Source organism: Cannabis sativa, chromosome 2 (genome assembly GCF_029168945.1).
Source record: "Cannabis sativa cultivar Pink pepper isolate KNU-18-1 chromosome 2, ASM2916894v1, whole genome shotgun sequence".
NCBI classification, from domain to species: domain Eukaryota; kingdom Viridiplantae; phylum Streptophyta; class Magnoliopsida; order Rosales; family Cannabaceae; genus Cannabis; species Cannabis sativa.
This window is the reverse complement of record NC_083602.1, coordinates 58,901,472-58,973,560: the sequence shown is the minus strand read 5'-3', so window position 1 is coordinate 58,973,560 and position 72,089 is coordinate 58,901,472. Positions and strand designations below refer to the sequence as shown.

The 72,089-nt window shown below is 32.1% G+C and overlaps 3 protein-coding genes across 5 annotated transcripts in view; 1 reads left to right on the top strand and 2 right to left on the bottom strand.

Annotated features, from left to right (window-relative positions):
* The window catches only part of LOC115719430 (transcription factor DIVARICATA), a 2,383-nt gene extending 224 nt beyond the window's left edge, over window positions 1–2,159 (top strand). Inside the window, exons 1-2 of the mRNA XM_030648479.2 lie at window positions 1–1,282; window positions 1,399–2,159. The exon at window positions 1–1,282 is cut by the window's left edge and continues 224 nt beyond it. Coding sequence (XP_030504339.1) covers window positions 864–1,282; window positions 1,399–1,903 — 924 coding nt within the window. The 5' untranslated portion in view covers window positions 1–863 and the 3' untranslated portion in view covers window positions 1,904–2,159. The remainder of the gene's footprint in view (window positions 1,283–1,398) is intronic.
* A 23,236-nt stretch (window positions 2,160–25,395) lies between these two features.
* LOC115719293 (uncharacterized) lies at window positions 25,396–30,302 on the bottom strand. Of its 3 annotated transcripts, XM_030648273.2 has the most exons (9): window positions 29,910–30,302; window positions 29,508–29,712; window positions 28,826–28,916; window positions 28,196–28,341; window positions 27,672–27,915; window positions 27,454–27,558; window positions 26,989–27,171; window positions 26,443–26,644; window positions 25,396–26,128 (listed from the first exon to the last, which is right to left on the bottom strand). In XM_030648273.2, the coding sequence occupies exons 1-9, from the start codon at window positions 30,067–30,069 to the stop codon at window positions 25,635–25,637; spliced, it is 1,830 nt and encodes a 609-aa protein (XP_030504133.2). In that variant the 5' UTR covers window positions 30,070–30,302; the 3' UTR covers window positions 25,396–25,634. The 3 variants fall into 3 exon arrangements, with proteins under 3 accessions (XP_030504133.2, XP_060966658.1, XP_030504134.2); XM_061110675.1 differs by lacking the exon at window positions 29,910–30,302 and having other exon boundaries at window positions 28,826–28,908; window positions 29,508–29,636; XM_030648274.2 differs by lacking the exons at window positions 28,826–28,916; window positions 29,910–30,302 and having other exon boundaries at window positions 29,508–29,646.
* A 20,964-nt stretch (window positions 30,303–51,266) lies between these two features.
* Window positions 51,267–56,902, bottom strand: LOC115720428 (uncharacterized). Its single transcript, XM_030649578.2, has 5 exons — window positions 55,194–56,902; window positions 53,480–54,135; window positions 52,162–52,749; window positions 51,820–52,032; window positions 51,267–51,672 (listed from the first exon to the last, which is right to left on the bottom strand). The coding sequence occupies exons 1-5, from the start codon at window positions 56,524–56,526 to the stop codon at window positions 51,385–51,387; spliced, it is 3,078 nt and encodes a 1,025-aa protein (XP_030505438.2). The 5' UTR covers window positions 56,527–56,902; the 3' UTR covers window positions 51,267–51,384.
* Window positions 56,903–72,089: the final 15,187 nt, after the last annotated feature.

The window sequence follows — 72,089 nt, the reverse complement described above, 5'->3', positions numbered from 1 at the left end:
ACTACTAGTTTGCTTTTTCGAGTAGTGTACTCGCTTCATTCTTAGCTCGCAATACACTCTTTTTCTTTCACGTTTCTTCTTTTTATTTTCACTTTGCTGCTCTGCCTCAAAGGTAAAGCAAGAAAGAACAGATCTGTCCCAGCTTTTTTTTGTTTTTTTTCCTTTTTATTTTGGTTTTCAATCCCTTGGATTTCAGAGCTTTTTTTTTTTTCAATTATTATTCTTTTCTTTTTACATATATATAAATTGTGTACTCGGTTTTTATTCAATTACCGGTATTTTCCTTATCTTCCATTAGTTTCTGCCACTTTCCTAATTTGGACATTGGAAGCTTTTAGCCTCAGAGGAGAGGTTTCTGAATAAATAAGGTTGAAATCATTTCTGGGTTTTTGTTATATTCCTCTGTTTTTGACTTTATTCTCCTGCTATAGATGATAATAGATCTATAACTGTGGTACTACTCCTTGGGTTCCATCTTGGAGCTACTAGCTTTAAATTATTGAGTTTTATTTTTACTTTTGAATTTTATTTGGGCACATTTCTTTTGAATTTTGGAAAGTTGGGTCTTTTATAGATTCCTCAGGCTATGCCTATACATTAAAAAAAGAAAGTGTATTCTGATTCCTTTCAAAAAAAAAAATGCTTTCTTGATTTAACACTGATATTATTGCAGTGAAATCTCTACCTCCCCCTCCATTTCCCACCAAAGGTTCCTCTCTCCTTTCCCTCTTTCTTTTCATTGCTCATAATCCTTGATTGCCCAAGTTTCTTTGAAGAATTGAAAGGTGTGAAAATCCAATAACTTGATGTTTTGAAGTGGGAAACCAATCCAAAACAAGGGAAGGATAAAACAAATAGTAATAATGGAAATTCTCTCTTCCCCTGCTTCTTATATTTCCAACTCGAATTGGCTTCTTCAAGATGGCAAAAGCACCAACTGGACTGCGGCTGAGAACAAAGCTTTCGAAAATGCTCTGGCCGTGTTCGATAAGGAGACTCCCGAGAGGTGGCACAATGTGGCGGCCATGATCCCCGGAAAGTCAGTTGAAGATGTTATCAAGAAGTATAAAGAGTTAGAGTTTGATGTTAGCAATATTGAAGCAGGGCTTATCCCAATTCCTGGGTATACAAGCTCAACATTCACTTTGGATTGGGTTAACAATGGTCGTGCCTATGATGGGTTCAAACAATCCTATGGTTTTGGTGGGAAGAGATCTTCATCAACTAGGCCTGCCGATCAGGAAAGGAAGAAAGGGGTTCCATGGACTGAAGAAGAGCATAAGTAAGTTGTTTCTCTTGAATTTAACACCATGTTCTGTGCTTTAGTTGCATAATTTTTAAGCAATTGAGGTGACACATAATCTTTTTTAGTTATTTAATGTTGCTCGTGATCAATAGGTTGTTTCTTATGGGGCTTAAGAAATATGGGAAAGGTGATTGGAGGAACATATCTAGAAATTTTGTTGTTACTCGGACACCAACCCAAGTGGCGAGTCATGCTCAGAAGTACTTCATTAGGCAGTTATCAGGAGGGAAGGATAAACGAAGAGCTAGCATCCATGACATAACAACAGTCAATCTCAATGACACAAGAACTCCCTCACCGGACGAGAAGAGGCGACCGCCCTCCCCCGACCACTCTAACATGGTCTCCCAGCAGCCTAATTCTGCTGCCATGTCCAGGACTCCATTTCAGTGGAATCAACCAAGTAATGGTGGAGTAAACATGGGGTTTCATATGACAAATGGAAATATTTTTATGTCCAATCCTTATGGGGTTAACACTTATGGACTTAAAGTCCAGGGACATAATCTTCACAGAGCTGCTGTTCATGACTCTTACTTTGGACCTCAAAGTATGGCTTTTCAGATGCAATCCACACAACACTACCCACATGGATGATGATAATACCAGTTGAACAAAGATAAAACTATTGTTAGTGGCTTTAGTTTGCCATATTTTCTTCAGTTTTACTAGTATAGGTCTGATTTTGCTTTTTCTTTTCTTGGTTTCATGTGAATATGTCGTCCAAAACTTTAGATCAAGTAGTTTTTGAAAATTTTGAGGGAACCGGATTGAGTGTTTCCTTAGAACTTCAAATTCTGATATATGAAACTGAGTGGAAGCTTCTCAGACAGCTGAGCTTTCAATTTGACTCTTCTTTCTCTCTCTCTCTCTCCCTTTATATATATATATATGTTCTATATAATATCTGCAAGTACTGTTGTGTGGTTTAAGAAGTGGTGATATTATGCAGAAGGAATTTTAAGATGCACCGACTGCCAATGTGGTGGATACCATGGTTCTTGGGGGATGTAGATAGTGTTGTTGAAGCAAGAGAGAATACACTGAATAATTGACTATCTTTTCTTTTTTTAGTTTGATTCCTTAAGAATGAGCTTCTGAATAGGTTAAAGAGTTGAAAATGAAGAAGATAAAAGCATCAGCTAGCAAGCAGACACATGGAATTCCAAGTTTACATGGAAGATAAGCATCTTCAACCATTGTTGAAAAGCCTAGCATATATATTTGAGGCATCCCTTACATATAAATTATATTTATGTATATTATATAAAATGATTATACTCCAATGTCTTGAGTTGTTAGCATGTAAAGCCACTTATTGTGCCTAAAACTTTATTTTTACTTTATGATCAATTTACTTTGTCAATTTAGTCATAGGAACTAAATTTTTTTATTCTCTAAGATTTAAATATATTAGAATGAGAGCAAAATGAAAGTTTTATGAGTATCTTCCAATCCAATTTCTATATACATTTCTTTTACATAAGTAATAAACAAAGATATTGTGCACTTTGATTCTCTTGATTGGATCAGGGTTAATAGCATTTCACAGTCCATTTAAGCAAAAAGGCCAAGTCATTAGATGCTGGTTTAACTAGCCTCTGTCCAAGTCACAAGGCACCAAGTCAGAATTTGATGGGTTTCAACTGCTTGCCTATTTCTTTCAACTACTTAATTCCTTCACTTTTATTTTAAATTGGTGTATCTTTTCAGGCTATAATTTTTTGAGCCAACTTCCATAGAATGAAAATGGTCTACTTGACTGTGCTTGACCTTCAATCCTTATTGAGTGCTGACTATGAATGCACTAGTTGAAGCATCATATGCCTAATTCACTCGCTTCTACTTTTTATTTTTTCATTTCATTTTTATAAATAAAACTAAAATTGTTAAATTCCTTAAGAGCTTTCCCAAACAGTTATCCCAAGAAAGAAAGAAAGAAGATTTCATCAAGCATGACAATCTTACTGTTTATTTAAAAGAATGTAATCCTACAAAGCAAGATGCATATCAGACTACTCTTTTAAGTTATAGTTAATTTGTGGCTAAGCTTTTAATCTGATCACTAGTTAAAGGAACAAGTAAGTGAGTGATTTTTTAAGCTAAATATTTTTATTTTCTTTCCCAATGATATCTAAACACGCCAAAGTGTTGTAACTTGTTAGAGCACGAGGGGCTCTTAATCTTATTATAAGAAGTCCTTAAAGATAATGATTTTTTTGATTCTCAAGTGTACGGAACCTACCAACTTAAATAAAATTTTATTTGAGGTTTTGTTCTTTCTCCAAGCCTAAGCTAAAAACATGTGACCTGAATCGTGGAGACAAAATATCTAACTTTTCATTAGGCAGAAAGATTTTCTTTTAACTTATTCTTAATCAAGTGATTTAGAGATTAATAATTTTGTAGTTCTTGGATGGATTTGAGATTCTCTTTTGATGGACAAATTCATTGACCTCTCACCTTTTCCCTCTCTCTCTCTTCTCTTTTTTTTTTGGTCATTGGCTTCAAGAATCTTCTTCTAAACTAAGTGCTACTTTGATTATGGTATCTCAGCTAATAAGACAAGTTAACAATTATTGCTTACTGTTTAACCCCATAAAGTTGATAAGAATTGTGAACAAACATCCTTGGTAGAATTATCATGTTTGGCTATGCATTCTCTCTACATACTAAACAAGGATCTTCATATGAAACTATGAAGTAATGATCTGATTAATAATAATATTGGTCATCCTTAACGATAACTGAATAATAATAATACTGCTAATCAATCAGTTTTACTTTAATCACTTTATACAACCTCTCCAGGAAGTGAACTTATCTTTCCTCTTTCCTTTCATTATTTATTCTTTTTATCTTTTGCTACGTAATGCATAATGATTTCTTTTCTTGATTCTCTTAGCCCCATAGGTGAGAAAAGCTTTTAACAAAATTTCAATTTCAGTCGACAGAAGAAGCTATACAAAAGGACAATTTGAAAGAAAACAAAATTGGAGCGGTGGGTTGGGTTGGGTTGCTCTTTTCATTTTTTTCCAATCAATTTTTTTTTTGCCCTTATCTTTGTGGGTTTTTGCTATACGCCGTTGTGACAGCAAAGTTCCCAATGCTTTTGTCATACAAAGGCTAATAAATAAAATTTGTCAAAAAGAAAAAATTAAATACATGGAACATAAAATATACACCAAAATATTGATAGCAAAATACACAAACGACTCATTTTATGCACAAAATTTATTTTTAATAATAAAAAAAGTATGTCAGGAAATTCACTTATTATTTTATATTAGATATTATCGTGTAATATTTTAGTATATGTATTTTGTATAGGTGTTAGGATATTATTAGTACTATTTTTATGTTAATTTCAGAGTAGTTTTAATTTAGTTTTATTTTTGTTTGGAGTAATTTTACGATTTTTATCTTTTATTTTTATAAATTTAAATAGAAAAAGATAAAAATATCGAAAGAATAAGATAAGAAAAAAGATAAAAAGATCACATAAAAATAGAGAAAATTACACTTACTATGGAATTTTTAAAGTTGTTATGATAAATATGGCACATTTAAGTTTGACCAATTTATATAATATTTTTTTGATTTTAAGTCTTTTTATGGTATTTGATATGCCATATATATGTAATTAGGTTTTCAAATTCCATATTTAATGTTTTTATTTGTTTAGAAAGTTTTATTTGTCATTGATGGCAGAAAAGTCACCGGAGTTTGCTGTCGATGCCGGAAAAATCGCCGGAGTAGCGGTCGGTGCCAGAAAATTCGTCGGAGTAGCTGCCGGCATCGGAAAATTCGTCGGAATTGGCATTGTCGCCGGAAAAATCACTGAAAAAATCACCAAGAAACCGGTTTCTTAGTGATTTTTCCGTTGACAATGCCAATTCTGACGACTTTTCTGACGCTAGCAGCTACTCCGACGACTTTTTCGGCACCGACAGCAAACTTCAGAAAAGTCATCAAAATTGGCATAGTCGCCTGAAAAATTACCAAGAAACTGGTTACTGGTTTCTTGATGAAAAAACTAGTTTTTGGTGATTTTTCTGACGACAATGACAATTCTGACGACTTTTCTGGCTTGGTAGCAACTCTGATGACTAATACACAGGCAGCTACTCCGGTGACTTTTTCAGTACCGACAGTAAACTCTGGGAAATTCATCGGAATTGGCATTGTCGCTGGAAAAATTACTGGAAAAATCACCAAGAAACTGGTTTCTTTTCTTCATCAAGAAACCAATTTCTTGATGAAGAAACCAGTTTCTTGGTAATTTTTTTTGTATTTTTTTTCTCTATTTGGTTGATTGATGAAACTGGTTTCAATTATTTTCAGTGTATATCATTTTTGTTTTGTTTTCATAATCTTTATTATTGTTGTGTAACAAAATTAATTCCTTGATGAAGAAACCACTTTCTTGGTGAAGAAACCGGTTTCTTGATGAAAAAACCACTTTCTTGGTGATTTTTCTAATGATTTTGCCGGCGACAATGCCAATTCTGACGATTTTTTTTACGCCGGCAATAACTCCGGTGATTTTTTCGACACTAGCAACTACTCCGACGACTTTTCTGACACCAACATCAAACTCCAGAATAGTCGTCGGACTTGGCATTGTCACCGGTAAAATTACCGAAAAAATCACCAAGAAACCAGTTTCCAAGTTTCTTCATCAAGAAACCAGTTTCTTGGTGATTTTTCCAGCGACAATGCTAATTCTGACGACTTTTTCGGCGCCGACAGCAACTCCGACGACTTTTTCGGCACCAGCGGCTACTCCGACGACTTTTTCGGTGCCGGCAGTAAACTCCGGTGACTTTTTCGGCACGAGTGACAACTTTGGCGATCACTATAATTTTATTTGTTTTATTTTTTTAAAAAAAATAAATATGAAGGAAATTTTAATATTTTTTATGGTAATTTAATTAAGTTTTTATTTTTTATGAATATTAAATTCAGATTTCTTTTTAATGTTTTATATGATTTTTTTTCTTAAAAAAACCATATTTTTAGTTTAATTGGTTAGATAATGCTATATATAATGGCATTTACTTTTTATGCCATATTTATCATAACCGTAATAATTTTTCCCATATTTTTGAAAATAACCCTAAAAATAACTGATATAAATGGAGATTATGTCTAGGCATGGAAACCTTATGTCGCGGCACGTGTCAATGGAAGCCTAGAGACGTGAGAAATTTCACACACGGGCCGCGACATTAGAAATGCATGTCGCGGCCCGCCCATCTAATTCAAGGCAAATTAGGAATTTTCAGCGTGGCATTATCTTTTCTATCTTTTTTATCCCTTATTGGCTATAAAAGAAGTGGACTTCAGTTATTTTTGGAAGCAATCCAGAAGGAAATTAGAAGCACTCAAGGGAGTACGAATTTTGGAGATTGTTTGACATTGATTTTTGGTTTTAATATGATTTAATTTCCCCTTAATTTCTATGTATTCTATTTCATTCATACTTAATTTTTTTTAGTTGCCTGCCCGTCAATTAATTGTTTATGATTTTGATACAAAGTCTGAGAAGTGAGTGTCAATTATGCTATAGTGAAATAGAACCAAATTTCGATATAGGACGAGAGTACCTATATGGTTTAGATAGCTTATAGGGTTTCTGTGTTTAATGCCTTTTACATGTTTAATTTATCACGAGAGTAGAAAATTTGCATGTAATTGAAGTTTCTATATCTGAGAAGACTATAAATTACCTTAGTAAGCCTGCTATTGCATAGAATTTGATAATAGGAATAGATCATGTTAAACCATAATCAATAGAGGCAATTGAAATCGAAAGCCCTAACTTTTATTCATCGTTAAGTTTCTTATTAATTTACATGCTTCTTATTTTCACTGTTTTTTATTATTTTCTAATTTTAATTTTCTTTTAAATTTATATATAGCCAAATAGAAGTAAAGATTTAATTTTAAAGTACTTAACTACAATCCTTGTGGGATCGACCTCACTCTTTGTTAGTCTATAACTTGTTAACGATACGTATACTTGCGTGTTGAAAATACCAGAATAGTTTTAGTGCCGTTGTCGGGGATTGTTAGTTAATATTATTAAAAATTAAATTTTGTTCTAATTTAGTTTTTCTTTTCAATTTTAGTACTAATTTTGTTGGTTTCAAATTTTTGTCTTTTCTCAAGTTCAACTTGTTTATGAGACGTCAAGATGCAAGTGCCAGATTGCCTATTTGTAACGCCCGTATTTGAAAACTTGCTAACTAAAATTAATCTTATTATATAATATTCATATAGTCTTATAGGTCGGGGTCCCGGGTAAAAACGCAGTTGAAAATACATTGACTGATATAAAGTCTCGTAATATCTTTTTTTTTTTTACAAAATATAGGGCTACTATTAAAGATAATTCAAAATGCTATAAGATTGAAACCCTCCAGGTTGCACTGCAGCGATATGTACAATCCTTGCCAAGCTCAAACTCACTGCTCATCTAGCTTAGCTTTTCCCTTACCTATACAAGGTAGCAAACTGATGAGTAAACAGACTCAGTAAGACATGCATAACATATATATAAGCAATACTATAACGGCTTTATGCTTAAGCCGTCCTGGGCCCAACAATCGAGGTCACCAAAAAGTTAAGAATGTTCTCAATGGAAGTACGACTACTGTACCATATGCACTAATGTACCAACTGTTGGGTTTTATGCCCTAAATAAAACTCTTTACAATCTGATTAGTTATCAATATAAGAAATTTGAAGTGATTGATGTTTGCATGAATTCTACATGCTAATGGTTTAATATGTTTATTATATTCACCCACACAAAATCAGTTAAATCCAGATCATATGTTTATTCACAATTACAGTATCGTCAACACAGTGGAATGTGATTGTGATCATATGAATGAAAAGTTTTGGTTCCTGTTTCATCAGTGTTATTGGATTTACACTAATGTGATAATCAGCGATGATGTGTACTTACACTTGGAGTAAGTGTTATGTTCTTTCCAGGACATTAGTAAAGTATACTAGTTTCGAATGTATGGAGTATACATTGGACTGGACCGATATTGTAACTAAGTTAAGATATTACTGTTGGAATTTATTTTACCAGGATCTTAGATCTACTCACAAGTATGTTTATTAACATCCTAAATATGAACTTTCTAAAACGATAAATTAAACACATATAAAGTTTAAGAAACCTTACATTGGGTGCAGCGGAATATAATGACTCCTTCCGTTCAGATATCTAGCCCTTGATTCCTTTACGTAGCGAGCATTATCAATATCCGAACTCCGGATCTCTTTCTCTGAATCTTTGATGCTGAAACTCCTTTGCTGATGATCTTTCTTCACGATCTTCCTCACTATGATTGAGGTATCACTTGATGTGTGTGGGCACTACTCATACACTAAGGATTTCGAAATTCTCAAGAGGGAAGAGAAGAAGTGACAGCTAAAGATAGGGAGAGAGAAGGCTCAGGTTTTTCTCTGAAGGAAAAATAGAAAATTTAAGTGTAATTTTCCTGAAGCCTTCACTATCTATTTATAGCATTCCACTAGGGTTAGGTTTGAATTATTTGGCATTAAAATAATGAAAAAATCAGTTTAAATTTCCTACAAAAGTGGCTGGCCCTAAACTTAGTGGATTGGGCCTTGCTTTTTGCAATTTTGCAATTTTAACACCTTTTGTATCTGATTTTCTCAAAAATGCCAATTTCCTAATTCAACCATTTAAATGCCAATTCTAACTATTTAATAACTATAAATAATTATTAAATAATATTGTCATTTATCATATTTATTAATTGAACCATACAAAGTATCATAATTAACAAATATGCCCCTATAAACTCTTTCTTTACAATTTCGCCCTTACTTAGTGAAAAATTCACAAATAGACATAGTCTAATTTGAGAATTATAATTAATTAATCAAAACCAATTACATGAGTCTTACAAGCAATATTATCTCAACTAGTGGGGGGACCATGGGTCTATATAACCGAGCTTCCAATAAGTAGATCAAGAATTTAGCACTAAAATTCACTAACTTATTAATTCTTCGTTGAATCCACGCATAGAACTTAGAATTGCACTCTCAGTATATAGAATGCTCTATATGTTCCACCATATAGACACATCATTAGTTATCCATTGTTATAATCCTAATGTGATCAATGATCCTCTATATGAATGATCTACACTGTAAAGGGATTAAATTACCGTTACACCCTACAATGTATTTATTCCTTAAAACACTTGACCCCGTATAAATGATATTTCAGCTAATGTGAAATGAGTACTCCACCATTTATGTTCGTTTGGTCAAGCTCGAAGGAGATCATCCTTTGCTTACTATTTGCCAGATAGAAGCTATAGATTCCATGTTTATGCTAGCGCTCCCACTCAATTGCACTACCGTGTTCCCAAAATGTACGTATCACCCTGACCTAAAAGTAGGCTTAACTAACAAATCAAAGAACACGAATAGCCTTTCAAGATTGAGCCTAATCATATCAGGATTAAGATCATTTGATCTAGGATCAACTAGGCGATATTGACTTGAATAGATATTACGGTAAGTTTAATAAATCTAAGTCAAAGTTCAATATCGGTCCCTTCCGATGCATACTCCATGCATCCAACTCCGAGCTTTACTTTAACCAATGTTCGGAAAGAACATAGTATTTCTCCAAATACAAGTAAACTCTTGTTGTAGATTATCATATCGCAAAAAACCCCGTGTCCGATAAATCTAGGAAACTTTATTCACATAGTCATGTTTACTTTCCAATGTGTTGACGGCACACTAAACAGTATCAAGTATGTGAAAAGGGTTTTGATGAATTTATACATTATGTACATATAATCATGAAATAAATCATGTGAACCATGCAACATTAAATGTTATTTCTGATCTATATTAATAAGTAAATCCGATTATATTGAAATGAGTTTTATTTAGGGCATAAAACCCAACAAACTCCCACTTGCACTAATATAAAACAAAAAGTGCGTTTCAAATAATCTCAACACCTTGATATACAAATCAAGTGTAGTAGTAGTAAACTCCTCGTAATAGGATCTGAAAGGTTGAATTAACCACAACCTTTTCTCCACCATTACTCTTCCTTTAATCACAAAATCATTGATAATGTGAAATTCCTCTCTATATGTTTACTCTCTTGGGATACTGGATTCTATACCTTTGGCAACTACTTTTGGTTAATCAGGAAATTAACACTAGTAGTTTAAGGCAATTTGGAATGGTGCCAAAGATGTATAGAACTTTCCTTAGACTGAATAAGTAACTTTCCTGCAGCTTTAACATTCAGTCCCTTTCTGGTAGACCTAGAGACTTCAGATAGGTTTTTACACTTCTCCAAAATCACTATTCCACCCCCAGAGTAACCACCATCTTATCAGAAAGATTTACTAGCACATAGGCAAATTTCGAAATCTGATATGGTGTAGTCTAAGAGTTTTAAACACACCCTTATAGACTAACATATAGTTCCTCTTCTTTATCTTAAGATTTACTTGATTGTCTTCCAATGTTCTTCTCTGGATTAATCTCGATACCTACTCATTACTCCCACTCAACGACGGTGTCCGGTCTAAGGCATACAAAAGCATATCTAAGACCTCTCACCGTTGATATAAGAAATTCTTTCATGGCTTGATCTTTTATGGAATAGTTAAGACTTTTCCTTAGATAAATAAAATCTATACCTAAGAAGTTGTGAAGCTTCTATAGATTGCCATTAGAAAGAAAATGCTTCAGCATTTTACTAAAGTAAGTTGCTTGCATTAGAGTAAGTAATTACTAGGTATACCATAAGCCATAGGTTTAGATAAACTCAAACCTATAATGCTAGGAACAGGAAGTTTGTTAAGTCCATAGAATAGACTTATTAACTAAAATTTCCTTTTATGTCCTTGTAATAGAAAACTTTAGGTTACTCCATGTGAATGGATTAAACCATAGTTCTATTGGCTTTCTTCTTAGTTTCTTATCTTGACAATCCATTACTTGTTTAAACTCACAATGGATTTTAATCACTAGTGTCTCCCAAGTCATAAGAAGGTGAGTTCCTAGAAACTCTCCCACTACGACAAGGCACCGTGAATTATGTCTAAGAAAACTAAATGGTATTGATCTCTTCGGTTGTGACAAGACAACAGAGGCAGTGGGATCATCATATGTTATATAAGATGATAGAACACTTTTGGAATCAAGAATTAAATATCTCCTTTATTTGCTACTTGTTTTCAGACTTAGTCATTATCTTAGAAAAGTAGTATTTGTTTGAACAAAAACTTTCTTATCTATTGACAATGGGATGGTCCACCCCTAATCACTTAGAATAGCTAACAAACCATGGTTAATGGTTCTAGCTTTTCTTAAGATTTTGATTAGGTCATCCATGAATCTAGTAATGATTTACATTAAGTATACAACCATTACATCATTCTGAAATTGTATTACCATAGAAGGAATTAGGCAACGACTAGTAACTAATCATCAACATGCAACTCGAAATTTCTGGGGAGGTAAGTTTGGATATAATTCAAAAATCAATGTAATGATCTTTGAACTGCATATCTACTAACTATTTCTCCACCCCTATCAGTTCGCAAGATCTTTAACCACATACCTTAATGGTGTTTAACCATTGCTAGAAATTGATGAAATTTTTCAAACATTTCAAATTTCTTTGCATAAGGTATAATCTAGAGTTATCGTTTTAAGAATACAACGAAAAACTCATATCCACCCCTGAATGTACATCCATCTGCGAATGAGATGAACTACTTTCAGTGGATATAGGCATATTAACTCTTTGCAGAGATTGATCTTGTCAAAACCACTATGAACAAGATACAAATGCCATAGATTAAAAAAATGTGGTAGTGTCTTTGGATGATATAGGTTTAGTTACATCAAAGAGTTCTTAGAATACTTCAAGTGGATCCTGGTCACAGAATACCTAACTCACATTCCATACAGTTTTAATCCATTAATAAAAGATGGATATTAAACACTTGAGAAAGTGTAACTGTATTGTATTCTGGAATTAGAAATTTAAGAAAATTTCTATTTGGAATCTAAAATTAAAGTCAAAGACTTAAATTTATACCAAATATAATGAGTAATTCTATCTTGGACCAGCACTACTAATACAAACTCTAAGTCAGATTTGCCCATACAAGTAGGAGATTTCTAAGATTGAGGATTTATATCAATTGGGAATAGAATTTCGGGATTATAATCATATGCGTCATATAAAATGACATGAAATGATTTATAGACCATTCATCCAATGATATGTTTTGAAAGCTAATTCGAAATGAATAAGCTAAGAGGAATTAGGATAATTTCGTTTAAAATAAGAATCCAACGATGCTTCGATTAGCGAAAGTCAAAGTAATCTTATTTATATAATCTTCTTGTTTCATATCGTAAAAATACTAGTCTAAGGTGTCATCAATTGATGAACAGCTAGATGTCGCATGTACAATATTTATCTTTCGAAATCTAACACTATTATGTATGTCTAATGGTGAAAATCCACTAGGGATTTATCTCATTAGATAAACAAGCCAAGTTAGACCAACAATGAAGATTCGAAATTAAACTACAACTTAATAACAGAAAATAACATGGTTCAATATAAATTCATACACAATTCAGAAATTATAAGCATATAGCAAGTAGGAATGACAAGTGAAAATACTAAAACTTACAATCCTAAATAATTTCTAAGGTTTTCAACAAACTGATACAGTGTCCCGGTAGGCGAGAGTCAAAGCATCATTTATTGAATAGAGTTGTCAGCTCATCTAAAATAGAAACCATTCTAGCAACCTTTTATTCGATCAAAATAAGAATCCAACGTTGTCCCGGTAGGCGAGAGTCAAGGTTATTCTCATTTTATGAGCTTCTACCATTGTTTCATGTTTCATAAGTTTATCTCTAAGTAGTCACCGTAGGGGAGAGTCTAATAGAGACGAAAACTTACAAAACACTTATCAAATGAAATCTTACGGTGTTAAATGCGTTCAACGAATAACCATCCATAGGGGGACGAAGTCTAGCGTCTCGAGGTTATATTGAAAACATTTAACTTTTGTAAGACCAACAATGGAGATCGAATATCTTAATAATAATCAAGCTCATTATTTAAAGTGAGTTGTATTTTCTTTGATTCTCTTTATTTATTCTATTTATTTTAAATATATATTTATTTAATTAAAATTTCCAATTTAGAATGAAAAATTCTAAATATAAATTTTAATTTAATATTTATAAATTTTACTTAGATGGATATGAAATAATATGAATTATTTCCATCTTAGTAATAATTTCCAATAAATATTTAGAAAAATATTCAATTTAAGTTGTTACAAAATTAATTTAAATTAATTTACAACTCAAATTTAATTTTCTATAAATATATATTGCATTTCGAAAAATTAAAGTATATAAGAATACAATTTTCGAAAAATGCATATTAAAATAAAAAAAAATAAATCCTGGAAAAATTATTCTAATTTAATGTTGGCCCAAAATTAATTAATAAAATTAATTTACAACAAAAAATATAATTTTCCTATTTAATTAAATATATAAGAAAAATTTCAAATATTTAAGTATGATGATGAAAATCAACTTAAATATTAATTTTCTATTTAATTAAATACACTAGAAAAATACTTCAAGCAAAAATATAATCTATCTAGATTTTTCTTTGACTAATTAATTCAATTTCTAATAATATACTTTAATTTAATTTATTTTAAATTAATCAATAAATGAAAAAATCATTGATTTAAGTTGATCCAAGAATTAATTAAAATAAATAATTAATTTACAACTTAATCTATTTTTCAAGATAAAATTCGAAATTCTAGCATTTAAGAAATGCAATTTCGAAAATTGATTAATAAAATAAAAAATATATTTTGAAAATTATTTAAATTTAGTTGAAAAAAAAATAAATTTCAACTAAAAATAATTTTCTATTTAATTAAATGTCATGAAAAAGAAATATTTAAGTATGATGATAAAAATCAACTTAGATATTTAATTTTCAAATTAATTAAATGTATTAAATTCAAGAAATAAATAATTAAGTGTAGAGAAGGCTTAATTATTAATCTCTAGTTTAATACTAGGAAAAAATATATTTAAAATAAATTGTACCAAAATTAATTAATAAATAATTAATTTCACAATTTATAATATTTTCCTATTTAATATTAGAAATAATAAGTAGTCTATAAATAACTATCTAGAAAATATCTTATTTGACTAAGTATCTTTTCCACAAAATTTGAAAAAATATCTAATTTAAGTTGTACTAGAAAAATCTAGAACTTAAATATTTTCAAATTTAAATTTAATTAAATATCAAAAATTAAGTTGTAACCACTTAATTTGAAAATATTCCATTTTAAGTTAATATTCGAAAAGATATTAACTTAAAAAATATCTAAAGAATCTTAATAACCAATGCCTAAAATTCCTCAACTTAATTTTGAAATTTGAAATTCAAAAGATATTCAGATTTAAGTTGGTTAGTTGTAGATAACTAAATATCAACTTAAATAAGAATATTTAATGAAAAATTTAAATTAAGTTCCAGAAAGAATCTAGATGGTTATAATTCTATATTTAATTAAATACAAGAAAATACATATAGTTTAGCTTAGAATAAAAAATTCTTTAAACTATAATTTTCTTAAATTAATTTCAAAATAAATGAAATTAATTATGTTGCTAATCAATTTTATTAGGTTAAACTAGTTTAATTAACCTAGTACAGTCATTCAAATCAGGCAAATGGGCCTTCACAATTGGGGTGGTTTGTGTGAGGGGGTGCTGGGTTCAGTATGTCGTACCCACTTCTATGGCTCCCAACTCTCACACAAGGCCCAAAAGAGAGGAATTTAACCTTAATAAGAACAACTGTTATTAATTGAATAAGCCCAAAACTAAATGGGCCTAAATAAAATCTATCAATGACTATGACATTTTATTTAGCAACATTAACCTATATGCATCTATAATAAAATTAAACACATAGGCTCACACAGGCACACTTTGGATGGGTCCTATCATGTTGCTAGGTCATACACAGATGAAAGAAGATTGTAAATATACCTGTTACAAATTATTATCTTGACCAAGTGGAGCCATCAGTATCATTAGATCTGGCAAAAAGTAACCATGGCTATTTGCAATCAAGTAATAATAGGTTTTAAAAACTTACACATAAGCTAAAACACATACTCCTGCAACAAGGTTAGTTGGATAGTTGGATGTAGGATTTATTTAATTTTAAATTAAATATTTAATTTCGAAAATAATTAATTAAATAAAAAAAAATAATTTTTCGAAAAATTTAAAAAAAATTTGAAAAATTCGAAATTTTTAAAAAATTTAAATTTAAAATTAAACCTACAATTTTTGAAAAATTAGGTTTCAACCAACCTAAATATCATTTCAAAAAAATTGCTAACTACTTTTAAATTTTAAATGTTATTTTATAAATAAAAATTAAATAAAAAATTAGAAAAGATAAATAAATATCTTTTTCAAATTTTAAATGTAATTTAAATAAATAAAATAACAAAATTTAAAAAAAAATTAGCAAAATATCTTATATCATTTAAAAATTACATGATTATTAATATCTTATTTTTAAATTTAAAATAAGATAAGATATAATCAAATTTTAAAATAAGATAGATTTTTAAGCAAAAAGATAAATACTAATTCTATTCAAATTCAAATTACACTAATATCTTGAATTAAATTAAAAAAAAATTAAATTAATTCAAAATGATAATTAGAATTGAATTAGGAATAGTAATAGTATATATACAAAACCATACAAAAAATTGGAAGTTAATTCCATGAAAAAGTATGAAAAATTGAAGAAAATTGAAAAAATTCGAAACTGTACGGACAGTTCTGCGATCATGAAACTATCAAAGACAGCCCCGATTTTGTCAAATCTTCAAAAAATCATAACTAATTCAAATAAACTCCAAATTGAGTTCGTAAAAGGCTAACTTGCTTAATTTTTTCCATACTATCCAATAAAAATAATGCCAGAACCGAAATAACAATTATTTTTCACGAAAATTTCACAATCATCAATCAATCATCAAATAACACTCAATACAACATGATACCATCCAAAGAACATACAAACAATCGTTTTAAAGTCCAAATTACATGTAAGTAAATCAATTACCATGGCTCTGAGGCCAGTTATTGGAATTTATTTTACCAGGATCTTAGATCTACTCACAAGTATGTTTATTAACATCCTAAATATGAACTTTCTAAAACGATAAATTAAACACATATAAAGTTTAAGAAACCTTACATTGGGTGCAGCGGAATATAATGACTCCTTCCGTTCAGATATCTAGCCCTTGATTCCTTTCTGTAGCAGAGCATTATCAATATACCGAACCTGGATCTCTTTCTCTCGAATCTTTGATGCCGAAACTCCTTTGTCGATGATCTTTCTTCACGATCTTCCTCACTATGATCGAGGTATCACTTGATGTGTGTGGGCACTACTCATACACTAAGGATTTCGAAATTCTCAAGAGGGAAGAGAAGAAGTGACTAAAGATAGGGAGAGAGAAGGCTCAGGTTTTTCTCTGAAGGAAAAATAGAAAATTTAAGTGTAATTTTCTGAAGCCTTCACTATCTATTTATAGCATTCCACTAGGGTTAGGTTTGAATTATTTGGCATTAAAATAATGAAAAAATCAGTTTAAATTTCCTACAAAAGTGGCTGGCCCTAAACTTAGTGGATTGGGCCTTGCTTTTTGCAATTTTGCAATTTTAACACCTTTTGTATCTGATTTTCTCAAAAATGCCAATTTCCTAATTCAACCATTTAAATGCCAATTCTAACTATTTAATAACTATAAATAATTATTAAATAATATTGTCATTTATCATATTTATTAATTGAACCATACAAAGTATCATAATTAACAAATATGCCCCTATAAACTCTTTCTTTACAATTTCGCCCTTACTTAGTGAAAAATTCACAAATAGACATAGTCTAATTTGAGAATTATAATTAATTAATCAAAACCAATTACATGAGTCTTACAAGCAATATTATCTCAACTAGTGGGGGGACCATGGGTCTATATAACCGAGCTTCCAATAAGTAGATCAAGAATTTAGCACTAAAATTCACTAACTTATTAATTCTTCGTTGAATCCACGCATAGAACTTAGAATTGCACTCTCAGTATATAGAATGCTCTATATGTTCCACCATATAGACACATCATTAGTTATCCATTGTTATAATCCTAATGTGATCAATGATCCTCTATATGAATGATCTACACTGTAAAGGGATTAAATTACCGTTACACCCTACAATGTATTTATTCCTTAAAACACTTGACCCCGTATAAATGATATTTCAGCTAATGTGAAATGAGTACTCCACCATTTATGTTCGTTTGGTCAAGCTCGAAGGAGATCATCCTTTGCTTACTATTTGCCAGATAGAAGCTATAGATTCCATGTTTATGCTAGCGCTCCCACTCAATTGCACTACCGTGTTCCCAAAATGTACGTATCACCCTGACCTAAAAGTAGGCTTAACTAACAAATCAAAGAACACGAATAGCCTTTCAAGATTGAGCCTAATCATATCAGGATTAAGATCATTTGATCTAGGATCAACTAGGCGATATTGACTTGAATAGATATTACGGTAAGTTTAATAAATCTAAGTCAAAGTTCAATATCGGTCCCTTCCGATGCATACTCCATGCATCCAACCTGAGCTTTACTTTAACCAATGTTCTGGAAAGAACATAGTATTTCTCCAAATACAAGTAAACTCTTGTTGTAGATTATCATATCAGTAAAACCCTGTGTCTGATAAATCTAGGAAACTTTATTCACATAGTCATGTTTACTTTCCAATGTGTTGACGGCACAATAAACAGGATCAAGTATGTGAAAAGGGTTTCAGATGAATTTATACATTATGTACATATAATCATGAAATAAATCATGTGAACCATGCAACATTAAATGTTATTTCTGATCTATATTAATAAGTAAATCTGATTATATTGAAATGAGTTTTATTTAGGGCATAAAACCCAACAATTACAAACTTACCGTTATACATAACTTTCCAAGTCAATATCAGTAGTTGATCTTAAGATTAAAAGAATCTAAATCCTGATATGCTTGGGCTCAACTCAGGAGTGCTATTCATGTTCTTTGATTTATTAGTTAAGCCTACTTTTGGGTCAGGGTGATACGTATATTTTGGGAACATGATAGTATGATTGAGTGGGAGTGTTGAACATAAATATGGAATCTATAGCTTCTACTGGTGTATAGAAGTCAAGTGATGATTCCCTTCGAGCTTAGCAAATAGAAGTAAATGGATGAGCTCTTGTTTAACTGACTAATTATTAGATCACTAAACACCATTTACAGGTAGCTAAGTGTTTTAAGGGGCAAAATACATTGAGGGGTAAGAACGGTAAAGAAATCCCATCTCGATGTAGATCATCTATATAGAGGATCTTTAAATCACAATAAGATTATAACAATGGTTAAATGAGATAGTATATTGATATCGTGGAACATACAATATGCTCTATATAAGTCTGAGAGTGCAATTCTAAGTTCTAAGAGTGGATTCAACGAAGAATTAATAAGTAGGAATTTACTTGGTAAATTTGGTTCACTTATTGGAAGCTCAGCATATAGATCCATGGTCCCCATTCTAGTTGAGAACATTCTGCTTGTAAGACTCATTAATTGATTCGTGATTGATCAATTATAATTCTAAAGTTAGACTATGCCTAATTTTATGAATTTTCACTAAGCAGGGGTGAAATTGTAAAGAAAAGAGTTTTTAGGTTTATTTATTTATTAATGGACTTTTTATGTCTAATTAATAATTAAATTAAATGACAATATTATTTAATAATCTATTTTAGTTATTAAATAATTAGTTTTGGCATTTAAAAGGTTAGAATTGGAAAATTGGTGTTTTTGAGAAAATAGAGATAAAATTTGATAAAATTGCAAAATTAAGTAAGGCCCATTACAACACCATGGCCGGCCACTTAAGTTGATTTTTCAAATTAATATTTTCATTATTTTAATGCCAAATAATTCTAAACCTAGACCTAGTAGTTGCCTATAAATAGAAAGTGATGGCTCAGTCAAAACACAAGTTTTCAGATGATCTTTCTGACAGAAATTTCTCTCTTCAGAAAAACTGAGCCTTCCCCACTTTCTATACCTGGCCGAAATACCTCCCACTTTTCTCCTTCATCTTTTTCGTGACCCTAGTGAAAGAGTAAGTGCCCACACACAGCAAGCAGTAACTCAATCATAGATTGGAAGACTGTGAAGGATCAAAACTTGAAGAAGAAGGACATTCGGGCTCAGATCTTGATTATACTCTGCTACAGAGAGGAATCAAGGGTTAGAGATCTGAGTGGAAGGAGACATTAATTCCGCTGCATCAATGTAAGGTTTTCTTAACTTTATATGTGTTTAATTTATCGTTTTAGAAAGTTCATGTTTAGGGTGTTTAAACAACATACTTGTGAGTAGATCTAAGATCCTGGTAAAATAATTTTCAACACCAACTCCATACTCGTGTTGGTAGTGCCATTATTGTACTCCCAGGAGTTACTAAGTGTTGTACCACATACACGACGTACCTCCTGGTACTCGTGTTGGTAACACTATAACTACCCTAAAATCCTACAATGTACTAACACCCTTAAAATCACATTTTCGTTAGTGTTAGTAGTGTAAATAATTAATACAATTATGTTGGGTTTTATGCCCTAAATAAAACTCATTTCAATATAATCAGATTTACTTATTAATATAGATCAGAAATAACATTTAATGTTGCATGGTTAACATGATTTATTTCATGATTATATGTACATAATGTATGAATTCTATTTAAGTCCTGAACATATCAATTTGTTAATGATTATAGTGTTGTCAACACAGTGGAATATAATCTTAATTATATGTTCGAAAGTTTATTCCCTGATTTGTCAGAATACTGGATTTAGAACTGACATGGTATAATCAGCGATAGGTATTCTTACACCTTGGATAAGTGTTATGTCCTTTCCAGGACATTGGCAAAGTTTACCAGGATCGGATGTATGGAGTATACATCGGAAGGGACCGATATTGAACTTTAGTTAGATATATTAGAATTTGCCGTAATATCTATTCAATTCAATATCACCTGTTGATCCTAGATCAAATGATCTTAATCCTGATATGATTAGGTTCAATCTCAAGAGTGTTATTCGTGTTCTTTGATTTGTTAGTTAAGCCTACTTTTGGGTCAGGGTGATACGTACATTTTGGGAACACGGTAGTGCAATTGAGTGGGAGCGCTAACATAAATATGGAATCTATAGCTTCTATCTGGCGAATAAAAAGTAAAGGATGATTTCCTTCGAGCTTAACCAAACGAAAATAAATGGTGGAGATCTCATTTCACTTAGCTTAAATATCATTTATACAGGGTTAAGTGTTTTAAGGATAAAATACATTGTAGGGTGTTACGGTAATTTAATCCCTTTACAGTGTAAATCATCTATATAGAGGGTCATTGATCACATTAGGGGTTATAACAATGGATAACTAATGACGTGTCTATATCGTGGAACATATAGAGCGTTTATATACTGAGAGTGCAATTCTAAGTTCTATGCGTGGATTCAACGAAGAATTAATAAGTTAGTGAATTTAAGATATCAATTCTTGATCTACTTATTGGAAGCTCGGATATATAGACCCATGGTCCCCATACTAGTTGAGACCATACTGCTTGTAAGACTCAGTTAATTGATTTTGATTAATCAATTATAATTCTAAAGTTAGACTATGTCTAGTTTATGAATTTTCACTAAGCAAGGGCGAAATTGTAAAGAAAAGAGATTCTAGGTTTATTTATTATTTAAGAGACTTTATATGTCTAATTAATAAATATATTAAATGACAATATTATTTAATAATTAATTTTAGTTATTAAATAATTAGAATTGGCATTTAAATGGTTGAATTTGAAAATTGGCGTTTTTGAGAAAATCAGATGCAGGAATGATAAAACAGCAAAATTGCATAAGTGAGGCCCATTATCCAAGCCCATGGCCGGCCACACTTATAGGTTTTATCATTTATTTTTTTATTATTTTAATGCCAAATAATTCTAACCTAAACCTAGGTGGTTACCTATAAATAGATAGTGATGGCTCTCATTCACACTTAACTTTTGTGAACTTCTGTCAGATGAAAACTGAGCCTCTATCTTTTCTCTATAGGCCGAACCTCTTCCCTTCTCTTTTCTTCTCTAAATTTTAAAAATCCTTGAGTGAATGAGTGAGTGCCCACACACATCAAGTGGTATCTCAATCATAGTGTGTAAGACTGTGGAAAATCAACCAACAAGAAGGAGATTCAGCATCAAAGGAAGGAGAGAAAGAGATCCAGGTTCAGATATTGATAATGCTCTGCTACAGAAAGGAATCAAGGGCTAGATATCTGAACGGAAGGAGTCATTATATTCCGCTGCACCCAATGTAAGGTTTCCTAAACTTTATGTATGTTTATTTCATTGTTTTAGAATTCATATTAGGATGTTAATGAAACATACTTGTTAGTAAATCTAGATCCTGGTAAAATATATCCAACAAATTATACATTCACATATATATTATTTATGTTGTCTTATCTCGTTTCCGTGCTCAAGTGTGTCGGTCGGCCTCAGTGGAATTACAGCTCGACATTTCACAGGGCCCTAAATCACAACATTTGTAATTCTGGTGAGAGACACGCTAAAATGCTTATCGGGGACTTATTATCAAAACTAAGAATAACCATATCGATGAATAGGATGGTAATACCCCAAATAACACAAAAACGGGGAAAACTAGGCCCAACTGACAGACCGGTTCCCAAATGGAAGTCTAATTCCCTAGGGACCAACCGGTCGACCGGTTGTTACAAGTCCCCTGAGCCAGTCGACCGGTTCAGCACTGGGAACCTCAAAAATGTCCCCTTGACCTCAAATCACACCCAAACTTCACAAAAATCTACAGAATACCTGTATATACTCCAATGTTGGAATTTGTTTTACCAGGATCTAGATTTACTACCATGTATGTTTTATTAACATCTTAATATGAATTTCTAAAACAATGAAATTAAACACATATAAAGTTTCAGAAAACCTTACATTGGGTGCAGCAGAATATTATGTCTCCTTCCACTCAGATCTCTAACCCTTGTATCCTGTGTGTGAAATTTTTTTGGGTGACATGATTGGAGAAGCTTATGGTATAGGCAAGCCTAAATGACCATTTTAACTACCCGTACCTAAGCCTAACATAACAAGCCTAGAAAGAACTTTCGATTCTTGGTTGTGCATTGATTTATATTAGTGGATAATAGTAAGTGTAGCAAGCATATAGAATATTTTGGGTTAGTGGATTGATCGTTGTAATTGGCATGCATAAGTGATTCAATTGTTAGTTAATTGCGTTCTATAGTTTCATGAGCTGAATGAAAATAAATTAAAGTGTCTCAAGGACGTAATTGAACTGAAATTATGGATTGTTATGCATAGGTAAATTTTTCATAATCATGTTATTGAGTCTACTTGAAAATTACTCATGTTCTGGAGATTGACTTGTTTAACTTTTGTTTTTCGTTTTCCTATTTTACTCGAGGACGAGTAAATGCTTAGTTTGGGAGAATTTGTTAGGATGTCATTAGTACTATTTTTAGGTTAATTTTAGTGTGTTTTTTATTTAGTTTTACTCTTGTTTGGAACAATTTTACGCTTTTTATATTTTATTTTTGCAGATCTAAAATAGAAGAAGCTTAAAAAATATCGAAGGAATAAGATGAAAAAAAAAAAGATAAAAAGATCAAATAAAAGATAATTGTATCAAAATGGGGGTCATGCCTAGACATGGAAACCTTATGCCGCGACACGTGTCAATGGAAGCCTGGAGACGTGAGAAATGTCATACACAGGTCGCGGCATAGGAAGTGCATGTCGCGACTCGCCCATCTAATTCAAGGTAAATTAGGAGTTTTCAACGTGGGGTTATCTTTTCTATCTTTTTTATCCCTTACTGGCTATAAAAGAAGTGGACTTTAGTTGTTTTTGAGAACCAATTCAGAAGGAAATCAGAAGCCCTCAAGGGAGTACGAATTTTGGAGATCAAATTCAATACTAGAGGCGTTTTTAAGAGAGTTTTCAACATTCTTTTCCTCTCTATTTTCTTCTCTATTCTTAAATTAATATGTGTGAAATTGCTACGATGAACATGAGTAGCTAAACAGTTTATTAGGATTTAGATGGAGATTATTTGACATTGATTTTTGGTTTTAATATGATTTAATTTACCCTCAATTTCTATGTATTCTATTTCATTCGTACTTGATTTCTTTTAATTGTCTGGCCATCAATTAATTGTTTATGATTTTGATACAAAATCTGAGAAGTAAGTGTCAATTATGTTATAGTGAAATAGAACCAAATTTTGATATAGGACGAGAGTACCTATATGGTTTGGATAGCTTATAGAGTTTCTGTGTTTAATGCCTTTTACATATTTAATTTATCACGATAGTAGAAAATTTGCATGTAATTGATGTTTATAAATTTGAGAATACTATAAATTACCATAGTAAACCTGCTATTACATAGAATTTGGTAATATGAATAGAATCATGTTAAACCATAATCAATAGATGCAATTGAAATCAAAAGCTCTAACTTTATTCATAGTTAATTTCCTTATCAATTTACTTGCTTCTTATTTTTACTGTTTTTATTGTTTTCTAATATTAATTTTCTCTTATATTTTATATAACTAAATAGAAGTAAAGATTTGATTTTAAAGTATTTAACTAAAATCCTTGTGAGATCAGCCTCACTCTTTATGAGTCTATAACTTGTTAACGATACGTATATTTACATGTTGAAAATACCACAACAATTGGACATAATATTACTACTCTATTTAACAAAGAATATGTCACTTGGAAAAACTGGTATGCTCATTGCCTAATGAAGTAAGCAAAGAATTCAATGAAGACCCTTTACTACAACAAGTTGCTAGGGAAAGCACCTATAGCCTGCTTTATTCTTGGTTTGGTAAGCACCCTAACTAGTTTCAACCACATAAATAAAATCACAATTTCAAACTTTCGGCCACATATTAATTGACTTTTCCTTCTGTATATCTATAAAATAATATTATATTTTCAGGGAAGGGATGCCTCTAATAAATTATTTTTGAACTATATTCTGATTCTTCTTCCTGAAGATGCTTATAATGAGTAGTAATATTTTTAAAATATATAGATATATATATTTATATGAAAGCAAGAAAAAGAAAAGTGTGTGTAATCTCTACCTCTTACTATTAGCCACACCGAAAGAGAATTTTGAAAGGAACTTCAGTAAGGTTTATTAAGGCCTATTTGTAGAAGTGGGTTGGATTCTCTACGCTGCTTCAGTGGCCCAGGGAGAGATCTGAGAATAATCTGTTGTGGGGTTTAATGTTAGTTAGATAATAAGAATTTTGAAGGTCGGAAAGTAAAGATGCATCATATTCTAAACTTTCTTATTACTAATTACATTTACTGAAATTACTTTAATAATGCTTTACTGAGACACCTGAGACCTCAATATTATTCGAATTTTATACACTAGGTTTACAACCTTCCAAGTAAAAAAGTTTTTTTGACTGATGAATTTTGACCATTCATTGATTTGGTTTGGACTATACACCACAATAACTATTCAGAATTGTCAACTCCGAATACATCACTAGCATGGAGTCCAGTCCAAGTTACGTAATATTTAAGACTCTCAACTAAGTCCTTGACTTACTGTTCACATGATAACAAATAAGACGTATTACTTACCTATTGATGTCATATATAATATTAGTAAAAAAAAGAAAAATATAATAGAAAGAACTATCTAACAAATACATTAATTGTCCACATAGTAGCCAGATTTTATTATTAATTTGATCCTACCAGCCATAACATCTCCACATTATACACTGCTATACATAAAACAGTGAATAAGTAATGACTAGGAAATAAGGGAATTTTAGATTTTAATACAACAAAGCATGGTTTAATTTGATGCTAGTAAGAATAGTTCAAATATCTGTTTCTATTACCACAAATTCAAGAGACCAATAGACATTCTTGTCTACTTGGTTCTGAATTAGTCTAGAGATGCATGCTTAGTATAACTCAGGCCAAAGCCAAATGGATATAAAGGGTCATGTGAATTTTCTTTGGTGTGCATTGGTAGATGTTCAACCGCTTTGAACCACGTCACTGGTAGTTTTCCCGTGAAGTCGAAGTCACCAAAGATGACATCTGCAATGCCACCACCTTCACTGCCAGGCAACCAAGCAGCAACAAGTGCATCTGTCTTCTCCAAGAGCTCCGGCTCTAACACTAAAGGCCTTCCGGATACGATGATTGCCAATGTGGGAATTTTGTCAGCAACTGAGCATATGACTTCAGTTCCGTTGAAGGGAATTTTAAGGTTTGAATTGTCCCCGGTAAATTCTGCATATGGTTCTTCCCCAACAACAACAATAGCAAAAGAGATGTCTTGTCGTGATAATGTTTCTGGTGATGGCTTTGGTTCGTAGATTACTTCTGCATTGTCTCCCACTGCTTCTTTAATAGCTTCCAAGATGGTCGTTCCTAGTTCAATTGCAAAAGCAGAATTAGTTTAAAAAGCATTCTCTCTAAAGACAAGACTTTAAATTGAACTTTTTTTTATATTTTGTCTTTCTTAATTACATACAAAGCTAGAGATTAACTATATGACTAAAACATTACTGTACTTTGTGTTGCAATGCAGACAAATAACATGAAACGACCATAAGTTTTATTGAAATATCAATGTATTTATAATACTAATTTGAATGTTGTATGCAAGGATTAGCTACATAGTAGATACATTATAAATGCAGCATACTTTTGATTTTTCATGTTATAAAATAGGAAAAGCATACCAATTGTAATCCTGCCACTACTTCCGTTCCAAAGAATAGTCCACCCTCCACACTGATATCCAAGATCATCAGCATGACTTCCTGTTACGAAAATTCTTTTAGCGTTTCTGTCTAATGGAAGTAAGGGCTTCTCTATATTCTTCCCATTTTTCAACAGAACCAAGGACTTGCGAACTGCTTCTCGCGCTAGATCTCTGTGTGCCTGCAAAATAACTACAAATAATTAATATGACATACTCTAGCTAGAGTTACAAACTATAAGGAATCAGATGCAAATGAGGAGGGGTAATCTTAATGAAGATAATACACAAGACTAAATAGTGTTCCATACAAATAATAATACGAAACAAGTCTGTAACAACTTCATAACTGTTGATTAGGATATTTGACACTCTTATCAAATGCTTAAGAGCATAAACACTAACACCATCTAAAAATGTACATTTTCAAAAGGAAATGATATAACTCACGCAGTGAAAACTAATCAGAAACTAAGGCAGAAGTATTTTTGTGGGATGCATGGTATGACGAGATCCATAGATTTACCTTGCAACCCACAGTATTTAGCAAAGATCTGTCACTGAAGGGGTGTTCAAATAGACCAGCAACAAACTTCACTCTCAGTATTCGTTCAACAGCATCATCAATTCTGGCCATTGGAATATTCCCAGATACCACCAGAAATTTCATAATCTCTACAAATCTTTTGTAATCAAAAGGCACCATCACCTGCATACTCATTCAATGAGACTAGCAAAACATAAATTACGGGACAGACTTTAGATGAACAGGTGGCACCAGTTGGGGGCGAACTCAACAATTTCATAATAAATAAATAGATAAGATTTAGGCTCTTAAGACTTGTTAATGCATACTCATTCGATAAGACTAGCAAACCTAAAATAAGGAACATATTTTGGAAGAACCTGATGTGACAGTTGGTGGCGAACTAAACAATTTCAAAATAAATAAATGGAGTTTAGGCTCCTTAGATTTGTAAATTCATTCTACCATGTCTACTCCTGCATTAATAGCAAGAGAAACACAACCTCGATAGTCTGAGTCACGAGGTTGGATAAGTCTGTCAATTCCTTCCCAGTCAGAAATCACAAAACCCTGCAACAATTTGTAAGAGATTTATAAGTTAGAGTGTTCTGGTGTTACAATGCATATATGGTGAAGGTTGTTTTATTCAATATTATCATAACCTTATGAGCAGGGATGTTTACCTTGAAACCTAGCTTATCCTTCAAAATATCAGTCAGGAGATAACGATCACCATGCAATTTACGTCCATTCCAGCTAGAATAGGATGCCATAACAGTGGAAACTCCCTGAGAAATACAGTCCAAATAAGGTTCCATGTGAATCCTCTCTAACTCATCATATGGTAGTAAAGTGTTCCCCTCATTTACACCTTTGTCAGTACCCCCATCTCCAACAAAATGTTTGGCACATGCAATAACATTGTTTCTGGAACCAAATAAGTAATATTGTTAAGAGACATATTCAGCATACTGTATGAATAGGGACTTGGAATCCAAAAGAAAAATGAAAAGGTGACTGCAGAGTCTGATATTTGAACTCCAACATGAATAATGGAATTATTAATAAAATAAAAATGGATGACTCAATTGATTGAAACTAGGATGACTAAAGAATTACTAAAATACCTAAATACCAAATAAAAACAAGGAGGCATTGTGTTATGCCGTAAAAAAAATATGAATAAAAGACAATGGCTTCTTCCCACCTTCCAGCCACAAAGGGGTAGCCTTTAGGGTGGCCTTGGGGTGGCTGTCCCTGCAAGCCTGTAATGATTGATGTCATCTTCCGTACAATCGCTGTGTCTTCACTGTAACTCTCATAGCATCTTCCCCATCGAGGGTCTCTGCATACCTGTCATAATAATATTCGCAAGAGAGAGGTGGCCCATTAAAAATAGCCACGAGGATAGTCATCTGATACTCAATTCTCATCAGTCATTATCATCTAAGAAACTCATCATTCTTTTACACTGAACTATCAATTTGAGAAATAAAAAGAAACAAGAGATAAGAAATGTACAAGTTTGCCATCATAGCAGAAAATAAGTAAAACCACATTGTACTTCCGTGATTCGTATATTGAAATAAGAGTATAGCGGCACTGCCTAGTTTTATAATATTACACTCTCTAAGTATTATTGGTGTCTTTTAGTAATTCTTTTGAAAAAATTATTGAAAACAGAACCAACCATGCATCCGATACTGTACTTGTCAAAAACAAAAGTTTTCTCAGAGGCAAATTTCCTTAAAATTTGCTTCTTTAAAGTAAATCTTGCTCCTACTCTAACGAAATAAGTTGGATAACAGTGATTAGTATGTCTGTAATGAAAACTTACAGCCACACAAGGAGCAAAAGTATAGTGGATGCCACTTGCTCTGACTTCCAGTGCTGTTGCGGTACCAATCTTTAGTGCCAATTCTGCATCCCTATCCCCAATTTAAAAATAAGACACAAAAAAATCTGACAAAAGTTCACACTCTTCATTCTACAGTATTTTGTTTTAAATGTGTGTATAAGATAAAGTTAGTTTGCCTACTTATTTTTAGTATTAACACAAGTTTTTTTTTTTTTTTACAAATTCAATTGAGTGGAGTAGTGTGTAATTTCAATGTCAACGTCTAGTAAAATGCACATATAAAAGACAGGGAACTTATGTACCCACTTAGTAGCGCCACTGTTATTCTTTTTTCATATATATAAAAGACAGGCAAGAAGTGACAAAATGGTAAAATTTGACTTTTCCAATTTGGTTCTCTTCTTCTTCAGTGAGAGAAACATGTTTCATTTCCTGTAATTTAGTACCCGAAATTTGTATAATGGTTTTCTATACTAATCCAACTATTTATAGTATAAAAAAAACTATTCATACTTTTCTTTAATATCATTTAGTAGCCCGAGGAATTTGCTTTAGAGAATCTCTCCATAATCTTCTCTATGAGGGAGCTCAACATACTAATCAATAATAAATAGACATAGAGCCAACAAATTAAAATCAAAAGAGACTAAAATGGACCAACCTGGTAGCTCCAAGACCAACATTATGAGGAAACACTGTGGCGCCATAAACGTTGTTGTTACCATGAACCGCATCTGACCCATATACGATCGGCACCCCAAGCTCAGAATCCAGTGCCAACTTCTGGAACCCATCAATCATATCGGCCCAGTCCGACGATAATGCCTTTTCAAAAGGCGCACTGCCACCGGAATTAAGTACACTCCCTGCAAATATAGAATATAATTATTATTATTATGTACATGTATATTTAATTGATCAAGAAAGAACTTCAATAATCAAACAAAGCAAGATACAAAACAAAGGCATAACGCCTCAATATAATATAAAAATTATGTACATAGATTTTTTCGTAATCAAAATTTAACTAAATTTTAAAAACGAGGAGATGAAAATCATTTACCAATGGCGTAATCTCTCATGGCCTCTGGAGTGACAACCTTACGCTCGATCTGGGTCATCTGGCCGATTTTCTGATCCAGAGTCATTCTGGATAAAAGGTCTCTGACTCGAGCTTCAATGGGTGCGCTCGGATTCTTGTATAAGCAGCTCAATTCCTCCATTTTCGCTAATGTTTCCGAAGGAGAGAGTGGATTCCTACAGGTAAGTTGTAACTATAGTCCCTGTAGTACTACGATACCTGTAGACTATTTCTGTTGACTTTAGATTTATTATCTTAATCTAAGATAAACTCCTTGTAACAATGGTCATTGGGTACTTCTAAACTACTCCTCCCAAAATAGTTGATATCGTATTCGTACACCCCTCATCGATTTTTGTCGATTATTACCTCTTCATAATTGTGCATGGATATAGTCATTTAATACCACTTGCAATTTCTTTTTTTTAAAAAATTAATTGTATATTAAAAATATAATATATTATCATTTAAAATTTAGGTGGCGTTTGGTAATACTTTTTTAATCAGTTTTTTATTTTTAAAAGTAGAAAAGTGAAAATATTTTTCAAAAACATGTTCTATAAAACTGTTTTTACTTTTCAATTTTATAATTAGAAATCAAAATTTTAAAAACAAAAAAAATCACTTTCAATATTTTTTTAAACAGTTTTTTTTTTCTTAATCAATCTTTTAGATTACGACCAGACCCGGACCCAAATCCCCTCCCTACGGCCCTGGCGCTAAACCCGGCTTTTGACTTGAACCCGAATCCGACCCCGGACCTAGACCCGACTTAAATAAAATCAAAAAATAAAAATAAAAATAAACTTTACAGAATACACTTTTGTTTTCTGTTTTTAAAATTGAAAAATAAAAGTGGTTATAGAACGTATTTTTATTTTTAAAAAATAAATTTTTTAAAAACAAAAATTTTACTTTCATTTTGTGATTAAAAAATTTAAAAACAAAAGTGTTACCAAACGACACCTTAGTTTTCACACTTTTTTGCTTTTGAAGAAATTATGCAGTTTTATTAATAACAATTAATTAAATAATAGCTTGCAACTTAATTGAGATATCTTTCTAGTTGAAAACATGATTAGGATTTAATGCAGAAGAGAGAACAGAAAGAAAGAGATTTATTAATCTGAAAGTTCAGTTTACAAATGAGAATAGGGGATATATATATAGTCGACCATAATGATTAACAGTAATAAACAACCACCGACTTAGACAATAACAAACTACTGACATGTAACTAATATTCTAACTAACAATAAATGTTAAGCTAGAAAAGAGGAACCGTAGTTAGACAATTAAACAGAGGACTTAATAACCCCCCCCCCCCCTCAAGATGGACGGTACACATCGTGTATGGACATTTTGCTGATATGAGTGTGTAGTGTTGTAGATGCTAGGGGTTTAGTGAACACATCTGCTAGCTTCATGTTGCTGCTTACGGGACTGAGCCTGATTTGGGAACGGTTGATCTTGTCTCGAATAAAATGGCAGTCTAGTTCGATATGTTTTGTTCTTTCGTGGAAAGTGGAATTGTTAGCGATGTGTATGGCGGATTGGTTATCACAGAATATGAAAGTTGGTTGGTGTTGAGGTATGTGGAAGTCGTTGAGGAGGTATTGGAGCCATGTAATTTCACTGCCTGTAGCAGCCAGGGCGCGATATTCTGCTTCAGCGGAGCTCCTAGATATTGTAAGTTGTTTCTTGGTTTTCCAGGAAATGAGACAATCGCCAAGAAATATGCAAAAACCAGTAGTTGAACGACGTGTTGTGGAGCAGGAGGCCCAATCTGAATCAGAATAGCCTCGAAGTTGCAAGGATGATGATGTCGAATATAGAAGACCTTGGCCGGGGGATCCTTTTAAGTAACGAAGCAAATGGTGGGCTGCTTGCAAGTGTGGAGTGTGAGGGGAAGACATGTATTGACTCAGGATGTTGACGGCAAAGGTAATATCAGGTCTTGACAAGGTTAGGTAGAGCAATTTGCCAACAATTTGTCTATATGAGGAAGGATCTTGAAGAGCTTCACCTTGTTGATCATCAAGTTTGGTCCTAGGATCCATAGGGGTCTTTGTTGGCTTGCTGCCAATATATCCAGTGTCCTCCAAAAGTTGTATGGTATATTTCCTTTGAGAGAGAACCAAGCCTTCTGAGGCACGAGCAATTTCAAAGCCTAGGAAGTACTTAAGGGTTCCAAGAGCTTTGAGAGAAAACTTGGTGTGAAGAGTTGACTGAAGCTGATGTCATCGACGTAGACTAATAGGGCAATAAAGTTATCTTCAGAACCTCTTGTGAACAAGGTATAATCGGCCATGGATTGGGTGAAACCTTCTTGAAGGAGAGCATCAGAAAGTTTCTTGTACCATTGTCGTGATGATTGTTTTAGACCATAGATAGATTTGTTCAGTTTGCAAACTATATCAGAACCGGTTGCAAACTCAGGAGGTAAAGTCAGGCCTTTTGGAAGCTGCATATAAACCTCTTCATGAAGATCTCCATTGAGAAAAGCGTTGTTGACATCAAGTTGTAAAGTGTGCCATTGTTTGATTGTAGAAATGGCCAATACCAAATTGAATGTCACCATCTTAGCAACTGGAGAAAAAGTATCGAAAAAGTCTAAGCCTTCTTGTTGAGTGTATCCTTGAGCAATGAGACGTGCCTTATGTCGTTCAATGGAACCACCACTGTTGAGTTTGATCTTGTACACCCAACGGTAGCCTATAGCTTTCTTGTTTTGTGGAAGTTTGACATAAGTCCAAGTCTTGTTCTTTAGTAAGGCAAAAAGTTCTTTGTTCATGGCTTCATTCCATATCTTGTATTGAGATGCTTGACCATAATTAGCTGGTTCGTATAAAGCTGTAATGACAAATATAAAAGCTTTATGAGAATCAGAAAGTTTATCATAAGATATGAAGTTTTGAAGAATATGAGGTGTGGAGGTTTTGTCTTGTAAGATAGAATGACACTCATAATCTTGTAAATATGCAGGAGGCTTAGTGATCCTGCTGGTGCGTCTAAGGGCATGTTGGGAGGAATTTGAAGGTCCTGTGTTGTTGCTGGCAGCATCAGTGTGCTGAGGTGAATTCGAAGGTGTTGTGTTGTTGCTGTCAGCATCAGTATTATCTTGGTCCGAAATATCAATGTCTTGGTTATGATGTGTATCCTGCAAGTTTATATTCTGGTTTGTTCTTTCAACCTGAAAAGGATTGTTAGTGCAAGGAGTATGTTGAATTAGGAAAATCATGAACATGAGTATGAGAGATGTTGGTAGAGGGAAAAACCATATTAGTAAAAGGATCAATTAATTTTGTTTCTGTGTTGAGTCGATGAAAGGGATAAATTCTTTCATGAAAGACTACATTCCTGGAAACAAAAAAATATTTTGTATTAATATCATACAATTTATATCATTTGATACCTTTAGGATATCCAATAAAAACACAAGTTCGAGCCCGAGGAGTGAACTTATTTATGTGAGCAGTGAGAGTATTAGCAAAGGCAAGACAACCAAAATTTCTTAGATGCTCATATTTTGGTGGTTCATTGTACATTAATTCATAAGGACATTTATTATCCAAATTAGGAGTCAGAGTGCAATTAATAAGGTAAGCTGCAGTCATCACACAATCACTCCAAAATTGGATAGGGAGTTTGGCTTGAAAAAAAAGAGCTCTAGCAACATTTAAAAGATGTTGATGTTTTCTTTCGGCTATGGCATTTTATTCAGGAGTTTCAACACATGTGAACTCATGTATGATACCAAATTTAGCAAAGAGGTCTTTAAAATATAATTCAGGTGCATTATCAGATCGGAAGCATTTAAAAGTGCAATGAAATTGAGTTTGGACATAAGATAAAAAATCAGGAATGATTTAAACAGCATCAGATTTTTGTTTCATTAAAAAAATCCATGTGAATCTAGTTTTGTCATCAACCAAAGTGAGAAAGTATTTGTGATTGGAGTGAGAAGGTATATGATAAGGACCCCAAGTGTCACAATAAATCATATGAAATCTGAATATTGCAAAACCAGTATGTTTAAAAAAGGGAAGTTTCCTTTGTTTTGCTAGAGGACAAACAAAGCAGGGATTATCTTTATGAAAAACATCAAAATTACAGTCAAGTTTATTGCAAAGCAAAGCCAAACGTTTATGAGAAGGATGCCTCATTCGAGAATGCCAAACATCAGCAGTTACTGTAATGTTGCAGGCAGCAGAATGAATATCATCCAGGACATATAAACCATTTTTCTCTTTACCTCTGCCAATCAGCATCTTGAGTTCCTTTTCCTGAATGAAAAAATTATTAGTGGAGAATTAACTTCAATAGATTCTCGGTTGGTAAGACAACTAACAGAGATTATATTGAACTTAAAAGTTGGAACATACAGTACATTTTCAAGAATTAATTTTTCTGAAATGAAAACAGTACCACTTTTATTTACTAATAGATTTTCATTATTAGGTAAAATGAGTCTAGTGGAAGACACATTGCTGATGCTTTGGAACATTTTTATATTATTGCAAATGTGCCTAGTGGCACCTGAATCAATGATCCATGAAGTGTCAAAAAAATCAGAGGAAGTGTAGTTCAGAATTATACCAGAATTTTCAGTAGAAGAACTTGGATCATTTACAGGTATGTTACCATGTTGGCTCGCAAGGAGATTAAGTAATTGTTGATACTGAGTAGCACTTAGTTGAGGCAAAAGGGTGTGTGAATCTTCGTTCTTGGTGCTGGTGTCTCCACTGGTGTGGACTTGATTTGCTACAGCATCCTTTGGTTTGTTAGGCTTGTTGTACCCAGGAGGGTATCCATGAATCTTGTAACATCTTTCTATGGTGTGTCCATGGATGTTACAATGGGTGCAAAAGGGCCTCCCTTTCTTGGATGTTTGAGGTTTTATGTCTTGTTGATCAGTCTTGTTTTTGTCACCTTGGAAAGCAAAGGCATGGCTAGTATTGATATCGATTTCTGCAGAAGGGTTCCCTTTTTGATTTTCTTCCTGAGTAACGAGATGAAAAACTCGATTGATCTCTGGGAGGGGATCCATCAAAAGAATGCTTCCACGGACTTGAGAGAATTTTTCGGATAGTCCCATAAGGAAAGACATGATGTATTCCATATGGTGATGTTCTTGGAGTTTCTTAACTCCTCCACAGGTGCATCCGTTGCAAGTGCAACTTGGTCTGTAATTGGCCAATTCCTCCCAGATTGTTTTCAACTTGGTAAAGTACATCCCAATGTTGAGTGTTTCTTGCTTAAGATTCATTAAGTTCTTCCTTAGGTTGTAGATATGAGGCCCATTCCTCTGATGAAAACGAACTTTAAGGTCTTCCCAAATGTTTGCAGCTGATTCATCGTACAAGATGCTGGAGGAAATTTCTTTCGAAACAGAATTCAATATCCAGGAGATAACGATAGTGTTGTTCCTTACCCAAGCATTATACAGAGTATAATCGGAGGGGGATGGTTTTGGGATAGACCCATCGAGAAATCCTAATTTGTTTTTGACAGATATAGAAAGTTGCATAGCTCTACTCTAAGAAACATAATTATCTTGTCCAGTAAGAAGTTGAGAGACAAGAATGTTACCTGGGTTATCGCCATGGTGAATGTAATACGGATTGGTTGGATCTTCGAGAGGGTTTTTTGAGTTGATGAACTGTAATTCTTGATTGCCGTGTCCAATGGAGGTTGAAGGACTTCGAGCAGTTCTTGGTGTTTGATCTTCACCTTCCATCTGGGTTTCAGCTTGGTTTTCGCTCGACATGACACAAAACAAGAAAAGAACACAGCGGACAGAGTATCGGAGAAGAAGACTGAACGCGATACCGTCACCGGAGAAGAAGACTAGGATCGGACAGGGAAAGTATAGCTTTCCCACTCTGATACCATAATGCGGAAGAGAGAACAGAAAGAAAGAGATTTATTAATCTGAAAGTTCAGTTTACAAATGAGAACAGGGGATATATATATATAGTCGACCATAATGATTAACAGTAATAAACAACCACCGACTTAGACAATAACAAACTACTGACATGTAACTAATATTCTAACTAACAATAACTGTTAAGCTAGAAAAGAGGAACCGTAGTTAGACAATTAAACAGAGGACTTAATAGGATTAGAATAAAAAAAACAATCCAACAAATTGGCCTCTTGATTCTTAAATCGTTTGACAAAGAAAACTAAAATAAAATTAGATGAAAAACATTGCAGCATCACAATTAACTTTAAGAATACATACATTCAATTTTTTTCTACTACTCAAAAGACATAACAATAGAAATAGTTACATCAAGTTCATTTAACCCCTTCACTTGAACACTCAACTATAGTGTAAGGTGTGTAAACTGCACCACTAACAACCTTTTCAGCCTTTAAGAACTTGTTATTGTTAGGATTTATACTCTGAAAAGCCTGTAAACATATTTCTTATTATTAAATAAAGAATTAAACATTTGATATATGTGTGAATGTTAAATTATCAATATTTATTATTAAATAATTTATGTTAAATATCCGAAAATTCTTTATTCATATATGAGGCTGTGACTTGCAGGGTTCCCTGAATGTTCCATTTTCTCAATTCTCGTATATTTCAGTGTTGTAGTTGGGTGTTTCCCTATTTTCCTGGGTTAGTGTAATCCATAGAGAGTATAACAGAACCTAGAGTTGTGGGTTCAGGTTTCCCAGATTAGGGTTTTGATCATGTCATTTATCCAGTTTCATTATGTGATTAAGGCATCCATCTAGCGCAAGACTTTCCGTTCAGGTCGGCCAGCACACTTGAATCTGGAAAGAAGGTAAGAATTGTATATAATGTGTGATATGGATATGTGAATGTATGTATATGTTGAGTGTATATGCATGCTTATCTGTTGTGATTCATATACTACCAACACTTGTACGGTTGCGGTACAGAGTGCATTGGTAAAGTGTATGATGTCTGAAAGTACATCATGGTGTTACCAGCACTTGTACGGGAAGGTACAAGGTGTCTGTGGTACAACACTTAACAGTACTCAAGGTGCGGTCCATACCCTACCTACACTAGTACGAAGGTATACTGAGTGCATGCGGTACATGGTACATGGTCGTATCCTAGTTAGAACGTTCTTACTCATCTGTTAAGCCTTATAAATAGGTGTATGGCCGCCTAGATACAAGTCGGTATTATATGATATGTTATATGCTTTTCTTACTAAATCTGTTGACTCACAATTCTGCTTCCATGTGTAGGTAAAGGAAAGGCGAAAGCTGAACAGGAGTGAGCCTGAGCTGAGATGGGGTTGCACATGTCGTGGCGGCGCGACCTAGAGTGTTCGGTCTTGGGACATCTGGGGATATTATTTTGTAGTCGTTGTGCAACCAGTTATGTATTTTAATATATTTTGTATAAAAGTTTAAAAACGGGATCCCGATACTTGTAAATAGTTTTGTAAATCATAATGTTTAATATTTAATATAAAAGTTTTAATTTGACACGTTTTCTGAGAAAATTCTTTGATTAGCAAAGATAGCACTGTAATTGAAAAACTACTGTAGCGCGCCTTAGCATTAGGGTGTTACATACTCAGCTACAAAGTCAGCAAGGGCTTGCCCTTTAATTAGGAATGTCAATGAGGCGGGTCGGATCTGATCCGACTCTGATCCGACCTGATCCAGATCATATACGGATCTGCCCCGCCCCGCTAGATCAGATACTCGGATCAGATCTGATCCGACCCGCCTTATACGGATCGGATCTGATCCGACCCAACTTTTTTTTTAAAAAAATATATATATTTTATATCTAAATTTATATTTTTTTTCTAAAATTTATTTGTTTAAGAACTAATAATGCATCATTTTCTTTCTTATATATTTTTATTATATTTGTCAAAATCAATAAAAAAAAATATATCAAATTCTTATCACATAAAAATGTAATTTTACTATTGAAAAATTAATTTATCAAATTTTAGAAATTCTACTAATATAATCATCAATAATAATGTAGTATGATGATTACATGAAATAAATCTCCTCTAAAAAAATACATTAAATTAACTATAAACTTTTTATATGCTGTTCTTCTAGTCTTCAAGATTTACTGTGTACGACTCCTACAAAAAAATAAATATGTTAATAATAAATATGTTAATAATTTAAAAATAAATATGTTAATAATAAAAGTAAGATTTTTTATACTGAGTCACAAGAAATTGTAATTTTTGTAATTAATACTTTTAGTGATTGACCTATTTTAGTTACAACATAAGAAGGATGATTTATAATTAGTTACAACTTTTTTACTTTTGGTCACAAATTTTGTTGTGATTAAAAATAAGATTTTTTGTAGTAATATTTTTCTTATCAATTTTTAAAATTAAAAAAAAAACAAAAATGGTTATAGAACACATATTTTTTAAAAACAAAAAATTACTTTTATTTTTATGATTAAAAAATTAAAAAAAATAAAAATATTAGCAAATGCCCCTTAAATAATTAAATATTGAAGAGTCAAATAATAGTATTAATTACTCATTATTATATTTAATTAATTAGTATTTTTATTTGATAAACAAATATTAAATATTATTCTTATTAATTAATAATATGTTTATATTAAATGTAAATTATTGTTGCATACATATATAAAAGTGATATAATGTAAAAGTGTAATTATTGTACAAATTAATATATTTAACAGTGCCTATACATAAATCGATCTATTGTGTATAACATTTGGTACTTTACTTTCTTATTATAGGGAATTTTACAAATAATAATAATTATTATAATCAAATAATTAAAATATAGAGTGACCAGTATACATATATATTTTTATTTATATATATATATATGTATGCATATATAAGAATTAAATTGAGAGAGTAATTAATTAAAATAATAATATATAGTGTGGTCTATGGGCATATCATATATGTCTAATGGTGGTATTCCACTGGCCTTACACCTTAAAAAATATATTAAAAAGTAAAAAAATTAAAAAATTAAAAAATATATATATTTAAAGCGGATCGGGTCAAATCTGATCCGTAAAAAAATTAAGCGGGGCGGGTCGGATCTGATCCAAGATCCAATAACTATCCGATCTGAATGAATGGATCTTTTTGCCATGCCTACCTTTAATAGCTGACCTTGGCTGATATGTTATTTCATATATATTGCCCCGGGTAAATAGTGGCATAAGTTCCCAAAGTTTCAAGTTTGTAAGTGGCATAATCCCAATATTTATTTTTAGCGGCATAAGTACCCAATGTTTATAAAACTGTAATTTTTCTCTAATTTCGTCAGTACAAACTCTGTTATTTTCTTAAATAGGCCACATATAAGGTCCAGATTCTAGATCATTGGGTATAGACAGAAATATATAGTATCAGTTACTTCCAAATGTTCCTTTAATAAATTCAAAACGGCGTTTGTACCGACAAAATTAGAGGAAAATTACAGTTTTACAAACATTAGGTACTTATGCCGCTAAAAATAAACGTTGGGTTTATGCCGCTTACAAACTTAAAACTTTGGGTACTTATGCCGCTATTTACCCTTTTGCCCCAACTCTATTGCCCATTTAAGGAGGCGTCTCGATGTATCGTGTTTTTGTAGCACCTGGCATAATGGTTGGTCAGTGAGTACCGCAATGGGGTGAGCTTGAAAGTAGGGTCGAAGCTTCTGGGATGCTAAAAGTAAACAACAGGTCAATTTTTCTATGAAGGGGTATCTACACTCTACCCCAATCAACATTTTGCTTACATAGTAGACTAGGTGATATACTCTATCTTCTGTTGGGTTTTATGCCCTAAATAAAACTCATTTCAATATAATCAGATTTACTTATTAATATAGATCAGAAATAACATTTAATGTTGCATGGTTCACATGACTTATTTCACAATTATATGTACATAATGTATGAATTCATCTGAAACCCTTTTCACATACCTAATCCTGTTTATTGTGTTGTCAACACATTGGAAAGTAAACATGACTATGTGAATAAAGTTTCCTAGATTTATCAAACACATGGTTTTACTGATATGATAATCTACAACAGAGTTTACTTGCATTTGGAGAAATGCTATGTTCTTTCCAGAGCATTGGTTAAAGTAAACCTCAGGTTGGATGCATGGAGTATGTATCGGAAGGGACCGATATTGAACTTTGACTTACATTTATTAAAATTACAGTAATATCTATTCAAGTCAATATCGCCTAGTTGATCCTAGATCAAATGATCTTAATCCTGTTATGATTAGGCTCAATCTCGAGAGGCTATTCGTGTTCTTTGATTTGTTAGTTAAGCCTACTTTTAGGTCAGGGTGATACGTACATTTTGGGAACACGGTAGTGCAATTGAGTGGAAGTGCTAACATAAACATGGAATCTATAGCTTCTATCTGGCGAATAGTAAGCAAAGGATGATCTCCTTAGAGCTTGACCAAACGAACATAAATGGTGGAGTACTCATTTCACATAAGTTGAAATATCATTTATACGGGGTTAAGTGTTTTAAGGAAAAAGTACATTGTAGGGTGTTTCGGTAATCTAATCCCTTTACAGTGTAGATCATTCATATAGAGGATCATTGATCAAATTAGGATTATAACAATGGATAACTAATGATGTGTCTATATGGTAGAACATATAGAGCATTCTATATACTGAGAGTGCAATTCTAAGTTCTATGCGTGGATTCAACGAAGAATTAATAAGTTAGTGAATTTTAGTGCTAAATTCTTGATCTACTTATTGAAAGCTCGGTTATATAGACCCATGGTCCCCGCACTAGTTGAGATAATATTGTTTGTAAGACTCATGTAATTGGTTTTGATTAATCAATTATAATTCTCAAATTAGATTATGTCTATTTGTGAAATTTTCACTAAGTAAGTGCGAAATTGTAAAGAAAGAGTTTATAGGGGCATATTTGTTAATTATGATACTTAGTATGGTTCAATTAATAAATATGATAAATGACAATATTATTTAATAATTATTTATAGTTATTAAATAGTTAGAATTGGCATTTAAATGGTTGAATTAGAAAATTGGAATTTTTGAGAAAATTAGATACAAAAGTGTTAAAAGTGCAAAATTGCAAAAAGCAAGGCCCAAACCCAATAAGCCATGGCCGGCCACTTTTGTAGGCATTTTAAATTGATATTTTCATTATTTTAATGCCAAATAATTCAAATCTAACCCTAGTGGAATGCTATAAATCAATAGTGAAGGCTTCAGGAAAATTACACTTCTGATTCAGAAAACCTGAGCCTCTCTCTCTACCTTGGCCGCCACCCTCTCTCTCTCTCTTCTTCCTTGATAATTTCGAAACACCTTAGTGATTAGAGTAGTGCCCACACACAGCAAGCAATACCTCAATCATAGTGAGGAAGATCGTGAAGAAAGATCATCAGCAAAGGAGTTTCAGCATCAAAGATTCAGAGAAAGAGATCCAGGTTCAGATCTTGATAATACTCTGCTACAGAAATGATACAAGGGTTAGAGATCTGAACGGAAGGAGTCATTTAATTCCGCTGCACCCAGGTTTACTAAACTTTATATGTGTTTATTTAATCGTTTTAGAAAGTTCATATTTAGGGTGTTAATCAATATACTTGTGAGTAGATCTAAGATCCTGGTAAAATAATTTCCAACATCTTCCTCCCTTACTAAGACTGCGTTGACTGCATGTTCAATCACTACCATGTATATGCTTAACCCTTCACCGTCTAGGGGTTTTGAAAGGACCGGAGGTTGGGATAATTGTTGCTTTAAAGTTTGGAAGACATTCTCGCATTCCTCAGTCCATTAAATTTTTTTTATTGCCCCTTAGGATGTTGAAGATAGGGACATATTTGTCGGTAGACTTGGAGATGAATCTACTCAAGGCAGCGAGTCGGCCTGTCAAGCTTTGGATGTCTTTAACTATAGTTGGGAATTTCATGTCGATCGAGGCCTTTATCTTTTTTGGGTTAGCATCGATGCCCTTAGAGTTCACTATAAACCCAAGGAACTTTCTCAAGCTTACTCCGAAAGAACACTTTAGAGGATTGAGCTTCATTCGGTATTGTCTTAGGATCTCAAAGCATTCCTTTAAGTCTTCAATGTGCCCTTGGGCCTTCTAAGACTTGACCAGCATGTCATCGACGTAGACCTCCATGTTTCTTCCTATTTGTTCTTTAAACATCCGGTTAACCAACCTTTGATAGGTGGCTCTAGCATTTTTCAAGCCAAATGGCATCACTTTGTAGTAATATAAGCTGACGTCTCTTCGAAAGCTTGTATGTTCTTGGTCAGGTGGGTGCATGATTATCTGACTGTACCCTGAGTACGCATCCATGAAAGTTAGAATTTCATGGTTGGCTGTTGCATCCACCAACTGATCGATTCTAGGTAGGGGAAAACAACCTTTTGGGCACGCCTTGTTTAAGTCTGTAAAGTCAATGCATACCCTCCAAGTGCCATTCGTCTTTGAAACTAGTACGGGATTCGAGACCCAAATTGAGTAGTAGGCTTCTTTGATGAAGTTGTTCTTCCACAGTTTTTCCACCTCTTCCTTTAGTGCATTGGCTCTCTCTTTTTCGAGTAACCTTCTTTCCTGTTTGACTGGCTTGAAGTTTTCTACGTCGATGTTTAATGCATGACTTATCCCAGTGAGGCTTATTCCTTCCATGTCTTTGTGCGACCATGCGAAGACATCTTGGTTTTCCCTTAAGAACTAGATCAAAGCGGATCTTATGTCCTTAGGAAGCTCTTTTCCAATTTTGACTAATTTGGATAGTTGTTTGGGCTCTAATGGTACTTCTTCCAATTCTTTAATTAGACCAACCCCTGTATCAACATCCCTAATACGGGGATCAATGTCTTCAACCCCGTTTTGGGCGAGTCCTCATTGCTCAAAACTACTTGTTGTAGCTTTGAGGGATTTGGCTACTTTCTCACTGATTATGATGGATAGGTTGTAACACTCTCGTGCTACCATTTGATTGCCCTTCAAGTAGCCAATTCCACCCTTGGTAGGGAATTTGACGAGGAGGTGAAAGATGTAGGTGACTGCTTTCAGGTCATACAGGGCTGAACGACCAATTAAGGCGTTGTAGGGTGATTCTATATCCAATACCACGAATAACGCCATGACAGTGACACTCTTGGGGGATGTTCCCACCGTCAACGGTAGCTTAATAAGCCCAGTTGGGGCTATACCATTTCCTATGAATCCATAGATGAGATGTTCACAGGGTTCCAAATCCTTTGCTCCCAAACCAATTCTTTCCAATGAAGACTTGAAGAGGATATTAGCTGACGACCCATTATCGATCATTGTCCTTGCTACAATCATATTGGCGATTTGTACTTCTACTACCAAGGGGTTGTTGTGTGGGTATCGAACGTGTTTGGTGTCGTCCTCAAAGAACGTGATTGACTCATATTCATACCGAGGTTATTTAGGAGGTCGCTCCTGGACAGCCAACACATCGTCACCTGGCTCATGTCACAGAGACCGATCGTATTTCTCCTGGGATTTTCTGGAGTTCCCGGCAAGGTGAGGTCCTCCAAATATAACGTCCAAACAGCCAGCAATGGGGGGAGGTAACAATTGTTGGTCATCTCCAGCTGCTTGTTTTTGTCGTGGGGGCCGATCGTTGTGTCGACGTACATATCTTTTCAAGTGGGGGTTGTTTTTCTGATGAGGAACTCTATCTCCTCATTTAGATTGTTGCACTCATCATTGTCATGGTCGTAGTGATTGTGGAATCGACAAAACTTGTTCATGTCACACTTGCTAATGTCCTTTCTCATGGGATAAGGCTTACGGTATGGCACCACCGAGTGAGTTGCATTGTAGATGTTTTCTCTTGTGTCCAGGAGTATGTTGTAGGTAGTGAACCTTGGGGTTGGATCTCTCCTGGCTGGCTCAGGGGTATTCTTTAGTCTCTTTTTGTCATTGTTGTTACCATCATTACCGTTATTCCCTCTCTCTCCATTGTTGGAGCCATTCTTACCATTACCCCCTTAAGAGCTTTGACTATTCGAGCCCATTCTGTTCTTTTTGTTCTTAGTGTGGTTGAAGCCTTGAGCGTTTCGCTCGGCTTCTTCCAATTTAATAAACTCATCAGCTCTATCAAGGAAGTCTCTCATAGTATGGGTTGGTTTCTGCCTTGTATCCTTCCACAACCGACTTCCCACCAGAATGCCCCCCATGATGGCAGCCCACTTGCCATCATCACTCAAATTTTTTACTTTGGTTGCCTCCTGCATAAAGCGTTGAATGTAGTCTTTTAGTGGCTCATTGGGCTTCTACTTAATGGCGACCAAGTCACCCAACTCTACTGGTATCTGTCGGGCTGAAGAGAATTGGGTATAGAATAACCCTTCAAACTAATCCCAAGAAGTGATTCTCCCTGGGGGTAGTTTAGTAAACCATTGTTGCGCCGTGTCCGTGAGGGTTGTAGGGAAGATTCGACGCCTAAGCTCATCCCTGATTTCTTGAAGGTACATTTTGATTTTGAAGTTCTCCACATAAGTTAGTGGGTCTTCAGTACCCGTGTACTTGCAAGTGGGCATCTTGAACTTTGCTGGAATAGGGAGGTCGTTGATCGTTTAGGAGAAAGCAGACCCTCTCCTCCTTTCTAGATCCAAGTTAGTGGGTTTTGGTGCAGTAAGGTCCTTGACCAATCGGGTTAACTCGTCCAACCGAGCCTGGATCACTGGATCTGTGGCTGTTTGAGGTTGAGCAATATAGACACCATCATTCACTTAGTCTCTTTGAACCAGCTCAAGTGGATTTACTATGTTAGAACAGCGGTTGTCCCTATTTCTGCTGAGGGTGTCCCACAGGTCTTTACCCCCTCGAGGGCCTACCCATTCAAAAACTGACCTGGTTCTTAGCCTTCCTCCTGCATTCTGACTGTCAGCCCTTCCATCAACCGAAAGTGGTACTTGGTCATTCCTACCCCTTTGAGGCGGATTCTCAGGTTGATATTGTTGGGTTTTATGCCCTAAATAAAACTCATTTCATATAATCAGATTTACTTATTAATAAAGATCAGAAATAACATTTTATGTTGCATGGTTCACATGATTTATTTCATGATTATATGTATATAATGTATGAATTCTTTTTAAGTCCAGAACATATGAGTTTGTTAAAGATTATAGTGTTGTCAGCACAGTGGAATATAATCTTAATTATATGTTCAAAAGTTTATTTCCTGATTTGTCAGAACACTGGATTTAGACTGACATGGTATAATCAGCGATAGGTATTCTTACACCTTGGAAAAGTGTTATGTCCTTTCCAGGACATTGGCAAAGTTTACCAGTATCGGATGTATGGATTATACATCGGAAGGGACCGATATTGAACTTTGATTAGATATATTAAAACTTACCGTAATATCTATTCAATTCAATATCACCTGTTGATCCTAGATCAAATGATCTTAATCCTGATATGGTTAGGTTCAATCTCAAGAGTGTTATCCGTGTTCTTTCATTTGTTAGTTAAGCCTACTTTTGGGTCAGGGTGATACGTACATTTTGGGAACACGGTAGTGCAATTGAGTGGGAGTGCTAACATAAATATGGAATCTATAGCTTCTATCTGGCGAATAGAAAGTAAAGGATGATTTCCTTCGAGCTTAACCAAACAAAAATAAATGGTGGAGATCTCATTTCACTTAGCTGAAATATCATTTATACAGGGTTAAGTGTTTTAAGGATAAAATACATTGTAGGGTGTTACGGTAATTTAATCCCTTTACAGTGTAAATCATCTATATAGAGGATCATTGATCACATTAGGGCTACAAAATGGATAACTAATGACGTGTCTATATCATGGAACATATAGAGCGTTCTATATGACTGAGAGTGCAATTCCAAGTTCTAAGTGTGGATTCAATGAGGAATTAATAAGTTAGGGAATTTACTTGGTAAATTCGGTTTGACTTATTGGAAGCTCGGTTATATAGACCCATGGTCCCCATACTAGTTGAGACCATACTGCTTGTAAGACTCAGTTAATTAATTTTAATTAATCAATTATAATTCTAAAAGTTAGACTGTGTCTACTTTGTGAATTTTCACTAAGCAAGGGTAAAACAGAAAATAGAGAGTTTAAAGGGTATATTTATTAATTGAGAAACTTTGATTAGTTTTTATTAATAAATAAAAATAAATGACAATATATTATTTAATAATTAATTATAGTTATTAAATAATTAGATTTGACATTTATGTAGTTGAAAGAGAGAATTGGCAATCTTTGAGAAAATGGGAAACTAGAAATGATGAAATAGGAAAGTTGGAAAAGTGGAAGGCTTGTGTTTCCTCAATACAATTGCCCGGCCACCTTTGCTTCTATTTCTCATTTTATTTTTCAATTTTAAATGCCAAATAATTCAACTTTAACCCTATGTGGTATTCTATAAATAGAAGGTAAAGGCTTTAGGTTTGACACAGACTTTACTGATTATTTTCTCAAACACTGGCAAGCCGCCACTCTCTCTCTTTTCTTCTCTTTGTAATTTCGAATTCCTTTTAGTGATGAGTAGTGCCCACACACATCAAGTGGTACCTTAATCATAGTATGTAAGACTATGGAAATTCTGCATCAAAGAAGGAGAAAAGAAGATCCAGATTCAGATCTTGATTATGCTCTGCTACAGAAAGGAATCAAGGGCTAGAGATCTGAATGGAAGGAGTCATATTATTCCGCTTCAGCCACTGTAAGGTTTTCTAACTTTATATGTGTTTATTTTCATTGTTTTAGAATTCATATTAGGGTGTTAATCAAACATACTTGTTAGTAAATCTAGATCCTGGTAAAATAATTTCCAACAGATGTTGCCTATTAGAGGCATACGGCCCTCTGGCTTGATAACCCCCCAGCTCAGGATTTGGTTGGCTGTTAGCCCAACTTTCAGCTTCATCATCACCATGATCGTCGGGGTAGTTTGAACGGTAGTCACTGTTGACCTCAGGGTCTTCTCTTCTCCCCCTGGACCTACTATTTCTTGGGCGATCATCGCCATCTCGTGGTTGGCCGTGTTAATCGCGGGGTTGCCACTCCCTACGTTGGGGCGTCCTTCCACCATTTCTGCCACGATCACCATTGTTGTTCCTAGAGTTTCCTCCACCACTCCGCCTTAGACAGACATTGTGGGAGTCATCACATCCCATATGATGACTGGGTAGAACTTGCTAATCGGCTGGGAGCGGTCGATTATTATTACGGGGAACCCTATTATAGGAGTGACTCCTAGCCCTTTCTTTGTTCCTTAGGCGCTCTTCAGGTCCATAGACCACCCTCTCCCTTTGGTTCCTCGGGGTAGGGACCTCCTGAGGATATGTTTTTGGTATCTGTTGATTGTGGGCAACAGTACCCAACCCTTGAGTATTTTGGTTGAAGTAGCTTCATATTAAGTTGACAACCTCTTGGTGCGACGATCCTGGTTGTCTTGGCACCTCCTCATCTCACGAGCATAATCTTCCAGCCAAGATTGGAATTCTGATCGACCAGCCTTGTCGAAGGTTGTCTAGCCTAGCCGACCATCCTTGCCGAAGGCTGTCCAGCCTATGGAAGTTGGCAATCCTAGCCAACCAACTATACGTCCGGCCAAGGCTTTGCTAGCAGGTATGTGGATCTGTCTTTGCTTATGTCCACCGTGCAGCCATGAGATCTTGCAGGTTGAAAGTTGCACTCACTAACCTGGTAGGTTGAAGGCTGCACGCACTAACCTGGCAGGTTGAAGGCTAGACGCACTAACCTTGCAAGCACTAACCTGGCAGTCTGAAGGCTACATGCATTAACCTGGCAGGTTGAAAGTTGCAGGCACTAACCTGGCAGGTTGAAGGTTGCACGTACTAATCTGATAGGTTGAATGCTGCACAGACTAACCTGGCAGGTTGAAGACTATACACACTAGCCTAGTAGTTTGTAGGCACTAACCTAGCAGCCTGAAGGCTGCATGCACTAACATGGCAGGTTGAAGACTGCAAGCACTAACCTGACAGGTTGAAGGCTGGAAGCACTAACCTCACAGGTTGAAGGCTACAGGAACTAACCTGACAGCCCGAAGGCTTTAGTCACTAACATGGCGGCTGCATGCACTAACTTGGCAGGTTGTAGGCACTAATCTGGGAGGTTGGCAGGCTGTAGGCATTAACTTGGCAGGTTAGTGACGAGTTGTTCTCCACGTGTCTTTTGCTTTTGATTATGTGGACATACCACGTTAGGTGGATAAAATTTGAGATAATAGTGAGTACCCTATTTTTGTACCTATAGCATAAAGATATTTTTTAAACCGTTGATAGAGATGACTTTTGGGGTTCGATTGGTACGCCGTATTATACCATATTGTATTGCATAGTATTATATTGAATTGTATTTTATGCAATATTTTTATGTAAAACTATATCTAGTATTAACTTTTATGGACACCTATATATAATATTTTAGTCTAAATTAAATTTTACATAGTATTACATAAAAATATGATATATATATACAGTAGAACCTCTATTAAAGAATACTCTATTCAAGAATAACTTCTAATTTGTTATAAAATAATCAAGTCCCGATTTGGGCCAGTTACAAATAAAAATAACCTCTAAATTGTAATTAGTTATACATTTTCTAAGTCCCGTATTAACAAAGTATACCTCTATATAAGAATAATTACATCTTAATAAAATATATACATGTATTCTGTAAATTTATCTATGTAAAATCAATAATTTTATTTTAAATTATAATACATGTATGAAATTATATTTACTTTAAAATATTTCTATTATGATATAGTATTAATGTTTATTTATTGTTACTATTGTTACATTGATATTTTTTGGTTTTTTAATTTTTTTTTCTAGTGTAACTCTATTTAGTTATAACCTCCCAATTAGAATATAATTTACTTGATCCCAAGTGTATTCTTAGATAGAGGTTCTACTGTATATATAATCTAATTTAATATAATACAATACAATACGACCTAATATGATGTTCTAAACGAGTCTTTGAAGTTTTATTTTAACTATTATGTGATTGCATACATTAAATTAAGGACATATGTGAACTCTTAGAAATGTAAAAAGTTTCTTCTTACAAAAAGACTGAATTTTTTAGCTTTCTTTTTTCTAAAAATAATTTATCTAGTTTGTTCTTCATCTCCACCAATATAACTCTTCTCTTATGATGTGGTTCATTTAGGGCTACATTTTGTTCTCTACTCTTCTACTTTTTTCATCTTACTACATTCTCAATCTAATATGGGAGATTTTTCTTTACTAAGATTATTAGATCTATAAAATGATTTGTGCTCCAGATTAAGAGTTGGTTTTTTCTATAACTAAAGAATATTTTTAGTTTTACAAGTATTAGTATTATGATTTTGTTATATAGATTTGACTATTTTTTCTTTGGTTGAAATTTTTAGGTGTATACAACTTTGTAAATACAGTAGAACTTCTATCCAAGAATACACTTGGGATCAAGTAAATTATATTCTAATTGGGAGGTTATAACTAAATAGAGTTACACTAGAAAAAAAAATTAAAAAACCAAAAAATATTAATGTAACAATAGTAACAATAAATAAACATTAATACTATATCATAATAGAAATATTTTAAAGTAAATATAATTTTATACATGTATTATAATTTAAAATAAAATTATTGATTTTACATAGATAAATTTACAAAATACATGTATATATTTTATTAAGATATAATTATTCTTATATAGATGTATACTTTGTTAATACGAGACTTAGAAAATGTATAACTAATTACAATTTAGAGGTTATTTTTATTTGTAACTGGCCCAAATCGGGACTTGATTATTTTATAACAAATTAGAAGTTATTCTTGAATAGAGTATTCTTTAATAGAGGTTCTACTGTAGTTTTTTTATATAAAGTTTACACTATATAGGTTGGATCAACTGGTCAATATTTACAAAATTTCTTAGATTTTCAGCTATAAGTTGTATATATCCATTTGTTAAGATCATCTTTAGAATGATTATAACCTGATATAGTAATATGTAATAAACAAAATAAATTTCAACATAGAATGTATAGTGATTGGTTTACTACCTCACGACTTCACGACCTATAAAATTGTTTCACAATTAAATTTATATACACAAATTATATACAGTTCATTTTTATTAAATAATTTTAAAATTAAATTTCAAGATCCATTATTAATAATAACATTAAACAATTTTAAAAATAAATAGCATAAATGAGTTAACCATAGCATGCTGATTATTTTCCCTTATTTCTTTCTTTCTTTTTTTAATAAAGACCTTCATGGAACTTGAAATACAATCCAGTAAGTGGCTGAAATACCATTTTTTCTATTGTTCCTTTCACCTCAATCTATTCAACCCAATATCATTATAGGTATAACTACCAACCCATTAACTAGTTTTGTAAATAAAAGAATTTCAAAATTTCAAAAAAAAAAAAAAAACAAAAAAAAAACAAGAAGCAGCAAAATTAACACCAATCACCTTCCTAGCACTTTTTTTCAAAACTAAAAATTATTATTTTATTAAATAAAAGATATTAATAAACTAATCTAAAAAATAACAGAAATATTTAGTAAGAGTAAGGTGTTCCATAATAATTGTGTTCTTATACAATTTTTACCTATACATATATAATGAATGGATATAAAAGTGTATAGTAAGGACAAAAGTAATGTTCTTACACTATAAGTATCCTATATATAAATAGATAGATAGATTTAATTCTTATAAAGATATATTAAATGATAGACAATATATGTAAATAAAAATAGAATTTAAAAAGTTCCAAAAATTACAAATTCATTTCGTGATGTGAGATTAGATATGCTCATCAAGAAGAATGCTTATCGAAGGATCCAACGTATTTGTGTTGAACTGGTCGTTTTGGATATTGATTTACAGGAAGAAAAAAAATAAAAATCCCAACTATTAAAAACACTCCTAACAACTTTTTTAAAATAGAGAATCTTCGAAAGATTTAAAAACTGTACTAAAAACATGTTAAGTTTTTCTTCATTTTAATTTGTTTGCAGTTTCATTTTAATTTGTTTTGAGTTTTAATAATTATTTCTGTACGGAAATATGTATATATATTAATATTTTATATTTAAAATGAATAAAATATAATAAAATTAGAAAGAAAAAAATAAGATTTTGATGATATAAATATTGGGAGTTCTCTAAAGAAACTTAACAATATAACCACTCAACATATATATATGTGTCATGAGTTGCAAATATTTAATAAAACTAAGCAAAAAGGCTTTATCATAAGCGTGTCATGTTAATTAAGTTAGCTAATGAGATATTTGACAAATATAATAATTTATACAGTAACAAATTACAAATACTTATGGAATATAATGGTAATTTGATCGAGTATCTTTACTACTTTATCGCCTATTCTTCTACAGTAGTATTCAAAGAAATAGAAATGTTTATATTACTCACTATTTTGCTCGAATGGTCTTGGTCAATATCAAGGTTGTTCTCCATCATATTATCCGATTCAATTCCAACACACTTTGTGGTGTTTAGATTGTCATTTGCAACATCAGCTGACTCAATGGACAAGTCCTGCTTCGATCCATCTCTACTTTCTTCAACAAACTTCATTTTCTCATTCTCTAAATCATTTTCACGCGCAGGTGGATCATCTTCTGGTGTTATGCAATGAGTATTTTGTCCCTATTTGGTCATTTTAGCCAAATGTGTACGTTTATGAAAACAATCAAAATATTATATAATCATCATGTTATATTAGCAAATGAAAATTAGTTTCATGTAAAAGCCATATATATTTATATAGTTGGATTTCATGAAATTATTGTTTACCTCAGCTAGTTTTCCAGTTCCATTTTTGCAACCTTCATTCGATTCCAAGCCAGTTACTTCAGGTGTTCCGAAAAATGCTGTAACAACATCAGTACTAAGAAGTGTGTCTGGTTCTTCTTTAGCTGCCTTTTCATTGACTAGAGTTGGTTCATGAGTATTGGATATGATGTTGCCATTACTTTCATCTGTGAACTTTTCTGAGGAAGATGGTTCCTATTCAAATTTAAATGCAAACACAAGTGCAGTAATTATAAATAAAGCTTTTATTTAAATTTATTAGAAATATACATAAACAAAACTTATTCATTTCCCTAATTCCATGATCACTGTCTGTATACTAACCTCTAACGTTTCAACACCGCTAGTATTTGAAATGTGAGTTGTTGATGAAATCCCCATGTAGTTTCCATTTTGAGTCATAATCAGATTTGTATCATCAGTTGTATGTTCATCTAGTGAGCTAGTTTTGGCCAATTCTTCCAGATCAGATCTTGGGACATCCATGTCTATCTCCTCATTAAGATCTGATGAGGAAACTCCATCCTTTCTATTCAATTTTTTGTCTTCAGTCTCTACTGACTTTGACATGTCACTAATGCCCTCTTGTTCAGTTCGTGCCCCACTATCTTCCATATCTTTCAAATTCATATTTTCCTCTAGTGCTAGCTGTGAAGAGTCCTTAGCTTGATGTCCATTAAGGTTTTCAGAATTTCCCTCATTATGCAAGGCAGAGTCCAAATCTCTCATTTCAGCTGGTTTTTGTTGAGCTTTTTCTATTGCCAGTCTAGTTACTATTAGTGATCCATCCTCATCTTCATCTTCATCTTTTTCATGGTCTTCCATGACATCAACAATCTCAGTTACTGAATCTCCTTCATCATAGATAACACTCCCCTCTTTCACAGACTCATCTGGAAGACTCCATGATTTCTGTTTATGATTAAAAGAAAAAAAAATAATAAGAAAGAATTAGCTAAAGGAATCTAATATACTGTTTTTTTTCCTGTCACTAAAGACAAATTAATTTGGTTAATTAGTATTTTTTCTCCCAAACTTTGACATGTACCAGATCATGCCCCTGAACTTTTATGACATTTAAAAATTCTTCCTGAACTATTGAGATTGCTAGATTTAAGATTGTCTAATTTTAGTAAAAAAATTTTAACATAGATTAAAGTTCAGGGGGCATGATTTAGTAAATATTTAAGTTTGAGGGGCATGATTTGGTAGATATCAAAGTCGGTGGAGTATAGTTTAGTACATAAATAATTACTGAAACAATAAAATTGTATGAAATTAGACAAAAGTCCTTAAATCTAACAATCTCAATAGTTCAAGATGAATTTTTAACGGTCAAAAAAATAAAAAAGTTCAAGGGTACATGTCAAAGTTCGGAAGAAAAAAATACTAATTAGCCAATCAATTTTGTCCATTTTTTGAACAATGAAATGTATTTTGTTATATTGGAATCCAATTTAAGGTTTAATTTACTCTAAGCTTTTGGCTTCCAAATATTTTCAACTATTTGACCAACTCAACAGTTAATGGGAAAAATGGAATACATTCTTTCACGGGAGTTCTTTGGCAAATAAAAAAGACTGGTTTTATGCATATGAAATAAGTTTAATGACTGTTTTTATTATTTATAAGAATAACTCACCTCTGTTCCTTCAGAGAGAACTTCAAATGAAGAACGTGCAGCCAACTGTGTAGTTGTATCTTGGTTCTCAAAAGCCATTGTTTCTGAAGAGCTTGCAGCAATATTCCTCAACTTTTCCACACTTTCCATCACTTGACTAACAACATCAAAGGACTTACAATCGAAATTTGTTGAATTGGACTGCACCATCTCAACATCTTCTGACAAGGAATCTACATCATTGGGTGACATGTTCCCAACTGTCATTGAAGGTGAACCAGCTTCTGAAACCTCTACTTGCATATCTGAAGCTATGGAGAATGTAGGAGTGTGAATACGTCTACGAGGTTGGTGATCTGAAAAAAACATAGTGTTCTCCATTCTGTTCTTGTCGTTTGAAGTGGGACTAGAATCATAATTGGGTTCTTCTATTGTAGACATATTAGTTTCAGTGTTTCCCTGATTTGGTTCTTTATTGCTTGAAACTTCAGCTTCATTAGTCATATCTGATGAAGATGATGAGGTTGTTTCATCGTTACTTTCTTCAGTCAGTTCCATGTCCATTTTGGATGTTTTTGAGTTTAATACCCGAGCTTGACTCTCGAGAATGTGTTCATTGAGAGGCTTGCTGACACCCACTTCTGATAAAAATTGTTCCATAAGAGTATCTTGATTTCCTGTTATGATTTATAAAAAAACTAAATTGTAAAGTTAATTCTTGCACTAATAACAAGTGATTAGTTTTCATGGTTATTGGAATTTTTTCACTTATTAAAACTTTTCAAATGTCTTATAGTTCAAATGTGATGATATGAAAATAAAATTTTCAAGTACATGAAACATGAAATAGCTTGATAGGTAGGAATTTTCTCTAAATGATTACTTATTGAACTAATCCACATGAACAAGTTTACTTTCTAACTGTGAGTCTGCACCTCATATATATAGAAAATTAATAACAAATATTATTTAATATATATCAGTGATTTATAATTTCATATGTGATCACTCTTAATTAATCCCAGTGTAAATTTATTTGAAATATGTGGGACACACTCTCTACTAATTTCAATTTGCACCTAATTGTAATAGGCCTTATAAAAATGCTCATATATAAAGATCGTACAAAAAGTTATAGCAAGTCAGTAATCTTTAAAAGCACAACTACAAATTAAAAATAACATTTTTACAGAATAAGAAAAAGGTCATGTGTAAGAGTTATAATTATTAGCCACTGGGTGTCGAACTACCAGGGCCAAAAATTAAAAGAAGAAAAAACTAATCATTGGATATATTAGTTCATGGAGCAAACTAAGAGAATTGGCTTAGTCCATAGCACAAATATTAATTATAGTTCTAGTCTTTCTTCATGCTATAAATATTAGTTAATATAGTTAATTTTACACAATTTCTTTTTATTCTAAATTATTGGTTTGGTTGTATATGATGCTTTAATATAATATATTATTATAGCATGTCATTCAAATAGTACTTTGTCTTGCCTCGCTTTTAACTTCAGCAACAATTTCATAATTTAAGGCTGTATTTGGTTAGAAAGAATTAAATAAAATGGAAAGGAATAATTATTTATTTCATTGATTTGTTTAGTTGGAGAAAATAAAATAAAAAAGAAGGTCCTTGCAATATAAGATAAAAAAATTTAATATTTTATGATTAGAATTCCTCTTTCTTTATTTTTATATATTATAAAATGGGAAGAGATAGAGAGAGAGACCTGATTGTCTTTTGTATCTGGGTAATCCATATCCTTCAAATGCTCTCTTCTCACTATTGAAATAGTTACCGAAATCACGTCGATCTTGATGGTTGTGATGATGATGATGATCATGGTCATATTGGAAAGGTCCCAAACTGAAGCTTTCATGCCTGCAATACAACATTTCCTTCTGATTAACAGCTGCAAACTCCTGCTGAAAACTGTCAGCCATTAAATTGGGCTTCTCCTCAAGCGGATCATAAGGAAGATCAAATGGGTTTTGCATAGGTAAAAGAATCGAAGGTGCCGAACCAGGAACTTGTAATGACTCATTCTCATTAGCCTCCCCAATCGGGACCTCAAAAGGACTGTCTCTTGAAACAAAAACAGGGGCTATTGTAGTACTTGTTGGAACAACACCATCCAAATCAATCAACCCTTTCTCGGCCTGTATTTGGAACAAAGTTCTCGCTCTTCTTTTGGCTATTAAGCTCTCAAGCCTCCTGTTTCTTTCGATCTCTGAAAGCCCAAGATCCATAAGATTCTTCTGATCATCTTCTGTCCACTCCATAGCCTTATTACCACCATTCTTTACAGCCTCTTCTTCCTCCTCTTCCTCGTCATCGTCTTCAAAATCTTCAACGTTGTCAGCCTCTGAAACGACACTGTAGCTGTCAGATTTCTTCAACTGATTTTGTTCCAAACCATCAGATGGCAAAAGGGTCTCTTTCTTTGACGTTTCAGAACCAACAACGTGGAGATTATTACCAATAGAATTAGATGATAATAATGATGAGCTTTGCCCACGCCCACGTTCAAACAAAAAGCCCTCTCTTTCTTTCACAACTAGTTTTGCATTTTTGTCATTTGTTGGGGGAGGAAACAGGTTGTCGTTTCCTTTTTTTCCAGCTTGGGATTTCCATTCTCTGTTCCTGTCAACTATAGTTCGTCTACTTTTTTGTCGTCGTACGGAGGAGAAGCCCTCGCCAACGCTAAGGCTATCTCTATTAGCAACCACATTAACAACTTCTTCTTTAATGGTACTCGTCGCCAACAACGTTGTTGGTGATGTCGATTTTTCTCTCTCTTTGACAGTTACTTCGCTTGTTGTTGTTGTTGTTGTTGTTGTGGGTGGTAGTTCGGAACTCCAGAAACATCGAAGAAGGATGGCGATGCAAATTAGAAACGGGGAGTGGTATAGCAGAAGATCGAAGAATATGTACACAAGGAAGAAAAGTAACAAAATGCATGAAAACAATGGGTGTTTTTGTACACATACGTTACTAGTGTGCATGAAAAAACGAAGGAATCTCCATATGCATACTAGTACATCCTCTGCATCAATAGCCATTTTGTACTAACATCAAAATTTTCTACCCTAAAAAATAAAAGAACAAAAATTTAAAATTGGGTTTTGAGTAAACCAGCCAGAGAATGTTTGTCTAGCTAAAATTTTGAACTGGGTATGCATCCTTTTTCATTTTTTTGATGTGGGCACTACTATACCCAAAAGGCAACCAAAAAAAGAAATATGTTGCTATAGGAATCTACGCTTGAGGTTGTGGGTTTAGATTTTTCATATAATTAGAAAACATTTGTTTGGTTGGATGGCTTTGTCAGATCCTTTCTTATAGGACTTCTTTTACCTTTCATTTCTCCTCCAATATTCATGGGGCAATAAGGAAAGAATAGAAAACAACCATTCAAAAAGACAACCATTAGTTTTTCATATTATTATTATTATCATTCTATTAAGTATTAACCATGATGAACCCTTTTGTCCTTTTTATTTTAATCTTACGTTATGTTCATTTTCTATTGATAAGGAAAAAATAATAGAAATATATACAAATACTCATTTATTTATCCAATAAAACAATTTTTGTTGTAAAATTTATCCAAACTCTAATAAACTATTATATTGATGTTTAATGGGTATTTAGCTATGTTCAATATTAATTACTCCTTAGTAATTAATATTGAATTTGAAATAATAAAATTTGAGTACGTGTACGATTTTAAATTATAAGTTTTATTTAAAAAGGAGTGTTACCATCAATCTTCTATAATCCTATTACTCAACCTCTGTACCTAAAAGTACATGCCGAAATATTTAAAAATAAATATAAAATTCATGGCGGTGTTCGTTATAGTTACAATATTATTCATATAAATTTTTTAAAAAAATTGAATAGTTTATAATGTCAAAAATAAATTTAAGTTTTTTTAAATACAAGTAGTAAATTGAAATATCAAGAACTCTGTTCTCGAAAATTTTAATATCAAGAACCGCATAAACTAATATAGAAATCCAATAACTAATGACATTATAGTGAATTATAGAATTATATGTGTACAAGACTCATGCTTTGCAGTTTAGACCCCAAACAATGGGGAACGCCGAAACGTTTTGTTTAACTAGGGCTAGGGAAGGGATAATGGGCCTATTGAGCATTCTGCGAAACATAACCTATGCATGGGTTTGAGAGAAGGGCTCAATGCACAAAGAGCTAGCGACCTCCGGGACTAGCTTAACAAAAAAAATATGGAAACCATTCCACTAAAAGTAATGTCAGTAATGAAAATGTTTGGCTGAGCTTGTTGTCCTAATGGTAAATTTGGCTAAGGTTATAAGACGCCAAAGGGGCAAGAGATTAGACTCGGATGGGGATGATAAGGAGCCTTGCACAAAACACATCCTAAGCATGGAGCTCCCAAAAAAATTTAAGATGCCAAACATGGTAACTTACACTAGGGAAAACTGATCCAAGTGATCACTTGTCCTAGTTTGAAAGGATATTGACAATCACCTGGTTAAGCGTAACGTCAAATATCTTTGTTTTCCACTTATCCTCAAAGACACAGGAGAGGACTGGTTCAAAAGGAAACAATACAGACCCGTCACAAGTTGGTAGAAACTAAAACGAGAACTTTGTAAGCAATTTTGTATGGCAAAGAAGGCTCATTTGGAAGTTAGTGCCCTGACAAATGTCAAACAACTACCATACAAGATACTCAAGAAATACTTAAAGCGTTTCCAAGAGAAGGTAGATAAAACAAAAATGTTGATGAAGGTTAATCGTTTGTTCTTTTAGGAGATGGGATTAGAGTGGGGTCCTACCTTCAACGAGAAGGCACAACCAACTTAGAGGATTTTAAGGCCCAGGCCCAAAAATATTTAAACTGGGGAGAAGCCTAGATAAGTAATATGGGACCTTCCCTTCTACGGGATATAGAATTATATGTGCAATTAGAAATTAAGACCTATTTATAAAAAATAGACAATTATGAATTTAGTAGTTCATTATAGAAAATTGATGTTATATGTGTGTCATATGCATTATATTCTATTATCAATATCAATATATACAGATAAAGGAAAGCACAAAAGATTTTACGTGACATCTTATCTTTTTTTCTAACTATTTTTACTATTTTCTAAGACTCTTACATTTTGTTAAAGGAAAAACAACATAAATTATATATTATTAATAATACTATTATTATTAAAGCATGTATATAGTAACTTTTCATATTTTATAATTCTTTATCATTCGATATTATTATTACTATTGCCATTACTATTATTATTATAAAAACTTTTTATATTCCTATAATAAGTATGTAAAAGGTAATTTATATTAATATATGGCTAATATTATGTATATATATAACTCTCTCTAGGGAGAAAAATATCACTATCTCTACTTATTTGTTTTCAGATATTTGAGGTATGTATCATATTATTTTGGGTAAATACCATTTTGGACCCTCTGTTTTGCAAAAGTTACCAATTGGACCCTGTGTTTTGTTAAATGACAAAATGGACCCTGTATTTTCTAAAATAGTACAAATAGGACCCTGAATTGATTTTTTGTCAAAATAAAATTTAATTATAATCCGATCTAAAAGTGCTATGACAAAACTGTTTATATTTTTTGTATCTATTCGTATTAAGCATTGTCTTCAAGTTGGTTGTATTAAAAAAAAAAAGTTGTCAAAAATTAAGCTCAGGTACCTATTTTTACTATTTTAGAAAATATAGGGTCCATTTTGTCATTTAACAAAACACAGGGTCCAATCTGTAACTTTTGCAAAACACAGGGTCCAAAATGGTATTTACCCTATTCTTTTCTAAGTAGTAATAATAAAAAATAATAATTCTATTTCTATTCGTAGTTTTATCTCTTTCTATTTTAATGAATGAGATATCTCATGTTTGATTTATAATTTTAAATATTATAAAATTCTAAATAATACTTATAGTGTGCTTATGAGAAAAATAAAATTATATATTGCATTATAAATAAGATCAATATTATTATTTTATTTTAATTTTTATTGTTATGAATATTCATGAACTTTATGTAAAATATATTTTTAGAGAATTAAGATTGGAATAAAAATAGTAATAATAAAGTGTTACTTGGTACTTCTAAATTTTATATTAATGTGTTTTTAAAACTTTTTTTTATCAATATCTTTCATGAAACTTTTATGAAATTTAGGGGTTGTAGAACTTTGACAACACAAAGAAAGATTTTTCAAAATTTGTACACAAGTGACCAACATGCCTTTTAATATAAGTGAGAAATCTTTTTACTATAGTGTATATGCACTTGATCAATATTGGGCTCACAATTTGATAGATCATAGTGTTATTAGAACCCTTGACATAAATATGTGTGCCTATGTAGGAGAAATATTATTTATTCGGTAATTTTTTAAAAAATTTATTATAATTAGATATCAATCATGAGATTATTTTGTATGTTAAAAATGTTAATTTACATAAGTTAATAGTGTATTTTTTTTTTTACTTTTTTAAATGACAATACAAATAATTATTATCTACTATATATTATAATTTATGTTGAAATTAGACTACATGTGTAATCAATAGTTTTTAACTTAAATGTTTATTCTATTTTTTATTAATAATTAGTAATATATTTTTATATATTAATTATTGAAAATAATGATGATACATCTATGAAAATATATATTTTATGCATGGGAAGTTATATATATAGTTGTTGTACATGATATATAGTCATTACCATTTGGTTTTCATATTAAAATAAACGTGTCATCTTAAAATTACTATTAATTATATATACTATATATTTTCTTAATTATTAATAGAAAAATAAATTTTATAAAAGTGTCAGTATATAATCTATATCTATATATAATCCTCAAATAAAAAGAAGTAATTCTATTTTTATAGTATTATAATATTTTAATTTTGTGGATTTTTATAAAAATTTTCTATTTAATATAAACTAACAATAATTATTAATTTGTTAGTTGAAGAGACAAATCCAATGTATAATTGAGATTCTTCATTATCTATATTGATTAGCGATACTTCATAAAAATTATTATATTAAATTATATGAGACTCGATACTTAACTGCACTAATATCGATATTGACACGCTGGAGGGTCCTAGGCACTAGTAGTGCCCTTTAGCATTTCTCTAAAAAAAAAACTAAGAAAAATCATGTGACATCCTATCTTTTTTACTTTGTATTTTTTTTTTATATATATGAAATTTTGAATTTTTTTTTCTAATTTTTGGGGAGTTATGCTTTTAATCTCTATATCTTAATTAATAGATAGAAAACTTCTCTTAAAAATTAATAACTTATAAACATCTTCATCTACAATTCATAATATTAACACTAATAAGAAGTAAAATCAGTAATATAAATATAACTTATGAGAATATTAATTATCAACAAATCCTTTATGTAATATAATTGGGTTAATTTTTTAATCTTCACATATTTTATACTTTTTCTATTAACTCATAATATACCGTTCAAAATATACTAATAAATTCATAATTTTTAATTATCTTAAAATGATGTATAATAGCTTTAAAAAATAAAAATTATAATTAATTCATTTAATATAATATATCTAAACACATTTTTCTTGGCTCTAACTATGCATGTGCACATGTAAAAATAATTGAGCTTTCATTAATCTGATTATTTAAATAATTTTTAAAAGTTAATATATTTAGAGAGTATAATTCTTATTTTTTTTTTAAACAGTTAGAGGATAAAATACTTATTTATTTTATACACATTGCATTAATATAACTAAAGCACGTTAGACTCTAATGTGCCAAATCAGTTTTATATTAACCATATAGGATGGAAAGAGAAAGATCACAAGTCAGTATCAAGAATATTTGACATCAGTAATAGTTCATATTTTTTTAAATCAGGAGAAAAAAAATACTGACCAATTTATTTTTATAGTAATTTAAATTGTATCACAGCTATAAAATTAACCATAAATTTAAATCATAAAATATATAAACTTTACTATAAAATATAAAATTATTTTAATATATGTAATTCTCAATTGTTATAAAAACTGCGCGAAGCGCGGTACCATTCCCTAGTCATGTAAATAATTAGCAACAATGAAAACTCAGCGAATTGGTGAAAAAGTCAGCGATATTATTTTAAGGACCGTTGATTTTGATCAAAAATTCAAACAAACAGTCTAAAATCTCTCCAGGCATTCAAAAACACGAGGGAAAACCCCTTGTCAGTTGAATGGATACTCTTTAATGGTAGAGTATCATTTCTCGAGAGAATAAAACTGCTAAAGGACGCACTCATTACCATTCAGGAAAATATCATTTTACCTAGCCGATATCAAATAAAAAGCCCTTTCTATTCCCAGAAAGAGTTTTTTAGGGGGCGACTGCTATGTCCATATTTTGTGCAGCCAATATGAACACGACACATGGATATAAATTTGGAAATAAAGTGGATATATAATTGAACAAGAATGTGATAGTTAGATTACCTCAAAATGTGTCGTAATTAACTGTATACTTAAGTCTCACCTAACAATTCAATAAGGCTAAGTCAAAAGTATCTAATTAGGTAGTAATTGTCGAGACAACAACAAAGTCCATCTCGAACCTAACCAAGATGGGCAGAACAAGTATTTTGTAGAGGAATATAAAGAGCACAAAAGATACAATCTTAAGAGAAGAAAATTAGTCCTAAGGAGCACAAGAGATACAATCTTAAGAGAAGAAGATTTGTCCTAAGGAGGTCCACATAAAGGAGATAACTTGGAGCTTTGTTACCTCTTTTGGTGGACCCCCAATCAAACTCTCAAATGTCTGAAGATTGTTGATCAACTTGTGAAAGTCAAAAGTCAACTTGTTCATGATGTAGTTTGAAGTAAAGGGCAAAAAAGCTGGAGTTAAACTATTCAAGATCAAACTTACTTGATTTTCTTAATCAATGATATAAGTGTCTCGTTTAGGCTAGAGTTAAATAAATCATTAGTTGAATATAGTTGTCAGCTCATTTAAAATAGACATTATTTAGTAATTTTTTATTCGATCAAAAATAAGAATCTGACGTTGTCCCGTTTAGGCGAGAGTTAAGGTCATTCTCATTTTATGAGTTTCGACCATTGTTTCATACTTTGTAAATCTTATTTTGAGCAATCAATATTGGGGCGATCGTTACTTAGAATAAAAGATTTTACTTATCTTTCGATATTCTACGGTATTAAATTGTTAATAAATGAAGATCTATTAGGGATGAATCTCATTAAAACAAGAACCATTTAGAACCAATAATAGAGATTGAATACCCTTGACCTAAAACTCATTATTTTAAAGAATTGTATTTTCATTTGATATCTATTTTAATCTATTTATTTTAATATTCATATATTTATTTAATTAAAATTACTAATTTTTAGATAAATCTAAAAATAAATAATAATTTAATATTTATAAACTTATACCTAATAAAATTTATTTTTTATATTTAGTATTAATTTTTAATAAATATTATGAAAATTACTTAATTTAAGTTGGCTCAAAATTAATTAAAATTAATTTTCAACTCAAATCTAATTTTCTATAAATATATATAATCACAATTCGAAATCCAAAGTATTTAAAATATATTTTCTAACTTTATTAATATATAATAAAATAAATGTTGAATAAATTATTCTAATTCATGTTGGTCTAAAATTAATTAATAAATTAATTTTCAACATGAATATAATTTTCTCATTTAATTAAAATTCTTGAAAAATATCTAATATTTTGAGTATCTTGAATTAAACCAACTTAAATATTAATTTTTATTTAATTAAATACATCTAAAAAATACAAAATAGTCTACTTAGAAAATAACTATATAGATATTTCATAAACTAAATGTTGATTTTCTAATATAATATATTTTAGACTATTTATTTTAATTAATCATTAATAAAAATTACTTGATTTAAGTTGATCATAAAATTAATTAATATATAATTAGTTTTCATCTTTAATCTAATTTTCAAAAATAGATTTTCAAAATTTTATATTTAAAAAATAAATGTATTTCAAAAAATTACATAAAAATAATTATTAAAATAAAATATAATATTGCTCAAAAAAAAATATAATATATTTTAAAACCTATTCTAATTTAAGTTGATCTGAAAAAAAAAATCCAACTTAAATATAATGTTGTATTTAATTAAATGTATTAAAATAGAAACAAATAATTAAGTATCTTGAATAAAACAACTTAATTATTAATTCTAGTTTAATATCTAAAAAAATATTCTGATTTAAGTTGGTCTAAAATTAATTAAAATTAATTTTTAACTTAAATATATATTTTTTACTTAATTAAATATTAGAAAAATATAAATTAGTTAGTAGAAATTACTATCTAGAATTTATTTCATTAGACTAAGTGTGTTTTTCTAAATTAATTTTAAAATAATCTAATAAAAAATTAATTTCATTTATTTTAAAATTAATTATGTTGCTAATCAATTTTAATTAGGTTAAACTAATATAATTAACCTAATACAATTATTTAAATAAGGTAAATAGACCTTCACAGTTGGGGTAGTTCATGTGAGAGATGGTTGAGTTCAGTATGTCATACCTACTACTATGGCCCCTAACTCTCACATAAGGCCCAAAAGAGAGGACTTTAACCTTTAATTAAATAATTGTTATTAATTGAATAAGCTCAATACTAGTTGAGCCTAAATAAAACTATCAAAGTGATTATTTTATTTAGCAATCTAGTCCATTTAAATATCTAAAAACAAATGGGCTTCCTATATGCATCTTAGCCCAATTGCAAACATATATGCTCATAAAGACAATTAATTTGGATGAGCCTAATCATATTACTAGGTTTAAAACAGATGAAAGAGAATTGCAAAATTACATGTTACAAATTATTTATTTAATCTATTGACAATTGGACTATGATTAATTTAGATCATTAGATCTATCAACAAGTAAATCATAGAAATTTGAATTAAATAAATGATAGGTTTAGTAAAATTTTTTGAATAAATAATTAAATAAACAAACAAATATGTAACAACATATGGAAAGTTGGTTAAGATATTTCTATATTGATAAATCAAACATTATTAAAAAATGTCATAATTTGAATTCAAATTAGGTAGTTAAAAAATATTTAAAAATATGAAATCTAACAAAATCCTAAAATATCTCAATTCAAATTTAAATATCCAACTAATTTTTAAAAATCTAACTTATTTAAATAAATTTAAATGAATTAAACAACTAATAAGATAATATAATATAATATCTTAATTTAAAAATTAAGATATTTCAAATCTTAAAATTTAATAATTAAACTTAACAAAATAAATAAATTGAAAATATGATATTTAAGGTTAGGATATTATCATTTTATTTAAAAAAGAAAATAAAACACCCTTAAATTTCGAAAATATTAGGATTAAAAAAATCCTAAATATCTATTCAAAAAAATTACCAACTAACTATTCAAAAATTTCATGTTACTTTAACAAAATATAAATTTATTAAAATAAATTTTTTATAAGATAAAATGTCAAATAAATAATATTTATCTAATCTTATAATTTAAATTAATAAAATATATTAAAAATAAAAAAAAATGAAAGTTGGTATTTATGGCTAGTAATTTAAAAATATCTAGATTATTTTTAAATTTTATTACTATTTTAATATCAAAATAAGATCATTTTATATTTTTATTAATTAAATAAATAAAATATGAAAATATCTAATTTTATAATTAAAATTAATATAAAAAATAAAAAATAATCGAATTTCTAAATAACGATAATAGCAAATTTGTTAAAAAAAAAATCAATTTTTTTAAAGCTTACTAATATCTAAAACTAATTTAAATTAATAAAAATTTATTTTAATTTGATAATTAGATTTTTATTTGAAAAATAAGATTCTACACAAAAATCTACCGAAATTTAAATTTTATTTCATTGAAAAATAATTTTTAAAAGTTGAAAAAAAAAAGGCATGCCTGAAGCTACTGATGGCTCTCTTTATTTGGGCCTGCCTAACATAATTGGTAGGAAAAAAAACTGTCATTCTTGGCTTTCTCAAAAACAAAGTTATCAACCGGATCAACAGCTGGAGTGGCATGTTTCTTTCCCGTGCTAGTAAAGAAATTCTCCTAAAAACTGTTCTCTAGTCCCTACCAACTTATGCGATGAGTGTTTTTCTTATTCCTCTCGAAATTTGTCAAGAAATAGAGAAGATTATGGCTAATTTCTGGTGGAAAACATCGAGTGCCAAAAGGAATGGTATTATTTGGATGTCTTGGGACCGCATGGCTACACACAAAGATTCAGGTGGTATGGGATTTCGTCATCTTCATGACTTCAATCTTGCGATGTTGGCTAAACAAGGATGGCGGTTGTTATGCGCTCCAACCTCTCTTGCAAGCCGTTTGTATAAGGCTAAGTATTACCCCAACACTGACTTCCTTAATGCGGAGTTAGGCAACAATCCTAGCTTTGTATGGAGAAGCATCTGGGGTGCCTAAAATCTTGTCAACCTTGGTGTTAGAAGAACTATCGGTACAGGAAGGACAACCACCATATTGAAGCATCCATGGCTTCCTGACCCTGATAACACGTATGTCACTTCTTCTGAGCGTGGCTTTGCTAACCAAATGGTCAGTTCTCTCTTTGAAATGCATTGTAATGCATGGATATCTCTCTTGTCAAGGATATGTTCAACCAACGCGATGCATAGTTGATCATTGGCATTCCCTTAAGCTCTTCATCTGTCGAAGACTGTTGGTCTTGGACTGGCGAAAGATCTGGTGAGTTCTCTATCAAAAGTGCTTATGATATGCTGCATAATCAAAAACATGGCCATCACGATGCAAATAGTTTAGGGTTCTGGCATAAGCTATGGCATCTTAAAATACCACCCAAGGTGAAGAATTTCATGTGGAGAGCTGTGACAAATACTCTACCTACTTGCCTCCAATTGTATGCCAAACATGTTGACATATGTCCCAAGTGCCCTATTTGCCATCTCAATGCAGAAACTGTCTCCCACATATTTTTGAGCTGCACTCTTGTAACCGGCTGCTGGGACAAAGCCAAGCTGTTTACTTCGTTTGACTCCACAACAACTATTGGCCACTGGCTTGACCATTTGTTCAAGAATTATGATGAAGACGTCTATTTCCGTGCTATAATGGTTTGTTGGGCTATATGGAAGGCACGCAACACACTGGTTTGGGACAACAAAATCTTTTCTACAACACAAGTTCTCACATAAGCATGGACCACACTTGACCATTAGCGCAAAGCTCAAGATAAAAACTATTTATTATCCTTGTCTCTACAACATAAGGATAATAACATTGAGCAATGGATTAAGCCTGATTTAAATACGGTCAAGATCAATGTCGATGGAGCTCTTTTTGAGAAAGAGAATGCATATGGATTTGGTGTTGTTGCGCGTGACTCAGCTGGGCATCTTATTGATTTAACTGCCAAATATCAAGGTGGCTCTTATGCAGCTGAAGTTATTGAGGCTCTTGGCATTAAGGAGGCACTCAGTTGGATAAAAGGCAAAGGATGGAGTAAGGTAGAAGTGGAGACTGACAGCATGGTTACGATTCAAGCAATCTTTAGTAAACAACAAATGACTTCTGTTTTTGGTTTGATTATTAATGATTGTAAAATTTTACTGTCAGCTTTACACAATGTTAGCCTTCATTTTGCTAGATGATCAGCTAATCGAGTCGCTCACTTTGTGGCTAGGCGGTCTCGGTTTTTCTCTGATTGTAGCATTCATTGGAATGTTGTTCCTGATGATCTTCAAACCCTCTTGTATGATGAATGCTAAATTTCAATGAAGTTGATATTTCATATTCAAAAAAAAAAGTTGAAAAAAAGGAAAATGGGACAAAACAGAGGAGTATGCATTACATACTCCCCCGCGCACGCGTGAGGGGGATTTACTGAGGATCAAGGCTGCATGCAGGGTCCGTGGGCGTGAAATCTCGGTCAGTGGCCTGTTCAGACAGCTTCATGTTCAAGAATTCTCAGACAAGGCTTGTCTGAAGCCGTGTCTCGACCGAGTGAGGCCCACCATCCGCGCGCGTAAGGGGAAACCCTAGCCCCGATATTTCCAAAATTTCAAAAAATCATAACTACTTCAATTTTAATCCAAATTAAGTTTTGTAAAAGCTAAAATTGCTTAATTTTTTACCAACTTTTCAAATAAAATATTTTCAGAACGAAAATAAACCAAATATCCTTTTAAATTCATATTTCATGAAAATAAATATTGTTTTAAATTCATATTTCATGAAAATAAATCTTTACCATGGCTCTAAGACCAGTTGTTGGAACTTATTTTATTAGGAACTAGATTTACTAACATGTATATTGATTATAGAACTATAATCTAACATCCTAAATATTAATTTCTAAAACAATAAAATAAACACATATAAAGTTATAGAAAACCTTACATTGGTTGCAGTAGAATATAATGTCTCCTTCTGTTTAGATCTTTAACCCTTGATCCTTTCTGTCATAGAGTATGATCAAGATCTAAACTGGATCTTTTTCTCTTGTTGGAATTCTTCACAATCTTCTACAAAGGCCTGAGTATTGGCTTGAATTATGTGAGCGATTCCTCAATTCACTATAGGGCACGAAAATTTTAGACGAAGAAGAAGAGGGTTTCGAATTCTAAGAGGCTCTTTCTTTATTTTCTAAGTTGTCTGACAAAGTAGTTTAAAAAATATGTAAAAAATAAGATCATCTTATTCTATTTATAGGATTTCATCTAGGGTTAGGTTTAAAATTATATGGTATTAAAAAATGATAAAATAATAGCTTTATTGGCCCCTTGAGTGGCTGAACCCTAGTGGGCCCTATAATGTTTTAATTTTATCACTTTACTTAAGAACTTATCTTTTCTTTCACAAATGTCATATTTCAATTCTAACTCTATAAAATATCAAATCTATCTATAAATAGTTATAAATAATTATCAAATAAAATTACCATTTAACTTATTTATTAATTAAACCTTACAAAGTCTCTTAATTAATAAATAAACCCTAAATCCTCTATTTTTTTCTCAAATAAGCCATTGCTTAGTGAAAATTCATAAACAAGACATAATCTTATTTAGAATTCTAATTAATTAATAAAAATAAATTAATTGAGTCTACAAGACAATATTATCCCAGACAATGTGGGGCCCATGGGCCTATGTAACCAAGCTCTCAATAAGTAGATTCGAAATTTACCAAGTAAATTTTCTAACTTATTAATTCCTCCTGACTCCACTATAGATTCGGAATTGCACTCATGATTATATAGAAAGCTCTATATGTTCCAAATAGAGATACACTATGAATTATCCATAGTTTCAATCTAAATAATCAAAGATCCTCTATAAATGATCTACATCGAGTAATGACAAATTTACAGTTCTACCCTTCAATGTATTTTATCCTTAAAATACTTAGCTTCTTATAAATGATATTTAAATTAACTAATATAATTATTGAAATAAGAGCTCTTCCATTTATATCTATTAAGTCAAGCTCAAAGGAAATCATTATTTCACTTCTATATAATTATAAAAGCTATAGATTCCATATCTATGATTAGCGCTCCCACTCAATTGCACTACCATGTTCCCAATATGTAAGTATTGGGCCCATGCATTTGGTTAGCTTTAACGAACAAGTCGAAGAGCACAAATAACACAGTTAAGCTAGAACCTAACCATCTCAGGATTAAGATCTATTGATCTAAGATCAACTAAGTGATATTGACTTAAAAAGATACAACGATAAGTTTATGATATCTTTTCCACTGTTAATATCGATCAAGTCCGACGTATACTCCATACATCCAGTACTAGCATACTTTTCTAATATCTTGGAAAGGACATTCCACTTATACAAGTGTAAGTAAACTTTATCGCTGATTATCACGTTAGTGTAAACCCAGTGTACTGATAAATCATGAGACTAAAGACTTTGAATCATATAATCACAATTACTTTCTGTGATGACATCACTGTAATTGTGAATAACTATATGTTTTATTAAAATCGTAAACATTAAATACCATGTAAACTCAAATAACTTTTAATCTTCTATTGATATAGCAAATAACATTATATTGGAATAAGTTTAGGGCATAAAATTTCAACACTACCAATTTATTTTATTCATATTGTATAATCTTAATTCTCTTATACGACCTTACAAGATTATACCATCTTCATATGAATAAGGAATTTTCAAATATTTATTAATTATGCTTCTATAATTAATATATTCACTTATCTTATAATTGCATTTCATATATTCTATAATATATTATCCATTAATTACTTATTTTAAGGACATAAATCCCAACACTAAAATCCTAACTAGAAAAGCTCTCTCTCTCTCTCTCTCTCTCTCTCTCTCTCTCTCTCTCTCTCTCTCTCTCTCTCTCTCTCTCTCTCTCTCTCTCTCTCTCTCTCTCTCTCTCTCTCTCTGTGTGTAATGACCGCATTAGTAATTTAGATTAGTAAAGGCAATTAGCACTAATTATTGGTATTTTTATAATTATTTATGAATTTAATTTATTTGTGGGCCCCATTGTTAGAAATGGGCATTAGAGTTATAATTTCTCAATTTCGGAGATTTTATTAAACTCTAGGTGTATTATTTGAATTATATGTGAAATATGCAATTTTTGTAATTTTTGCTTGGCGACAACGGAAAATGCGATGGATGGCTAGTTTGATCACATGGGTAAGTCTAGAACCTTATTTTTTAGTGGGATATATTTTGGAGAAAATAAAATATCAATCGATTCATAACTTTTCAAACACAACCCATCTCTATCCGAACAATCTTTTTAGTAAAAGATTGGGCCGAGTTTAATTTCAATTCAAAATTCATAATCCTGCATAATCTCGAATGTTATCAGTTCCGGTACGTAGACCAAATAATACAATGCAAGCAAAAGTTCCTAGATTCATGGATGATGAGCACATTGAACTATCCATGTGGCTTAGAGCCCTCACAGCCCAGGCACAACGACGCAATTATTAGGGGTGCGCTCTACCACTGAGCTAATAGCCCGTCGTGTGGGCCTCCCGCTGGGGGCCCACTATGCCAAAAGCGAGAGAAACCCCATCCCTCTCTTTCCTTTTTTACGCCCCCACGTCGCCACACGGGAGGGACATTTGATCATTTTACCCCTAAGCTTGAAATAATTTGAGATTAATCATTTAAGAGTGTTTTAGTCATTTGACTATGGGGTTAGGTGGCTCATTCCTTTCTTGACAGCTGCCTTTTATGAGGCTGAATAATACATTATGTTAGTTAATTAAGAAAAAAATTAGAAATTAAGGGGAGAAGCCAAAAAATAAAATAATAGAAAACTCTCTCTCTTCCTCTCTTTCGGCTGAAGCAACAAGAAGGAATCACCCTCACAACCTGGTATTTTTCTGGAATTAAGCTAAGGATTCAAGTAATTTTGAGGCAAGGTAAACCCTAGAACCTTTGAACTTGTGTTTTTAAGCTTTAAAATTGGTTTGATTATGTAATTTTGAAAGATAAGGGCTGTTATGGTTTAAAGTTTGTGTAATCTAATTTCTAGGTTGATTTTGAGTTGGTTTTAAGCTCTGGATACTAGTTTTGGTGTATGGAGATAGAATTGAGTATGCTTGAGCTTTGAAACTCAAGTTTAGGTCTTTAATGGCATAATTTGATTTAGTGACTTTTTCTGGGAATTTTCGGTTGGAATATGTTGTGTATGCATTGTTTAGGTACTCTGGAAAGTTTGGTGGTAATTGGGCAAGTTTTGAGCAAATTGGTGAGTTTTTGGGGAGACTGGTATAAAACCGGTTTGCCGGTTTTACCTGTAAAACTGGTAAATCGGTTTTGGCAGGGTTCCCCAAAAAATCAGTTTTCTCAATTCTCGTCCATTTCAGTACCGTAGTTGGGTGTTTTCCTGTTTCCTAGGTTAATGTTATCCCTAGTGAGTATAGTAGAGCCTTGAGTTGTAGACTCGGGTTTCCCGATTTACGGTTTTGAACTTGTGATTTACTTGATTTCAAAATGTGATTAGGGCATCCATTCAGCGCGGGACTTTCTGTTCAGGTCGACCGATTCATTTGAATCTGGAAAGAAGGTAAGAACTGTATATAATATGTGATATGGATATGTGAATGTATGTATATGTTTAGTGTATATGCATGCTTATATGTTGTGATTCATACACTACCAACACTCGTACGGTTGCCGTACAGAGTGCATTGGTAAAGTGTATGATATCTGAAAGTACGACGTGGTGTTACCAGCACTTGTACGGGAAGGTACAAAGTGTTTGTAGTACAACACTTAACAGTACTCAAGGTGCGGTCCATACCCTACTTACACTAGTACGAAGGTATACTGAATGCATGTGGTACATGGTACATGGTCGTATCCTAGTTGGAACGTTCTTACTCATCTGTTAAGCCTTGTAAATAGGTGTATGGGCGCCTTGATACAGGTCGATATTATATGATATGTTATATGCTTT

Excerpts from the sequence above, each read along its gene's own strand:
- LOC115719293 (XM_030648273.2), bottom strand. The coding sequence starts at position 30,069 with ATGGAGGAATTGAGCTGCTTATACAAGAATCCGAGCGCACCCATTGAA. Across the intron at positions 28,342-28,825 it reads CTTTTGCTCCTTGTGTGGCT|GTATGCAGAGACCCTCGATG; the intron begins GTAAGTTTTCAT and ends TTATTATGACAG. Across the intron at positions 26,645-26,988 it reads TAAATACTGTGGGTTGCAAG|GCACACAGAGATCTAGCGCG; the intron begins GTAAATCTATGG and ends GTTATTTTGCAG.
- LOC115720428 (XM_030649578.2), bottom strand. The coding sequence starts at position 56,526 with ATGGCTATTGATGCAGAGGATGTACTAGTATGCATATGGAGATTCCTT. Across the intron at positions 52,750-53,479 it reads TTCTCTCTGAAGGAACAGAG|AAATCATGGAGTCTTCCAGA; the intron begins GTGAGTTATTCT and ends AATCATAAACAG. Across the intron at positions 52,033-52,161 it reads GCGGTGTTGAAACGTTAGAG|GAACCATCTTCCTCAGAAAA; the intron begins GTTAGTATACAG and ends AAATTTGAATAG.